Source organism: Zingiber officinale, chromosome 5B, assembly GCF_018446385.1.
Source record: "Zingiber officinale cultivar Zhangliang chromosome 5B, Zo_v1.1, whole genome shotgun sequence".
Lineage (NCBI taxonomy): Eukaryota > Viridiplantae > Streptophyta > Magnoliopsida > Zingiberales > Zingiberaceae > Zingiber > Zingiber officinale.
The window spans coordinates 70,456,229-70,527,708 of NC_055995.1; the positions used below are offsets into that span (position 1 = coordinate 70,456,229).

Genomic DNA, 71,480 nt, shown 5'->3' on the forward strand with positions numbered 1-71,480 from the left:
ATTCGGATTCGGGTAATCCAGCACATATGTTAAAGAGAGACAATGATAAGTTGGATAGGAGTTCACTTGTCTGTAAGTTATCCTAGATAAACAAAAGTAGGTTTATAGTCTTAAAAATCAGAAGGTCATTGTTAGCATCAATGACTGATTTTTAGAAAAGGACTATATAATGAACCAAGTGCTCATAAGTAAATTTGTTCTTAAGGAAATAATAAAGGACATGTCTAACCTAGTACCAACTGTACAAGATGAGATACCACAAGAAAACTGCAACACGTATCACAAATGATACACAATTGCATAAAGTGTCTTGTCATAGTGGGAGGGTTGTTAGGCAACCTAAATAGGTTCATGTTTTGGGAGAGTTTTTGGACTCGATCCCTGAAGGACATAAACCTGATCTCCGGACATATGACGAAGCACTCCAAGATAAATATACAGCATCTTGGCAAAGAGTAATGAATAATAGAATTAGAATATATGTATTCTAATAAAATCTGGAAGCTTATAGAACCACCAAGTGGTGTAAAAGCCTTTGGGTGTAAAAGGTCTATAATTGGAAAAGAGGGATAGACAGGAAGGTTGAAACCTTCAAAGCAAGGCTTGATGAAAAGGAAACTTTTTCACTGGTAGCCATGCTTAAGTCTATCCGGATTCTTTTATCTATTTGGCAAGTGGATGTCAAGACAGCATTCCTTAATGGAAGTCTTGAAGAAAGCATCCATATAAAGCAACCAGAAGGGTTCATTGCAAAGGGCTAAGAGCATCTTGTGTAAAGCTCAATCAGTCTATGGACTGAGGCAAAGCTTCAAGGTCTTGGAACATCCGGTTTATCAAAGTAATTCAGACCTATGGATTTATTTAGTAACCGGATAAGTCCTGTGTATACAAAAGGTGTGATGGAAGCGTGGTGGTATTTCTTGTACTATACATAGATAACATTTTTGGTAGTTGGAAACAATATCAAAATGTTGTCAGAAGTAAGGGTATGGATGTCCAAACAATTAGACATAAAGGACTTGGGAGAATGTATATATTCTTGAGATCAAAGTAATAAGGGATCGCAAGAAAAGAATATTTTACTTATCCCAAGCTTCATACATCGGAAAAATCCTTGCTCGTTTTAAAGCATGCAAAACTCCAAGAAAGGTTTCTTACCTTTTCAGGATGGAGTAACTTTATCTAAAGATATGTCTCTGTAGACATTAAAGGAGATAAAGGAAATAAAGGCAGTTCTTTATGCTTCGGCTGTCGGAAGCCTAATGAATGCTATGCACGAGATAAGAAATCTGTTTTGCCAAGGGCATAGTTGGCAGATATCAAAGTAACTCTGGACAAGGACAGTGGACTGCAGTAAAGCATATATTGAAGTACCTTAGATGCACTAGAGATTATATGCTAGCTTACAAGGCAGTTAATTTGGTCCTTGTGGGTTGCATGGAGTTTGACTTCCAATCGGATAGGGACAATAATAAGTCAACCTCGGGGTTTTGTGTTTACTTTAGGAGGTAAAGTCATAACTATGGAAGAGTGATAAGCATAGGTGTTTTTCTGGACTCCACCATAGAAGTTTAGTATATGGCAAGCCTCTGAGGTAGCCATAAAAGCTGAATGACTCAATAACCTCAAGATAGACTTAGATATGATTTCTGGTTTGTCCAAAGATTATTACAATTTATTGTAATAATATTGGTGCAGTAGCAAACTCGAAGAAACCATAAGTCTATAAAGGCAAGTAAACACAATAGAGCGCAAGTACCACCCAATACGAGAAATCGTATAAACGAGGAGAAGTTGTTGCTGCCTAGAATGCATCAGATGATGACCTATAGATTTTTTCACTAAGGTCCTTAAGGCGAGAGCTTTTGATGGACATGTTGAAGGGTTGGGAATCAGATGTATGGCAGCAGATATGGCAGCTTAGTCTTTTAGTATAAGTGGGAGATTGTTAGAGTGTATACTAAAAGCCTAGCTTTTGGTATAAGCATTTATCTAGAAATAAGAATCACATTGGTCAAATATCTACATTTATGATAAATGTAGTTGTTCAATTAATTTATATTGTAGATAACATGGTGTGTGGTGTCATACACAGAGGATCATGTTATCAGTACCTTATAAATTATAAACAGTAGCTCACGACCATAATGGAAAGGAACAAACCATTGGAAGGTCGTAGTGTAATTAGGTATTAGTTTATCTTAACTATATAATTACACTAGTACACTTAGAGTGTATTGAGTAGGACCATTAGAGATCGTTTCTTTTATACTGACTTTATAAATAAACAAAGACCTCAGTTATTATGGAAGTGTGTGCTCTTAATCCTAATATAATAACAAGCACATATGTTTGATATTTATTTTTTTTAATTTATCAATGGGTGAGATTTAGTTCGATGAATCAATAAACCCGATAAGTTGGGAAATGGTATCACTTATAGTGTGTGTTGTTGATTATAGAAGGAAATTGTGTCCTAGAGATACTAGGTTGATAATGTCCCCAAGAGGAGCTCATAAGGATTGTCATGTTAAACCCTGCAGGTGGACTTAGTCCGACATGACGATAAGGTTGAGTGGTACTACTCTTGGACCTAGATATTAATTAAATGAGTTGTCAGTAACTCACTTAATTAGTGGACATTCGATATCTTAAACACAGGGAGACTAACATGCTCATAATAAGAAGGAGCCCAAAATGTAATTTGGGATTGGTGCGGTAGTTCAATAATAGTTCTTTAGTGGAATGAATTATTATTGATGAAATTAAGTTGTGTGTTCCGGGCACGGGATGCTTAATTTCATCGGAGACCAAACCAATTCCTCCTCTCGGTCCCTATCGTAGCCTCTAGTATATAGAGATTTATACCCACCATACCCACCTTCTTACCCATCCAATGGGGCCAAGCCAAGCTAGCTTGGAACTCAAGCTAGGGCGCCAAGACCAAGTGGATGAGTAATGGTGGTTGGCCAAAGCTTGGGTCCCAAGCTTAGGTGGTGGCCGGTCACTAGAATATTAAAAGGTTTTTATTAAAATTATTTCTTATGTGGATATCATGATTTCAAAAGAGAGTTTAAAAAATTAAAAATTTCCTTTTATAGCTTTCTACAAAAGATTAAGAGAAGAGATTAATCTCTTTCCTTATTTGTAGTTTAAAAGGATGGTTTTAATTTTTGGTAAAAACTTTCCTTATTTGTAAATCATCTACATGTTTAAAAGAGAGTTTAAAATTTGAAATCTTTCCTTATTTGTTGATTAAAGGAGGATTTTAAATTTTAAGAAAACTTTCCTTTTTAATTATGTTCATGATTTAAAAGAGAGTTTAAAATTAAATATTCTCTTTATAAGTTTCTACAAAAGATTAAGAAAAGATTTGATATCTTTCCTTATTTGTAGATTAAAAGAGATTTTAATTTATAGAGATAACTTTCTTTTTATCCACATGTTTAAAAGAAAGATTTTAAATTTCCTTTTTATAAACCAATCATGAAGGGATAAAATTATTGGAGAAATTTTTATAAATTTCCGGAAACAAATTAGGAAGTTTTAATTCTTGTTTAATTAAAACTCTCCTTGATTTGGGGAAATAAAGTGGCCGGCCATGTTTCAATGAGAAGAAAAATTATTTTAATTAAAATAAATTTTTCCTTTTCATGGCAAAAGAATTAAGGAAATTTTTATTAAAATTTCCTTATTTGCCAAGACCAAGGATTATAAAAGAGGAGGTAGAGGAGCCTTCATGGGTGAACAACCTCTATTATTTTCTCCCTCTTTTCTTCCTTGGTGTGGCCGGCCTCCTTCCTTTCTCTTCTCTCCATCTTGTGGCCGGACCTCTCTTCCTCATTGAAGATCAAGTGGTGGCCGGATTTTAGCTTGGAGAAGAAGGAGAGAAAGCTTACATCCCTTGGAGCTTGATTGGTGGAAAAAGATCTTCATCTCTTGGAAGCATAGTGCTTGGACGAAACTTAAAGAAAGGAGAAGAAGGTGCTTTGGTGGTTTCTCATCTCGGAAGATCGTTGCCCACACAACGTCCGAGGTTAGAAGAGGAATACGGTAGAAGATCAAGAGGTCTTTCTAAAAGGTATAACTAGTAATTTTTCTTTCCGCATCATACTAGTTATTTTTGGAAATAATACCAAATACAAGAGGCATGCGATTCTAGTATTTCAAATATGTTTTCGATGTTGTGTTCTTTTGTTTTTCTTTTTCCTTGTGATTTGATTGTTCTTTTCGATTAACCTAAAGTTATTTTAGGAAATTAAATATTAGCTTTCCATAAAAGGTTTTGTCTAGTCGGTGGTGGTTGCTCCCATATCCAAGAAGGCCATGTGCCTCGCCACGTCAGTACTGGGAACCAATTATGGAAATTAATATTTAATGGAATTAATAACTTAAGGTGATTTGGGTTGAACGTGTTAAGTTCCGCAGGAGACCCAAGTCAAAACCTAAAAGAACGAATAGATTAAGTTTTGGATCAAACGTGTTAAGTTCCGCAGGCGATCCAAAATTTAATTTAAAAGAACACATGGTAGCTAGGAAAAGGTTCAGATCTTTGTACAAATTTTTTGTACAGTGGAACCTCTAGGCTTTCCGAGTAGCAACCTACAGACCGAACCAATAAAAGCATTAATGGAGCATTAAGTGCGAATCTCGGCAAGAAGGGAAATTCACCGTTCGGTCGACCGAACAAGGTTATCGGTCGACCGAACCATTAAAGATCAGTTAATGCAAAAGATCGAGCCAACGTCAGACTCCAGCCAGGATGGAAGGGAGCGGGTTCGGTCGACCGAACAGAGGGATCGGTCGACCGAACAACAATGGCACTTATAAAAGAAGCTCGAGGTCTGAGGCTCAGCAACTCTTCTCTGATCGTCTCAAGTTCTGTTCTACAAGCAAATCGTGCTACAAGCCTTCATCAGCTCAGCAAGCCACACTATCCGGAAGTGCCAACCAAAGCTTCAACTACATTTACTTGTCGGTATATTTTATATAAGCTTGCATTGTAATTTACTTAAGCAAGATAGTAGGGTTGTTACTATTTTGCTCATTTGTACGATCTGCTTCTTTCCGAGGATCTCGGAAAGAAGAGCTATAGTGATTTGCCCATCAGTGCAATCAAGGATCGCAGGCCTTTGAGTAGGAGTCGAGCTAGGCTCCGAACGAAGTAAACAAACTTGTCCCTTTATATTTTCCGCTGCTTACTCGAATTATTTTGAAATAAGAAAAGAAAAGTTTTTAAAAGAGTACGATATTCACCCCCCCCCCCTCTATCGTACTCATCCGATCTATCAAATGGTATCAGAGCCTCGTTAGCTCTGAAATTACTTAACCGTTTTTCAAAGCATCTTTTAAAACTTTTTCTTTTCATCATTTTTTTTTTCTTCTTAGAATATTTTTTATTTTTCAAGCACTGCTAATCCCAAGACAAGAGTCTTGGAAATTCTTTTTGTTTCTCAATTTTTGGTGCAAGAACAAATGACACAATCTGAGGGATATTCGACCCTGTGTCCTCCGCTATTCGATGGAAGCGATTTCTCATACTGGAAAAAGAGGATGGAAGTTTTTCTCAAAACAAACATTGATCAATGGCTTATTATCCGATGTGGCTACACATCACCAGTCAACAATCCAGAGGAATGGACAGAAGAAATAAAGAAGAAAGTACAAATTGATTCAAGGGCACTCAACACTCTACAATGTGGATTATCAAAAGAAGAATTCAAACGAGTCGGCCCCTTCGACAATGCAAAAGATTTGTGGGATAAGTTAAGTAAACTACATGAAGGGACAAATGATACAAAGGTAATAAAGCGTGATCTTTTATTAAATTCATTACTAAATATTAAAATGCAAGATGGTGAGTCGGCAAGCCAACTACACATGAGGATTAAAGACATCCTAAATGGACTGCATATCATCGGCCATCAACTTGAGAATCGTGATATCATCAAGTATACACTTAAATCATTCCCTCGAAACTCCTTATGGGCATCTATTATAGATGCCTATAAAGTTGCGAAGGATCTTTCCATTATTAAATTAGACGAACTATTTTGTGAATTAACATTACATGAACAGACTAACTTGAGTCAAGCCAAGAAAGGGTTAGCTTTGTATGCAGGGCCAAACAAGGAAGCTAAGCCCCGAACAAAACCAAAACCAAAGCACTTGAGTCATATAGCATTTATGGCAAAGACTGAAGAGTCTGAATCCGAGTCTGAAGATGAGTATGAGTCAGAGTACGACGACGAGTCTGAGATAAGCCATGGATTTGCATCTGTTTCAAAAGGACCCGATAAGGTAACTTTCAATTCGAAGTCTGAAATGTTAAAAGTAATTAAATGCTTGTTTAAAAAATTAACAAAATCTAAAAAACAAAATAACTTACTACTTAAGGAAATAGACCACCTTAAGGAGCAAGTTAACTTGAGTAACTCGACTAATCAAGTTCAAGTTGGAACTTCAACTCAAGTTGAAAAACTTGAGGAAGAAAATTCCGATTTGAAAGGTCAAGTCGAGCAACTCAAGGAAATGTTGGAAAAGTTCGAACTGGGATCCAAGTGTCTAAATATGGTACTTGGATCGCAACGAGCCGTGTACAACAAATCAGGACTTGGCTACAACCCTAAACAAACAAACAAATCATATTTGTCTTTAATTAGTCAAAAAGTTAGAAGTCAAGTCCAAGCATGGGTCCAAACAAAATTTTTAATCAAACAAATTGAACAAAATCTATACTTGGTCCCTAAGAGTCAAATCCATTACTTAGATAGACCTTATCTAAGCTATGACTCAGGGGGAGCAAGTAGAAAAATAATACAACCAACTTGATTAACCAAACTCAATACTTAGGACTAGGTTTATTTATGCTTAGAACAGTTAGATGAAAAAGGTTTACCAAATCCTATAACATAGCATCGGAATGGATTGGGATGATAGTACGTCAAGGAAGCTTTGTCGAAGGCATGTCTAGGCTGAATATGGAATTCTACCTGGTGCACTAGACTTAGTGGATCTGACCGAAACTACCCCAGTCAAACATGGGCTAGTTAGACCAAAATTTAGTATTAAGTTTTTAAGTGAGAAAAAAGTGATCAATGGTCTACATGTAATAATTCAAATAAAGGTCAGAATGATTGCCTTACAACAATACAAGATTAACTATTGTTAAGGAGCTTTTCTTGGGTCATTACCCCTCAAGTAATGAATAATATTTCACTCATCATATTCATATCAATCATATATGATTCATGACTTAAATGTCAAATATCAACTTAAATTCATTACAACAAGCTTGGTCTTATATCATAAAAGTACTACAAGCTCCATAAATTCAAAAATATATTAAAACATAATTAACTTAATTCAAATTAAATTTGCATAAACAAACCAATTAAACTATAAATGAGTAAAATGTAATTGAATCTTAAACTCTTCTTAATCATAATTACGCCCATGAATCCCCAGAATTCAAACTTAAATTCATAATCAAAGCCACTAAAATATCAAATTCAATTTTCAAATAACTTAATTTAAAAATTAATTCATTAAAATAATTTTAATTATATTAAATAATATCTTTATTTTAAATTATTTTAAACTTAATTAAAATTATTAAACTATATTTAAAAATATTTTAAATAATTATTTTTTAATTCAATTTAATAATAAAATTATATATAAAATATTTTTAAATTAATTAAAATTTTTTTAAACTTAATTAAAATTATTTTTCAACTTAATTAAAATTATTTTTAAACTTAATTAAAATTATTTTAAAACTTAATTTAAAATTATTTTAAATTAAAATATTTTTATTAATTAAAGTTATTTTAAAATTATTAATTATAAACTTTAATTAAAACTTAATTAAAATTAATTATAAAACTTTATTAAAACTTAAATTTAATTAATTTTTTTTAAAATAAAACTTTGTTAAAACTTAATTAAATTTTAAATTTAAAATAATTAAAACTTAACTTAATTTTAAATAACTTTAATTTATAGAATAAATTATAAATAAATCAATAAAATTTTAATCTCAAACCTAATTTATTTTAATTAAAACAAAAATTAAATCATTAATTAATTTAAAGTTAATTAAATTAACTTTACAAATCTAATTAACACAAAATTCAAAATAATTGAAATTTAATTCTTAACTTAATCAATTAATTTATAAATTCTCTAATTTAATACGTAAATTAATTCACGTTTAAATAATCTTAATCTAATCTAATTAAAAATCAACATTAATTAATTTTAATCAATTAATTATTAAGTTGCTTTAATTAATCTAAAATTGATTAACAACTTAAACTAATCACCGTATTTTATTAATTTAAATTTAATCCTAAATTAATTAATCTAATCAATTCAAAACTAACCTTTATTAAGTTTAACTTAAATAATTAGCTTAATTACTCCAAAACGTTGGTCTAACATATATTTCTCATATCTCACTTAGTCTTTGGATTATTTAATTAAGGGGAGCATCAACATCATTTCAAAACCAAACTTTCCTAAAAATTTTCAAAATTCATATTTTCAAAACTTATTTTTTTTACTTATTGATTTTAAAATATATTTCAAAATTCTCTTTCCAAAATATTTCAAAAATTATATACTTATTTTCCTAAAAAAATATAAATGTTCGTGATTAAAAATATTTTTTGCTTCAAAGTTTCTTCTTCAAAATTTGACTTAGATTTTTAAAAAAAAATTAAAATTTAAAAAAACTTAGTTCACTATTTTTCTTAAAAAATTTCTACCTTCCAAAGTTTTTCTTAGATAATTTTTCAAAAATATATTTTCAAATAGTTTTAACTTAATAATTCAAAGCTTAGATATTTTATGGATTTTTATAAAAAAAAAACCTTTTTTACTATTATTTTCAATCGAATAACTTCTAACTTATACTTAGAGAACCTTGATTTCAAAAATTTTCAAATCAGTTTTCTAACTCAAACTTAGTTTTTCTCTTAAACTATTTCCAACATGTTGGTATTACCCCTATTTTTTATGTATGTCAAAGGAGAAGAGATAGTAAATTTAGGGGGAGTTATTGAACTCAGGGGGAGAGTTAAATATTTGTTTACTTAACTCTGTATATTTTAAACTTAACTGTGAACCTTGGTTGCCAAACATCAAAAAGGGGGAGATTGTTGGTGCAAGGTGCACCAGAATCAAACCTGAGTTTTGATGTTGTCAAAGGTTCAAGTTAAGTCTTGTTATGATCTGATATTTGGCTAAGTGTGCAGGCTATTTACTCAATCAGGAAAGCCCTAGTCATGGCCAGACAGTAAAGTCCAAACAGGTCTGGAGGACCTAACGTTTGGCAGGTAGGTTGAGGTAAATAACTGGAGGAGCGACAATGAAGTCAGGTTCCTGAAGGGAACAACCTAAGGTCGCTGATCCAACTGAAGAAACCGGGAAGGTTTCCAAGTTGAGATCAAACAGTCTTAACTGTTATACTCATGCATATTACTATTATAACTGTACTAACTTTGTTTTGCAGGAATATTCTTGTTATATCGAACTAACTTTGTGTTGCAGAATCATATGACCCCTTGAACTTCAAATGGTCATAACTTTTAACTCAGAACTCAGAATCAGGCTCTGTCAGCGACCACGCGACCAACACTCAGAAACCTTCAAATTACCAAGGGTTCGGTCGACTGAACAGGAGGTTCAGTCGACCGATCAAGGCATTTTATCAGTCGACCGAAAAATGGTTCGGTCGACCGAACAGACAAAAATGGCAAAGTAGATCAGGATCACAAATATGGCATCACAGCATGATCGGTCGACCGAAAATGAGGTTCGGTCGACCGAACCAATAAAAGTATTAATGGAGCATTAAGTGTGAATCTCGACAAGAAGGGAAATTCACCGTTCGGTCGACCGAACAAGGTTATCCGCGATCAAACCATTAAAAATCGATGCAAAAGATCGAGCCAACGCCGGCAAGCGAAGGAGAGCGGGGTCCTCGACGAAGGATCGGTCGCCAACAACAATTTATAAAATAAGCTCGAGGTCTAAGACTCAGAACTCTTCCTGATCGCCTCAAGTTCGGCGCAAGCACCGTGCTTAAGCCTTCATTTCACAAGACCACACCTATTGGTCCGGACCACCAAAGCTTCAACTACATTTACTTGTCGGTATATTTTATATAAGCTTGCATTGTAATTTACTTAGCAAGATAGTTGTTACTATCTTGCTCATTTGTACGATCTGCTTCTTTCCGAGGATCTCGGAAAGAAGAGCTATAGTGATTTGCCCATCGGTGCGATCAAGGATTGCGGGCCTTCGAGTAGGAGTCGAGCTAGGCTCCGAACGAAGTAAACAAACTTGTCCCTTTATATTTTCCGCTGCTTACTCGAATTGTTTTGAAATACGAAAAGAAAAGTTTTTAAAAGAGTACGATATTCACCCCCCTCTATCGTGCTCATCCGATCTATCAGGTCCCTCCTTGCTAATTTTGCTTCTAATGTCCCTTCATGAAGCTCTACTAATTTTTTCCATAATTCCTTAGCCCTTGGGTAGTTTTCAATCCTTGTAACTTCTTGTTGGGGAAGGATATTTAGTAGATGATGTAAGGCCTTTGAGTTTGCTAAATGCTCTTCCCTTTGCTTCTTGCTCAATCTTGCTTTGTTGATTATCATACTATTTTCATCCCTAGGAATCTCAAAATCAATTTCCATTGTTAGCATAATATCGAATTGGTATCGAAAAATACCTCCATTTTTTTTCCACCAAGAGAAATCTCCTTCAAATTTGGATGGTTGAATGTGTGAGCTAGCCATTTCGTTGAAAGTGCTCTTCTCGGCGATTAGTCCATTGAAGGGCATCCTGGCTCTACTACCACTTGTTGAAAATCGGTGCCGGCTAGAAGGGGGGTTGAATAGCTTACACCCTAAAATTATTTGCAATGCTAATACGATAGATGTAATGTGGTTTGGAGATTGTTGGCTCCTACTCCATGACTTGTCCTTGAGGTGGACGAACCCTCAATCCTTCGGTGGATTAATCTCCGGCAATCTCCAGCTAAATGAGCTTCTTCTCGATGGATAAAAACCTCTCACAAAGAAACACTTCTCCTTTATAAGAATGTGAATTAGGTGTAGGAAGAAGACAGTAAGCTTTGGAAGTTTAGAAGCTAAGACTAAGAGTATGCAATAAGTTCAATAATCTCCTTTAATGCCCCAAGCTCCCTATAAATAGAGTGGAAAGAGTTTATCACTAATCAACTTATTTCTTGCACATCAATCGACTGACACTTCCATCAGTCGACTGATGCTACCGTTAGATGTAGCCAATGGTCACCAACGGCCACTTACCAGTCGACTGGTCACTATTGGCTGAGCAATTAGAATTCTTTTATTCGCTCCCAGTCGATTGAGCAGTTGACTAGTTTAGTCGACTGATCTCAATTACACACTACACTCATCCTCTCAAGAGTCATCCTTGAAGCCCTCTTCCTCGGCCTTCATCCCTCAGATACACCCGAGCTCATAGCTCCTCTTCATGCATCCTTCGCATTGCCTTAAAGTCCGCTTCTCTCGGCTCTACTCCATTGCTCCTCGTCCGACGGTCCCTCAGATGCCTTCCACATCATCGTTCACCATCTCAAGGACCTGAGCCCTTTGATGAGCTTCCCAAGCTTGGCCGCACCAAGCTCCTCATATGTGTTTCACAAAGTCCTACATGACTCAAACATACATATCAAATCAATATGAAAGTCTAACTTAAACTCTTTGATACACACATCAAAATCATGATTGTACCCGATCAAACCTAGGTTGATTGCACCCACAGAGGGGAGGGCCGGATCAAATCAGGGTGATTAGATGCTTGCAGGGAGACCTGAAACAAGTTAGGGTGATAGAATACTTGCAGGAGACCCGAAGAAGGTCAGGATGACCAAATGCTTATGGGAGGCCCAAAGTAGGTTAAGAGTGACTGAATGCTTACGGCGAGGCCCGAACCATAAGAGTAATAGTGGTCCTTCGTCTAAGGTGAAAATTATTGAGAATACAATCAAAGTCTCACATTAGAAAGATATGAAAAAGATCATAGGTTTTAAAGGGATAAAGATATCTCCATTGATATGAGGCCTTTGGGTAGAGCCTAAAATAAAATCATGAGAGTCTATGCTAAACCTGACAACAGTTCGGAACCGACGATTCGACGGTTCAGAACTCTAGTTCAATGATTCCTAATAAGTCGACCCTTAACCTTAACCATTCAAGACTATTACGGTTCACAGTTCACCATAGTTCAAGATTATTATATTAAAAATTTTAAAACTTAAATTTATTAAAAAGAAGTTTGCACTTATTTAAGTTCTATGTATCCCCTTACGAATCAAAATTCATGTAGTTCTTTTACATTTTATCCTTTTATATTTTTACCCTTTTACATTAGGAAGTGACGTTGTTATCACTTCTTTTTCTCGTTCCCGTTGTATTGGTTCCTTCGGTATCAAATTCATTGACTTTGTCATCAGAAAGTTGTATTTATTGGATTCTTTTATCGACTATGGTCCAGTTGTCAAGTAATACTTGATCTTCCAATGAGTCAGGAGACAAAGTCAATCATCGTTCATCTAATATGTTGTTATCGGCACTGAACGTCTGCTCCATAATAACAATTGACACTGGACAAGCTAAATTTCTTTAGCAATCACAAAGAGGACGGGAAAATTTTGAGCCTTCTGTGACCACCATTTAAAGATTTAAAAAATTTTACTATCTATTTCACTAAAATTAAAAAAAAATCATAAAATAATTCTCAAATTCTTATATGAAACTTGGGCATCCTCATGAATATTTTGTCTCTTCTTTTAATAATTTTTTTTTATAAATTTTAAATTACTATTAATCATTTATTATATTATGTTTTAGAAATATCATGTTGTACTCCATGTTTTACTCTATGATGAAAGTTCAAGTTTGAGCTCGAGCACTCTTCATGTAACGAGAAAGTTGCCGCAGTTGTGCTATAAAATGCTGGTCTCACATAAAGCTCAAAAGGAAAATCTCTCTGTTGTTCCAAACAATGTCTAAAATATTATTCAAGACTAAATTTGACTTAATTTGACGAAACTTGCAATGAATCTCATATAACCCTCTGATTGATAATTTTTAAAAGCAGTAAATTAAGTAGAGGACACATTCAACTATCCGTTGTAGTCTAGTTGGTCAGGATATTTGGCTCTCACCCGAAAGACCCGGGTTCAAGTCCCGGCAACGGAATTACTTTTTGTGTAGATTAATCTTTTTCATTACGATAAATTAAAATTTGAGAAAATTATGCCACCGACCAGAGTGCCAACCTGAAGGAGAGTGCAATTAAGGGGGAATTAGTCTATGGAATTCCATAGATTTGGTGAGACGGATTCTTCGCCTTTTTCAGGTTATATTTTCATTTAAATGTATTAAATCTTCAAGTTTAATTATCCATTTTGAATTTAATCAATATTACCCATTTAATTACCATGGGACCCGATATTGGGTCGCTTGAGGTTCGAATTTTAACTATGATGCATAGGTGTCTTTTCGGGATGGTCTAGTGGCTAGCACATGAGGTGTTGTCACCATGAGATTTGAGGTTCGAATCTCCACGGTAAATGTCTCCCTTATGTACTAGTCACTATTCCCAAGGTTAGTAGCCGCTCGTGATTTACCTCCTCCGTGTTGGCCCTGGGATAAGTTGGCAGGGGTGCTGAGAACAAGTGTATTCACCTTTTGTCACCTTGTACAGGATCAATTTCCAGCGTGTGCAAAATTTATCGTTGGAAGTTTGGCCTCGGCCATGCAAGCAATATTATCCATTTACCCAATGTTTTTAGGCGTCTTCCAATGCTTGAAAGTGCCTCGAGTATTATTCACCAGAGGCCTTTTTGTTCCTTTTACCCTGGAAATTAGGTTAGTCCAATACGACAATATATAACCTGTAAAATAAAGTTAGCACAATAATAATATGATTAATTTATAACTTAGACCCTATCCTCCATATCATGATCTAGTTAGGGTTTCAATTTAGGTTTTCGAAATGAACTTAAATTAGACCGCCGTCTACTGCCCCTTCAACCGGGATGCGTCCTCACTTAGTCACTCTCCTCCAGTGACTTACCTTCACTTACCTGTCAAACATCTGGTCCTCCAGATCTATTTAGACTTTCTCTGGTCTTGGTTAATATCTAACCAAGCCGATCTACTAAGATTTGCTTGCAACATTGAGTTAGCACAATAGATATAAAATGGTAAAGAAAAACAGTGTTAGCATTATTAATAATTTGCTAGTCCAGTTGACTGCGTGTGATCAACCAAAAACTAGTTGGTCACATATTACCTAAGGTTACCACCCCTTAGGGTTACCCAACTTCACTCGTTAGGACTTCCATTGTCTGGCTTCATTAACCAGGACTTCCACCACCTCTTCACTCACTAGGATCTGGCTTTATTCACCAAGACTTCCAGTACCTAGCTTCACTCACTAAGGTCCAACTTCACTTACCAGGACTTACACTACCTAGTTTCACTCACCAAGACTTTTACTATCTAATTTCACTCACTAGGGTCCGACTTCACTCACAAGGACTTCCCTTTTCCTAACCTCCCGTTAGGACTAGTCAATCAGTAGATTTCTCACCTATCTATCCTTCGGTTAGGACTTACCCTTGCTAGTCATCTAGTCCTGACTAGACTTCTCTCTTCTAAACATCAAGTCATGTTTGGATTAACCCTTAGTCAAACTGACTAAACTTAGGTATATTGTCAAACATCAAAATCCTAGAGGTCGATTGCACCAACAATCTTCCTATTTTTAATGTTTGACCATTTTCTTAAATTAGGCTTAGGTCTTTAAGGGTTGATTCTCAAAGTTTGAGAGACTCGAAAAATTTAGGAGATTAGAAATATTTTCTCTCAAAGTTTGAGAGATTAGAAATAATCTTAACTTTTCTAATTTAGGATTACTCTCTCCCTTTGACATACATAAAAACGACATAAATTTAAGGTTACTCTCTATTTGAAAGACATAATTAAGTATTTCAAAAACATAATTTTTAAAATATAATTTTTCAGAGTAATTACTAAAGGGGGCTTTTAAAATAATTTTTCAAAATGGTATTGCAGACTAATTTTTAAAGTTAGTTTTTAAGGCAACTTTTGAAATTTAAGTAATTTTTTACGGTTAATCTTCAAAACATTTTTTAAAAAAACTCTTCTAGTATTTTAAAAAGACATATTGCACATAATTTTCAAATATAAAACTTTATATGAATTTTGCAAAATATTTTTCAAGGTGTTTTCAAAGTAATATTCCAAATAATTTTAAGAACTAAGAGTTGTGCAAAAGAGTATTTCTTTGAAGATTTTCAAAGTAATTTTCAAAGTAAAATTTTTAAACAGAGTTTCAAATAATTGTAAAACTAAGTTTTGAAAGAATTTTAAAAATTATGTTTAATCTTTCAATTATGACCCCCCCCCCCCCTCAACTTGACACACCCTTAAGAATTCTTGTCAACTACAAGGAAAACTTCTTATGTGTCTAGGGAGTTGATCCAAATCAAAAGTTGTGGTGAGTCACCTGGACACTATTAGAGTAACCACGCCTTCGAAATTTTTTAAATAATCCTGTCCACTGAACTTAATACAAAACTTTAGTCTAACTAGCTAAAATTAGTAAGAGGTAGCTTCAATTAGTTCCACTAAGCCAAATGCACTAAGTGAAAGTCATATCTTCCTAGACATGCATAGACAGAGCTTCCCTAACTTACTATCATCTAAAACTTCTCTAGTACTGTTTGTCAAGTTAAACTTTTGTCCCTAATTAAACTAGTCCTAATTACCTAACCAGATAAATTATTGTTTTAGAGATGTCAAGTAATTTAGAGTCTCCCCTTGAATTATTGAACTTCTATTTTAAGTTTTTGATTTGTTATTGTTTTTATTATTTAGTTTTATAATTAAAAGATACTTGATTATAGTTTAAGTTTAGATTAATTTTTTTTATTTAATTTAGGTTTATTTGATTTGATTTTATGAACTCAAGCTTTAGTTAATTTTTTATTTAAAGTTAGAGCTTAAAAGGATTTAAATGTTGAGTTAGACTTGTATCTGTAGGATCGAAAGAGTGCGATAGAGGGGGGGAGGGGGGTGAATATCATGCTTTTAAAAACTTTTCTTTTACTTGTTTAAATCAAAGTCATGTAGTGGAAATTAAATAACACACTTCGGTTAATTGGTTTGAAGCCTAGGTCAACTCCTACTCCAAGGCCCGCGATCCTTGATCGCATTGATGGACAATCTACTAAGACTCTTCTTTCCGAAAACCCTTGAAAGAAGTAGTGCGTACAATATGCAGGAATATAAAATAGTAACAACATACTATCTTATATGAGTTTAAGTACAATGCAAGCTTTTTAAAAATAAAATATACCAACACTTATATGGAAGATAATGTTCGGTCAGCGCTTGAATGAAGTAGTTGCTTGCGTGAGTTGTAAAGCAGTAGCACGAACAGCCGCAGCTAACACATAGATGAACTTCGAACCAAAATAGATTTTCTTCCCCAGCCTCGGACCTCGAACTCACTTTTATAAGAGTCATCGACGTTCAATCGACCGATCCTTGGGTTCGATCGACCAAACCAGCTTCCTTCCATCTTCGCTGAGATCTGATACTGGACCGATCAGCTTAGTTTCTTTCTCTACTTCTGACTGAACTGATCTGTGCCACATCGTCAGGGTTCGATCGACCGATCCTTTGGTTCAGTCAACAGATCGAGATTTGATCGAATTTCACTCTGGTTTGGTCTGAACTGGAGTCTGTTTTGAGTTAGCCTGTTCAGTCGACCGATCCTTGTATTCGGTCAACTGATCAGGTCGAACTTGCAAAATAGAATTAAACAGTATATTCTTGCAAAACAAAGATTAGCATAGTAATATATAAAATGCATGAGTAATAATAATAGACAGTTCAACTGTCTTGATCTCAACTTGAAAACTTTCCCGGTTTCTTCAATTGGATCAGCGACCTTAGGTCCCTTCAGAAACACGACCTCAGTATTGCTCCTCCAGTTGTTTACCTTAACCTTCCTGCCCAACTTTGATCCTCCATATATGTTTGGACTTTTCACTTAGCATTGATCGGCTTGCTAGGACTTTCTCTCGATCTTCAGTCCTCCAGACCTCTCGATCTCACTACCAAGTGTCAGGTCCTCTCGACCCACTTGGTCTTTCCACCTAGGTTCCACGATCTACTAAGACTTCTCTTGCCTAGCCTCCAACTAGGTCTTCCTAGGTTGAGTAAACAGCTTGCACACTTAGTTAACTTATTAGATCACAACAAGACTTAGCTTGAACCTTTGACAACATCAAAACTTAGGTTTGATTCTGGTGCAACTTGTACCAACAGTATCCAAGTCTAGATTTATTCTACACAATTCTTTGGGATCCAAGGATCATATTTAGATACTTGGATCCTGCAGTAAACTTTTCCAACTATTCCTTTAACTCTTTAATTTATTTTTTCAAAATAGAATTTTCTTCTTCAAGATGTATAGCTTAAGTTGAATTTCTATCTTGAACTTGGTCAGTTAAAGAGATCAAGCTTAGTTGTTCCTTAAGGATATTATTTTTCTTTAGAAGGAGTTTAGCATGTTCCTCAGTTTTTGTTAATTTTTTGTTTAGGCGGGAAATAATTTTAAAAAAATTTATGGTATAATTAAATGTTACCCGAGTTGGTTCATCCGAACCGAATGTGGACCCATTGCTCGACTCGTATTCAGACTCTTCTTCTAGATTTGATTTGCCTTCGGTTGCTATCAGCTTTAGGTAGCTAGCTTGCTTCGGTTCGTCAACTTCCGATCCGTTTGAAGAAGACTCGTCTCAAATCACCTTTAGTGCTTTCTTTTTCTTTGTCTTCTTGATCTTGTCTTCGTTTGGGCATTTGTATTTGAAGTGTCCCTTTTTGTTGCAACCGTAGCATGTGATGTTCGCCTTTAGGTTAATGGATGCAGACTTGGACATCTTCTTTATGTCACGTCTGGTGAAGTTTTTCTTGCATCTGGTGAACATCTTCCTTACCATGTTCACTAGTTGCTCTTCTTCGTCCGATTCCGATTCAGATTTAGTTTCTATTTCGAGTTTAACTCCCTTCAAAGTGCCTACAAAAAATATAATTTCTTTCTCAACCTTTGGGTTGTTAGTTTATTTGTGCAGCTCTAATTCACAAAATAATTCATCTAGCTTTAATTTTGAAAGGTTCTTTGAAACCTTATAGGCATCTACGATTGATGCCCATAGTGAGGTTCGAGGGAATGAGTTTAGAGCGTATCTGATAATGTCACGATTCTCTAGTTGATGTCTGATCATGTGCAGGTCTTTAAGTATATCCTTGATCTTCGTGTGCAGTTGGCTTGTAATTTCTCCGTCCTACATTTTAATGTTAAATAATGAATTCAATAGTAGAACACGCTTCATTACCCTTGAGTCGGTAGTTCCTTCGTGTAGTTCGATGAACTTATCCCATAGCTCCTTTGCATTCTCATGTGAGCTGACTTGGTTGAGTTCTTCTTTTGTGAGTCAACATTGAATCGTATTGAACACTTTTGAGACGATATGGGCTTTCTTCTTATCTTTTGGACTTCATCTTTCAGGGTTGAGTGGTACTTTTGTTACTTCGTCTATAAGTGCTTGGTACCCTCATCGGATGGTGAACTATTGCTCGATGTTTGTCTTCAAGTAAACTTTCATCCTCTTCTTCCAATATGGAAAATCATTTCCATTGAAGAGAGGAGGACGAACAATGCTGAATCCCTCAAGTTGGACCATTGATCACTGAAGATAGAAAACTAAAAAGAGGTATCAAGACTTGGTCTTGGATTAGTAGTGTTTCAGAAAAAAAAATATGTCGACGACTCGAGTGGTATTGCACCAATTTCAAGTAAAACATGTAATTCACTCAATGAAAATATAATCATGAATTTAAAGATATAGAAAAGATATCTCCATTGGTAAGACTTTTTTAATAGAGTCCTTAAGATGTTGTCAACTGAATACAACCCGGTCAGTCCTTAAGCCGACCGCCTTGTTAGGATGATGTTGTTAGTTGAGCATAATTCAGCCGGTCCTTAAGCTAACCACTTTTATTGAGCTGTTCAGATACGTTCTACATATTCCATTGCTATATATCATATTGAGTTGCTTAATCACGTTCTACGCAGCATTGAGATATTCGCTTGGGGAATGGTAGAGTGCATCATACTTCCTGGAAATCCCTTTGATAATGTATGTTTTGCCGGAATTCCATTTGAGCTGTAATATGAGTATGAGTGTCGTAGGTCCCGTCATCCTTTTACTTGACCGAGCATATGATAAGTTATCTGAAGAAGGTCCACTTCGTTATACCTACGGTCCTCCAGCGGTTGATCTATTGTGGAGCGAGCTAATAGTTCTGGTTGGCCCTTAAGACCGGCCGACCTCAATCATGGTTGCCTTATCTGGCAAGTCCTGAGACACCAAACTCCCTGGTTCACGTGGCTTGAGGACTTACCGTCTCCCTCTAACCAGATTACAACCCAATCTGGTTGAATATAAGAACCTTAGCACTGAACAATTAATCAAAGCCAAAAGGGGGAATATCACTCCCTCTCGGGTATAAGTATCATATCACTCTAACTTTGACCACCCTATCACCTTGATCCTATCTGCCAGGTCACCTTCTAGGTCCACTTATCATAACCCGTATCAGAGGATTAAGACAATTCTTGTTCAGATCCGCTTGAATCTATAGAGAAGCAACATCTAAGGATACTATGGATAAATGGATGGCCAGGGATGGGGTTTTGGAATCTCAAACTTTCGGTGGAGAAAGATCGTCGACGGTAGGAAGGAATGAATGTGATGATGACAGGAATCCCCAGTCGTCTCTTCTCCTTGATGGATGAGGGGAGATGGAGTGGAGCTAGGAATCCCAACTCTAGTGGATAAAGGTGGAGTCGACAAAGTCCTTCGATAGAGAAGAGAATCCCCTTCTCATGAAGTGTCGATGACGTTGGAGATGACCGGAGGAATCCCTCCAACTTAGCGTGGATGATGAACAGCTTGAAGATAGAGATCCACCCGTGGAAGAGTTGAGGAAGAAGATGGAGATGACGCTCCTGATGGCGGCTTCTCAAAATTGGGGATCTTGTCTTCCACAAAATGCCAAATTCTTTATACCATGCATGATCGTGCCATGAGGCACGACTAGGTCGTGTTGGCTACTGAGGAGAGTTTGTCAAGCTTCAGTAAGGGGCACGGTCAGGCCGTGTCAAGGACACGATCAAGCCGTGTTGGCTACTGAGAGGAGCTCAATAGCCTTTGTCCATTGATCTGCGAGAAATAATAAGGGACATGACTAGGCCGTCAAGCCGTGTTCCCTACTATAAATGCTCCCAAGAATAGTTGATGCTAGCCTTTGTTGTCCTACAAAATAAAGTGCACTCACATTGAAGAAATAATATTATCAATTTGGAAGGAATTGAAATAAAGCTCACAATACCCATTGGCTCATGAAATATGATTCGAATACAAATTTAAACAAACAAGAAGATTAAAATGCGAGCCCCCTGACTTGTTTGGTCATCACTCGCCCACCATCAGCCAAATTGTTTGGCCACTCTAATACTGAATTGTAATAATACTAGTTCTATGAACGTTTTAAAGATTGTAATCCTTAGTATCATATCCACTAAGCTATATCCTTCATATTAAAACCTGGTGTCAATATTTTCTTGGTCGTCTTTATTATATTACAATCACTTCTCATAATAAAAAAACACAAAAATAAACCATTCATTCATGTCCTTATTCAATGTCATAGTTTTGAAAACTAATTTTTAATGATAAACTACTAAATCCAACAATTAATCCATAGAGATTAATAAAATCTAAATTTAACTTCAGCATTATCAAATTAAGATTATCATAATTAATTCTTAAGAATGTGCATTAGAATCTATTATAGATGTAGTGAGGAGCCATATCATACATGTACAACGCAAAGAGGATTGATTCAATGCTGAAGAATACTCGGAAAGGAAAACTTTCCTTCGGCCTGTTATAATGTGTATTTATTCTCTCATCTCTTAAGGATCTAATGCTTCTACATGTGCCATTTTCCGTCTCCATCACTTGTGTTTCATCTTAAAACTTGGATATTTCAGACATGCTTGTGTTCTGATCAGGCACTCTGTAAGAAAACCCAAGTTCGTCTGAGTGCCTCCGGACCACACTTGCTCTTTGCACTAGCCGGACTAGTTGCTGGACAACCTCCGACATCGGGGGGCGGAATTCCGGCTCTGGCTGTCAATACAAAGCATAGAATACTGACTTTAGCTTTGATGTTTTGAGCATCTCTAATACTCGAAAGCAGGGAGTGAACTCGCTCCTATTGCACAAAATCAAAGGACTAGCTCGCGAGGATTTGTGAAGGAAAGACAACTCAAATCAGTGTGCGTTATGTGATTTGATCGACTGACTTTTTATTTTTATTTTTATTTTTATTTTCATTTTCATTCAAGGAATCAAGAACTAGTAAAGTACCTGAACACAGAGTGCGATTATGTCGGCAAAACGGGAGAGCGATTTTGCTGGGTACATTCCGTTCAATGCAGGATCTACCATCTTGGACAATGCATCGATATCATGAAGTTGAGGAGATGCCCATCTGACTAGAGATTGTTCTGACCTCGCTCTAGAACTAAAGCATGTGCAAGCAAATAGAAAAAGGAAGAACAAAAAACAGAAAATCTAGGTTGAATATGAGAATGTGTGCCGAAGAGTAAACCTATCCAGTGGCTTCCGACCAGTCAGCAGCTCTAACATCACGACGCCGAAGCTATATACATCACTCTTTATGGTATACACTCCCAACATTGCAAATTCTGGAGCACTGTAACCAAATGAGCCAGCTACCTCGGTTGAAACCTATCGTGTGAAAATGCAATGATTTCAGAGACAAACTAAATGATCAATATCGTTGGCATATAACAAATTTAGATAGCTTTTTTGAATGCCTGTCTCTCTGTGTTTGGCCTTAGTGCAGCTAGACAACAGTCCGATAAGTGAGGATTGAGTTCTTCATCGAGTAGAATATTTGAAGACTTGAAGTTTCTGTGTACAACAGCAGGCAAGCATACTTCATGCAGGTACCTGTGTATAATTCACAATGTAGATAAATTTAAGTATCCGAATAAAGATGGAGAATTTCAAACCGTATACCATGCTTACTCGAGTGCTTTGGCGGTGCCAAGCGCCACTCTTATGCGTGCATTCCAGGATAATATCTTGCTGCTGAAATCGGTAAAGTGCAACTTGTCGTGCAGGGTTCCATTTCCAATATACTCATAAACCAAAAGCCGCTGCCCATATTCGATACAATAGCCTGAAAGTATAACAATGTTTGGATGCCGAAGCCTTGACATAGTTGAAATAGCCTCGAGGAAGTTGTCTTCCTCCTGTAAGGATATTGCCACACTGTCTATTTTTTTAACCGCCAAAACCTGGGAAGAAAACGAGCTGAGATACTTGCAATGGATGATTTAACTACAAACCAATTAATAAGAAGCAGGATGCATTTCAACTTGATGACGACAACCAAAAATTTCAGGGAATATGAAACATTAACTAGCAAAAAAAGGCAAACTTTTCTCATTATAGGAATCATAGATAAAGTACAGTTTACTAGTTACATTATCAAAGTTTCAGGACAGAAAATTCAAAGAGCTGTGTGTTAGTTAAATCATGAAAAGCATACAAAAAAATCATATTCCAATGGCTTATAAGAATATCTCATTGATTTGATCTTATATCCTCCTGCATGAATCAATAGTTTATTTGCCCTTTTGTAGACTATTGAGTAATTGCCCTTGATATGTTTAATAGTTTGTACTTTGTAGAAGTTCCAAAATAATCTTGAGAGAGATTTGTCACAAAGTAGATGGAAGATCACCTTTCCATTAGGAAGCTCGGCTCTGTAAACCCGACCAAAGGAGCCTTCACCAACAAGAAAATCCTGACTAAAGCTATTTGTTGCCATTTGAAGAGAAGCAACTGTATATGGTGTTGCAGTTATAGGAACTTTTGGACGCTTGCTAGCTCCACTCTTCCCGTGCATCTTCTCAACTGTCACAGTGTCAGCAATAGGTTTTGGAGTAGTAATAGAACTTTTCAGCTTCTTCTCTTGCATCTCCTTTGCAATCACTAGTCAAGTAATGTACACAGAGAGTATTACATAGTTAAACTATTCAATATATAACATCGCAGATAGACCTAAACAAACATAAATCAGTGATCCGAGCAGAATCACCTGGTTCTTAGCATATGAGAACCAATACACTTTTCTTCTCTAAATATGAGAAAGGGAGTAACCTGTATTTGTAGCAACGGCAGCAGGCCTTCCATGATCATTTGCATTATTTGCACTGATATCTTCACTCTTGTGGACTTTGCGAAGGCATAATACAAGGGCGAGTATTATGCAAAGTAGACCAAGTATGGAGCCTGTAGCTATCCCTATTAACAGGCCTGTAGACAATCTCTTGTGATCACTTGCATGATCTTGAGGTAATGACCTCTGCGGTGCATGCCAAGAAGCTTGACTACTATTATGCACCCTGTGTGGCCTACTTGGAGGCGGTGGCGTGTATAGTGGTGGAGGTGGAGCCAGACTATTGGAAAATGAATTACCTCCAAGTCTATGTATGAGAATGCAGACATAAATCAAGATAAATGGAAGAGAAATATTTACACTGATATCATGATATGGGAAACTCACTCAAGATTTTGAATGGAGCTGAACTCCGGAGGTATCCATCCAGTAAAATGGTTAGCTGCAATGTTTCTGTAATACGAGTATGAGACTGATGTATACAGAATTGAGAATATGAAACTTGCAGAAAGTAACTTACAGATTACTTAGGCTGAGATTTGCAAGAACATCAATTGGTCCTGTCAGTTGGTTGCTTTGTAAAAAACTGTAAAAGAATCAAAATCAAAAAGAAAAAAAAGAGGAAAATGAGGACGCTTTTTCTTAGGTGCATTGTAACCAAAAATTGTGGCGGTTAGTTAGTGCACTTACAGACTAGAAAGGTTTGACAAATAGCCAAAAGAGCTTGGAAGATCTCCCGTAAAGTTATCGAAAGACAAATCCCTGACAAAAATTGCTTCAGGACTTCAAATTTTATATAGGGAATGATCTTATATACATTCTTAGATTCTGAATCAAATAAATTTATGATTCACACACCAACATTAACACTATACAATGACAAACTTTTTTTTTTGTTTGACAATTGATAAGTACACGCCTAAATGTTAATGCCGACTAGAATTATTCTTGAACTAATGAACTAAAAAGAATATCGACAAGATTAATTTCACAAACAATAAAAAGGATAGTCATATATCCTACTAGTTACTGAAATAATAATAAGAACTGTAAAAAGGATTCTGAAAGATCTTACAAGTCAGAGAGGCTCTGAAGATTCCTAAAGATATCACCAATTGATTGAGAAAGTTGGTTGTGGCTGAGATTACTGCAATTGATATATTTATCATTAATCGAGCCATACCAAAATTACATCAGATTGAAGTATATAACCCCACAAATAAGGACTTACAGGTAATTCAATTGAGCCATATTGGATATAGAATATGGAAGATTTCCAGAAAGATTATTACCAGCAAGATTCCTGCATCAGTGAGGGAAGCAGATTACTAGAATGTACGGGGAATCAAAATGACTTTGCTAATGTTGTAGACTTGTAGATTCGATAAGCGAAAAGACAATCTAAGTACTCGAGAATAAAAACATTACAGATATATAACATTCGGTGGTAACTGATATGGAATGGTCTCTTGTATATTGTTGTCACTCAGGTCACTGTGAGCAAATGCTAAGCAAGCATTAGAAGAAACTTTAACAGAAAATGGATGTGTATCAACAATACTAAGCATGAACGATTTCTCACAGTGTTGTTAAGGACAAGAGATCTGAAAGGAGAAATCCCAGGGAACCATTGAGCCCTAATCCTGATAGCTGGCTGATGAGACACACACACAAAAAAAAAAAAACCGATATGAGTACAAAAAATTGACAAGAGGAGTGAAATTTAGCTAGAAGTCTAGGGTTCTTAACATAGCAGTTACTGCTGAACCAGAACAAGTGATCCCCTTCCACGAATCGCCGCATGGATCGCCGCCGCTCGGCTTCCAACCGGCAAGCTGCGGGGGGCTATTCAAATAAGTGTATAGCACGCCAAGTGCTTGAACTACAAAATAGCAAATCTACTTCGTCAGTGCTCTACTCTAATCGAAAGCGATTGCAAAGAAAGAAAAAAAATATTTTTTTTCGATCTCCTTTCTGAAAGCAAGAACAGAGAAACCCTAAAAATCGATTTTTTTTTTATCATCTTGGCGATCGCAAATAGTCGGTATGATCCACGATTCAAAATGGAGAACAATGAAGAAAGAATAGAATGGATTACCATCCGATGAGTCGGTGGCTGACTCCACCACGACCGCACCGCCAGTGATGATGATGAGGAGGAGGAGGAGGAGGAGGCTAGATGGCAATGCGGCAGCGAGACGGCCGATTTCCATGGAAAAACGAGGAGGATGCCTCGTCTCCCCCCTCACCATTTCTCTCTCACACTTCTCACTTCTCATTGTGCGTGCGATGCCAGCGCAGGAGATTCATATGCTTGCTTCCGACAGACTAGTATTGTCGGCCAAGTTTTTGCCTTCCTTTTCCTGCATTTTTTTAAGAGGCGAAGGTGGAGACAAGCAGAGGGGAAGACAAGATCAAGATGGCTTGGACGGAACAAAAGAATCACAAGTAAATATATATATATAAATAAGACGCTGGTAAGAAGCTATAACACTAGTACACAGTTTGGTAGTTGTCAGTTTTCTTGGTGCAACTCCCTCTCTTCCCTCGATCAACTCTGACATCGTACTTCATCATCAAGCTTACAAAGCTTAAGCAACGCATGCAGAGGAGGGAGAGAGAGACAGAGCACACGAGAAGCTCTTTGTTTCAGAGCATTTAAGCTCGTTGATCCCTCTACTTGTCCAGTTGTGAATTGTGCATTAGGATTCCTGAAATCGAATGACCCACCTTGCAGGGAAAAGATGAGTTTTTTTTATCATTATTATTATTGAAGCTGTTAATTGCTCGAATTGAATGAGGGTGGAGTAGAACTACAGGAGGTGCTTTTACAGCTCCACCAACCCTTTTCCTCCTACCGTATTTCTTTTTCCATTAGTCTGAAATTTCATGTCTGCTGTTGAAGAACTTCCACGATAACTATGAACAGAAAGCACTTGCAAATTGCACTAGAAGTTGAGAAAGCATCATCTTGTGTCTTATATGCATTAAGTAACTTTTCTTTGCCCCGAGAGAGCCGCCTAGCACTTGTCATGCATGTGCTTTTGTCCCTTCACTAACACCATTCTTCATCATGATTATGAGTTTCATTTAAAACTTTGTATTTTAGTGTCCTTCGAGATTGAAGCTGACAAGCTGTTCTGTGGGCACCAGAAGCCTTTCCATTTTTTTGTATGTTTTTTAAAAAATGTGTTTTGAAAGATATTTTATTCCGGAGAAGTTCAACAAATCATGTTTGTTTACTGTGGGGATTTGATGCCCCCTCGCCGGCGTTCATTGCGTAGACTCTGAGAAGCGTATATTAAAAGGACAGCGTCAGGAAATCTCAGTAGATCTCTGAATTTTGGATTCAGAATATTGCAGAAAACATCTCCATAAATGCAAACATAGAAGATCCTCACCTTTGCCAATATCCGTAATAATGTAATGGTAAAACAGTAGAAAGCACGGTTATGTACGAAACTGGATCCCAAAAAAAATATATTAAATTTAAATTTCAATAGAAACGGTTTTAAAGGTCAGCTTAATGGACATAAGTTGTATTTTGAACGATCCTGTAACATTGATGAGCAAGTCACCGGTGAATAATCATTGGTATTAATTTGGTCGTCAATTATCTAATAATAATAAAGATTTATGAAGAGATTTGAAATGATTAATGACAGTGCGGAGTCTTTAGCACAGTCACTCTGACGCTTAAGTAAATCTATATTAGAGGAGAATGAAAAAAAGGAAGATAAAGTGTAGTCTAGAGTTTGTGGATATGTATGTGCATATATATATTTTTGTAGGATCAAATTATCTTTTATAGTGTTATGGTCATTCTCCACATGCACTGAGATCTACATTAGCATTATCCATATTTCATGAAATAAATAGTTACGTTGTCCATCTCTTTCAGATTAAATGATGACATTTTTCATATATTTTTAAGAATAATGACTATATTATCTGTATCTTTAAGAAGAAATAGTTCAAGGCATCCACAACCAAGATTTTTTTAAAGTTTTTTTCACTTTCTCTTTCCTGATCCTGTCCGAACCGGGAATCAGTGGACGCTGGGCACGTGACGCTTCCTGCTAGATCCTCGAATGCTCCGGTGAACCTGCAACGAAACCGAGCCGGGAGGGGTATCCCGGCGACGGCCCTCCGACGCTCAAGTCAGGCGAGGAATAACAAAAAGGTGGCTTCAAAATGAAGATGTTTCATACCTCCAGTGGAGAAATGGAAGTCTTATATAGATCTCTCAAAGAAGCCTGGGCGTGCCAATCAAAGCAACCACCTGCCTTTGACCATGCCCAGGTATGGGTCTGTTAGAAGGGCCATGTCTAAATATGGATCTGTCAGAGAGACGTCCATGAGACCATACTGCTACGGTATCAGCCTCTCCATGATGTGACGGCAAGATCGTGCGATCTTGTGTACGGCCTAATCATTAGACATGCTTCGGCTGACATCTCATATCCTAAGTCGAGCGCATAGGCCGCTCGACCCCCTTTATACCCTCGCCCCTATTTTGGCCGAACGGACAACCCCCTCGGCCCTTGGCCCCTGCCGAGCGGACTCCCGCTCGGCCCTTCGGTCTTCCTGCCTTGGCGTCGGAAACATGAGCCCATGGATGGGCTTATCTATAGCTCCGTTCGGACCTACCCATCCGCTCGGCTCGGCCATCCACCGCACAGCCTTTCATCGGTCCTCAGGTTGATCCCCTTCAGGAAGTGGGTTCCCCATTCTTACTGCCGGATCACTTGCCTTCCCTTCAAGTCTAGTCGAAGGAGGCAGTGAGTCCGACTGACTGGACTATATGTGTCCGAGCGGGCGGTCGCCGCTTTTCCGTAGCTTATAATATCACTGGGGCCGTCCGGCCCTTCTGCCAAATTCAGCCGCTCGGCTCTTTATTTTGGTTGTCTTGTCGCTTAATGTTGACATTTGCTTGTCTAGATCTCCTCGAAAATTATGCAAATCCTCTCCATTAAGTCGGAGCATGCGCGGTATGGGCGCATTAATTGCACTCGGTGACAGGGCGCCACGTGTCGACCCTTGTGTGGCGGCGGCGTCACTTACGATGGGACGCACCCGTTTGAAATGGACGACCCGATGGCGTCCTTGTTTCTCGTGACCTGGACGGTGGAGGCCCGCCGCTCGGCGTATAAAGCCTCCGTCCCTTTTGGCCGTACATTTTACATTGGGCTTGCTTTCCATTACATTCACGCGGTCTCCGGATCTAGTGTTACGGTTTTAGCGAGATCACCTCAGTGATTCTTTCCACCTTTCCTTCGAGTCCTCTCCCTTCACTTAATAGGTTTTCTAGCATTTCGCTCCTTCGCTTCCTTCCTTTGATTTTTTTCGAGATGGCGAGTTCCTCCGACTACACTAACATTCGGCCCTGGTACACGACCATGGAGAGCCGATTCGATGAGGAGCATGCCCAGCGCCTTGTTCGGACATACGGGCTTCCTGATGACCACGAAATAATTATAGCCGGCCCGTCCGACCGTCCACATGACCCGCCGATCGGCTCCATTTGTTTCTTTTTAGACCAATTCCAGGGCGGCCTTAGATTTCCTACCCATCCATTTATTCTGGAGGTTTGTAATTACTTCCGCATCCCGCTCGGCCAGCTTGTGCCGAATTCCTTTAGGTTGCTGAGCGGGATGGTCGTCCTCTTTAGGTTGCACAGTATTCCTCTTGACCCTAAGATATTCCATTTCTTCTTCTACCCCAAACAATCCGAGCCGGGCACTTTTATCTTCCAAAGTAGAATAGGCTTTAAATTTTTTGATAACATGCCGACCTCCAACAAACACTGGAAGGAGTTTTTCTTCTTCATCCGACTTCCCGATCGGCGTGGCCTTCCGCCATGGCGGATACGCCGAGCCAAACGTAGAGCAAGTTCGGAAGTAATCCACTATCTTCATGCGCGATGTGGGTTGTCCGCCAAGCGATACAAGATCGACCTTGCTCTTGAAGGGGTGCTATATATTTCGGATTATCTCCGTTGGCGAATCTCCCTTCCGCATGAGTAAGGACTCTTTACTCTCTTTAGTCTTTTGTCTAACCGGATTTTAATTTCTTTCATCGGTGACGTCATGTGGCGATCCAAGGCTACCCACTTGAAATTGAAGTCAGAAATTGCGGCCACCAAAAGGAGCTCAGAGGGGGTTTAATCCTAAGCCCTCACGCGAGAGGAGGGGCCCCCGCACGAAAGAGAGCTGCCTCATCGCCCCGGCGGCGGGTGCGGAATCGATCTCTTTTCCTCGGCTCCCCCGAGGTTGGAGATCCGCCTTTGGAGGTTCGGCGGAAACGTCGAAGAGACCCCCGCCTTCCGCCAGCCCAAGAGGGGGAACCACAGGCGCCGATCGGCGTAACTTCGCCCGACCGCACGCCATCCCGGATCGGGACCCCTATGGCTTCGCCTGCCGCACAGTCTTCTGGCTCTCCTCCCCGACCTCGCCGCCGCTTACGTCGGTTGGGCGAAACTTCCACCATAGGGGAGTCCTCGCATCAGGCGGCCGCGACTGAAGAAGCGCCGTCCGGCCACCCTACTATCAAGACTACTCTCCGATTCCCATCGGAGGAATATTTGCTGTCTGTCGATCGGCCATCGAGCCCCGTTCACGAAATAACCCTGACTGGTCCGCTCGCCAAGCTCTTCGAGGACGCCCAGATTCAGGTGGCCCTTATGACGCCCAAGCAGCTCGGCGATAACAATATGCAGCAGGCCACTCAGGTAAACCCATCTTCATTCCCGTGTCATGCTATTGTTTGATTCCTGACATTATTATTTCCCTTACAGCGCTGGGCTGAACAAATTGCCACTAGCCATCGGCTAGCCGAGTTGGAGGGCCTTCTGGAAAAACTCCAAGTGTCGGAAGGTCCCTCGGCCGAGCGGGAGAAACAAGCTCTTGAGGCCGAACAGAAGAAGGCTGCCGACCTGGCTGTTGAGGTAGCTCGGCTAGAGGACTTGGTGAAGAAGCGTGACAAAGAGGTGAAGCGCGCCGGTAGCCGGAAGAGGCAGGCGATCGCTGACCTGGACAGAATGAAAGTAGATGTCCACGCGCTAAATCAGCGATCTAAGGATCTGGAGGCCCAGCTGAACGCCGAACGGGAGGTCCGTTCGGCTGAATGCACAAAGGCTGAAGCAAACTTGAAGGCCCTCCAAGATTCCTTAACTGCTTCCCGGGCGTTGCTCAAAAAATACAAGGAGGGAGAGCCGAGTCGCCTAGCCGTAGCGCGCCAAGAATACATCCGCTCAGAGCGATTTGGCGAAAAGTTTGGTGGCAATGTCTCCTCAACCTTCCTCGAGGCGGTCAAGGTCACCACGGCGTACTTCAAGAAGGGGGGGCATCTTCCTGCTGACCTGAGCATTCCCCCTCCCGAACTGGCGGCCATGATCGACGACATCCCGGACACCTTTTTTAATTTTGAGGATCCGGAGTGATGTGGGTTATTCAAGCACTTTTTGTACTTCCTCCGCTCGGCGGATGTGAAATTTTTGTACGTGCCGTTCGGCATAATTTTTCTTCTAATGAAACGATGTCCCTTTTCCTGTCTTCTTACTCATTGTCCATAATATTCTTCTGTTTGCTTAACATTAATGCTTGTAAAATTTTCGCCAGTCGTGCTCTTAAGCTTTCTCCCTCACGCGTCCGATCGGCTTGGCTCATTGCATAAAGTGCGAGTGAGCAGACCTACTCGCTCTGCACGTATCCTGCTTGCGTGGAGTCAACAGACGCCGAGTGTCGAAGGACCAACCCCCCTTCGGGCCTGAATGCTTTAATATTTATAGTTTCCGCAGTTTCTTACTCCGATATCCGTTCTTCCGCTTGGTATATTTATAGCCGATCGGTCGGCTCGATTTATCGGTGCTCGCGGCTTTCCCGATTATTCTGGCCCGACTCGATTTTTAACGACGGTGCTCGTCGGCTGGATATATATGCTCGCAGGTTTCGATTTGCGATGCTTTGCGGCTTTCCTCTCGATTATTATTAGACGGCCCGCTCTCGATTTTTACGGCCGGTGCTGTCGGCTCGGATATTTATAGCCGGTAGCGGTCGCGGCCTCGATTTTAACGGCAGCGGTGCTCGTCGGCTCGGATATATTTATGCTGGTACCGGCTCTCGATTTTAACGGGTGCTCGTCGGCTCGGATATTTATATGCGTCTCGATTTTAACGACGGTGCTCGTCGGCTTCCGCTCGGATTATTTATAGACGCCTGCCTGCGATCTCGGATATTTATAGCCTCCATTTACGGCCTCGGTGCTCCTCGATTTTAACGACGCGGTGCTCGTCGGCCTCGCTCGGATTATTAGCCGTAGCGCGTCTCGATTTTAACGCGGTGCTCGCCGGCTCGGATATTATATAACGGTCGGTGAGCCTCTCGATTTTAACGACGGTGCTCGCGGCTTTCGGATTATTTATATAAGCTACTCTCGATTTTATGCGACCGCGTTCGCTCGGATTTACGACGCGGTGGCGGCTCTCGATATTTATAGGCCCGGTCGGGTGCCTCTCGATTTTAACGCCGCCTGTGGGATTCGCCGCGCTTCGATTTTATAGCCGGCTCGTCTCGATTTTGCCGGCGGTGCGGATATTATAGCCCGCGGCTCTGCGGTCGGCGTCCGGCTTTCCGAGCGGCGCTTCCGCTCGGATCATCTCTATATAGCACCGTCGGGCAGCTGATCTCCCGCACTTCTCCTACTTTGTCCTCCACGGGAACTTTATCTTACGGTGGAAGGTTGAGACAACCGCTGGGAATTCGCCTGCGGTCAATCCCAAAATGACGTTGTAGGATGAGGAGAGTCGACCACCACGAAGTTTATTGTCCTTGTCCTTCGGCGGCTCTTCTCCCGTGAGGTGGCTAGCCGGTTGTCCGACCAACTAACTTGCCGTTAAACACCGATAGGCTGGCGGGTCATGAAGCTGCAGGCTCGATCTATTTGGCAATGATCGAACGCCTTCTTGAATATGATGTTGACCGAGCTCCTGTGTGTCAACAAATATGCGGTGAATGGTGTAATTTGCTATTACCGCTTTAATGAGCAGAGCGTCGTCATGGGGCACTTCTACTCCTTCTAAATCTCCGGGCCGAAAGTAATTTCGGTCCACTTGCCCGCTCTTGGCTACAACCGACCGCGTGGATCTGCAGTGCCGAACGCCCGCCTTTCTGGCTCGGTTGGAGTCTCCTCCGGTCGGCCCTCCAGCAATAATGCTGATCTCTGGACGGTCGAGACCGTTCTCTGGACGCCCGGCGATTCTCCGTCTTGGGGATCGGTGCCGATCGGGCGTCTGGTGATGTCGCCTCTCGGTGCGGGTCCGGTCAGCTTCATAGGCTTTTGTCGATGGGAGGAGACCGTCGTTCGCTCTCCTGGGCATGGGATTAGTCACGAAGGGAAGACTTGACAATCCCTCGTGTTGTGCGTATCCGACGGTGGAAGGAGCAGAACAGAGGGGTCCACTTCTTCTTGGTTTGGGCGGCGGCCCACTTCTTGTACGCGGCGTGCGACGTGAGGGGATCGAATTGCTTGACCTCTTCCTCACGGTGGCTCACGTCTTTGTCTTCCGCGCATGAGCACTTGGCTGGGAGTTTCCTTTTTCCGAGCGGCTTGCGCTTCTTCCACATTTATATATTCGTTGGCCCGATGCAACATGTGATCATAATCTCGGGGCGGCTTTCGGATGAGCGACCGGAAGAAGTCACCATCTACCAGGCCTTGTGTGAAGGCGTTCATCATCGTCTCCGATGTGGCCGTTGGGATGTCCATTGCCACTTGGTTGAATCGTTGGATGTAAGCTCGAAGCGATTCCTTTGGATCTTGCTTGATGGCGAACAGGCTGACACTTGTCTTCTGATAACGCCGACTGCTAGCAAAGTGGTGGAGGAAGGCCGTTCGGAAATCCTTGAAGCTTGTGATAGATCCGTCCGGCAACCTCCGGAACCACCGTTGAGCCGATCCCGAGAGTGTGGTAAGAAAGACGCGGCATTTCACTCCATCGGTGTATTGATGGAGCGTGGCCGTGTTATCAAACTTACCCAGATGATCATCCGGGTCCGTTGTTCCGTTGTACTCGCCGATCGTCGGAGGCACGTAGTGCTTGGGCAGAGGGTCTCGTAGAATAGCCTCCGAAAATTGGCGGTTGGCCCGCTCGGGAGATGAATCCGCCCGGGGAGCCTTACCTTTTCTGTCATCCCGCCTTGGTATTTCGTCCGAAGAAGAACCTCTATCTCTTCGAGCTGGTGCGGCTTCAGGGGTGCGAAATAAGGCCCGGTGAAATGCGACGGTAGCTGGAGGTGCTTCGGCCACGGATGTCGCTTGTTGCCTTGCTGCTCTATGCCGTTCGGCCTTGTTTTGTTCAACAAGTTTCGGGCCCTTATCTCGACGGCGTCGAGCTCTTCCTCGAAAGCGTCCACCGTGTTTTGTCGTCCGCTTTGTCCATTGTTACCGATCGGATGCGAGGCGTTCCCGCGCGGCGCCTTGATCCTCTGTCCAACCGGAATCGGGCATCGGGCACGTGGCGCCTCTGCTAGATCTCGAATGCTCCGGTGAACTCAACGAAAGCCGGAGGGGGTATCCGGCGGCCCCTCGCGCAAGTCAGGCGAGGAATAACAAAAAGGTGGCTTCAAAATGAAGATGTTTCATACCTCCAGTGGAGAAATGGAAGCCTTATATAGATCTCTCAAAGAAGCCTGGGCGTGCCAATCAAAGCAACGACCTGCCTTTGACCATGCCCAGGTATGGGTCTGTCAGAAGGGCCATGTCTAAATATGGATCTGTCAGGGAGACGTCCATGAGACCATACTACTACGGTATCAGCCTCTCCATGATGTGACGGCAAGATCGTGCGATCTTGTGTACGGCCTAATCATTAGACATGCTTCGGCTGACATCTCATATCCTAAGTCGAGCGCATAGGCCGCTCGACCCCCTTTATACCCTCGCCCCTATTTTGGCCGAACGGACAACCCCCTCGGCCCTTGGCCCCTGCCGAGCGGACTCCCGCTCGGTCCTTCGGTCTTCCTGCCTTGGCGTCGGAAACATGAGCCCATGGATGGGCTTATCTATAGCTCCGTTCGGACCTACCCATCCGCTCGGCTCGGCCATCCACCGCACAGCCTTTCATCGGTCCTCAGGCTGAGACCCTTCAGGAAGTGGGTCCCCCCTTCTTACGGCCGGATCATTTCCTATGTGTAATCCAAATTAAAGAAGCTTACTTCAAAAAATTGAACTCAGTTTTTTATTCTCTTTCTTCATTTTTATTGGGAGCGACAGAAAAAAAAATTAAAAATCTATATCACCATTGGGAATGTCTTTATAACCTTGGTTGCCGGATTGAGATCAGCATATAATTGGACTTGGCACGAAGGCAGGGTTGTACGGAGTTGAGATAAACTCTTATTGACTTTAGAAACCCCATGATTTCTTCCGTATCTTCAATTTATCTGACAAATAAACTAGAATACGATCATCTACCTCAAAATTAATCATACGAAATTTGGACATCTGAATTACTAAAACAACATAGAAGATTCTCACTTTTTCTATTTCTGAAGATTATGATCTGTAATTTTCTTTGAAGGTTTCTAAAAAAAACAGATCTTGTGCAATTAAAAATTCATGATAGTTTTCAACGGATGAATGGAAAATTTATAAATGTAAATGTTTAAGTTGATTTAGAAATGTCATACTGTGCATAAAAAATGAAAATTATATTAAATTAACCCAGTAAACTATTGGTTGCTGCGTGTACTAAAACTTGCTAATAATAACACGCAAAAATTGTTAATTAGGGTGCAGTAAAAAGCCTTTGTCTGATTATATTGGCAGTATTAATTAAGGTCATTTGTATTACCTCATGAGATCCGCCAAATTTAATTATATAAATCATGTTGCAACGCTGACAGTTACATTTAATTTGACTTGAATATTTTAAAAATTAAAAAAAAAATCACTTGTGATATTTTAAATAATTTGTTTTTTTACAAGTCGTCATTTTATTTTTTTTTTAAATTATCTCTTTGTAGACCTATGATAAAATTAGAACTATACACAGAAGATTAGCATGACCCTAAATCGAGCAATGATCCAAATTTTTTAGAATAATAGATCTTTTTATCCCATGGGCAATGTCATAATTAGTCTCTCTAGTAATAAATCAGAGTTTAAAACTCAATTGTGATGTATTATTAAAAAAATTTCTCCTTAATGATTATAGACTTGAGAATGTTTATTATCAGGATGGCTCTCCATGTGTATTTTCTTAATTTATCCTGACGTCCGATGAACAACTTTTAAGGGATCAAACTGTTCACATCCAATTTGATGTTATGTAACCTCAATTATTATTATTATTATTATTATTTTACACATATACTTAATTACCTAGTAAAAAAAGATGATTTTTTCGTCAATCTATTTCTAGATCAATATAGAAGAAATAAATCATAAATATCTACCAATTATTTGTTGGAAATGTGAATGGAATAAAGAGGTGGAGACGAAAAGACTCTATTGTACATGAGTTTAGTCCCACATTAGAAGTCTCTTGGCTTTATTGTTGGTTTAAATTATGACACATGCATTATAAACATATGCATGGGGAGAGACTCTCTCACGCATGAGTGCGCAGGGATGGGTGCAAATCTAGAGCCCGGATTGTACTGAACCAAGGTTGACTCGTGCGCGAGCACGACTTGCGCATGTCGAATGTCGGACCAGTTGAGGTAAAATTTACCCAAAAGAATGAACCAACATATTGCTACTTAATCTTGCTCAAGGGTGTAATGGAAGCAATGCTTGACATTAAACTCATTAATAGTGATTTGTCTCAATATTAATGACGACATTAATCTCATTAATAATGATTCTGTAACGTCTCGACATAAAACAAGAGAATTCCTCCACCTTCGTTCCCCGATTCTTTTCTCTCAGTCGTGCATCCGCTCGGCTAAACTACTTGTGATAGCACTCAGGTGCATTTTCAGTTCGCTACGAACAACCAGTGCTTAGTTGCGTTCATGGTTTTACCGTTGTATCCTGGGAAACAGACGATCCGAGAAAACCTCGAAGCACAGCCGGAGGTGGGACGAACCTGTTTCAAGGAAACTGCGTCGATCGCAGGTCTCGGTCCGCTGCTCTGTTTGTCCGCTCGGTTGGACTCTTCATCTGCTGGGTCGGCCACTCGCCCTTCTGATCTATCCGACCGATCTCCCGCTCTGTCTGTCTATCCTTCAGTCTGCTCGGACGCTTTGATTGCTCAGACTCTGAGGTCAAAAAATCAGCTCCTGTTAGAAGGCTGAGATTATCTGTTTAGATCATCTTAACTGTGAGTTGAATTTAATTCAAATATTTAGATTCATTTAATTTCCTATAAATTTCCGACTACATATTATTTTATTTGTAACATTATTAATACATATAACTAAGACATGAAAAAAAAACATACTCCAAAGTGTCGAATTTCAACCTTAAGACGTGCTATAGCACCTCATACATCATAACCATCCTATCACGCCGACAGGACAGATGCGTACTTAATTAGCCCCTGGAGCAGTTGGTTTCCAAAGGCAGATTTGCTTCCTTAGATATGGATTCGAATCGTGAGGTAGACAGCCGTGTAATCCCAGCGAAATTACTTCCTGCATCACCAGCAAACGTTTTGATTGCTGACCACACTGTAAATGTAAAGTAAAGTTGCCATTTACAGGAAGTGTATATATTGCGAAGAAACTGGCGGAGGTTCCACGGCTGCTTTCCTGCTCAGCTCTCGTCATTTCTTCTGCTTTATTTTATATAAATATATATTTATATTTGGTGTGGTTGTTTATTTGCAATGGTTGGGTGCGTGTGCGCGCATGAAGGCCTATTTTTTTGAACGCAAGTCTCCTTTTGGAGGTTGTTTTTTTGGAAGGTTTTGAAGGTTTCAGGTTGTAGGAATATACGTGAAAAAGGATGACAGGAGGAGGCAGCAGCGACGACGGTGGCGGAGGAGCCCAGCGGGCGGCGGTGCCGGCAAAGTCGGAGGAGGCGGCACAGCCGCACCAAGTGAAGGACCAGTTGCCTGACGTTTCTTATTGCATAACTAGTCCTCCTCCGTGGCGTGAGAACATATATACTTCTTATTTTATTTTTCATTGCAATTTTTGGTGCATTTAATTGAATATCCAAAAGTTCATCAAACTTTATAGTTTAATAAAAGGCAACTTATTTACTAAAGCATCTCTCTATCTTTCATCGGCTTCGTTACTGCAAATCTAACGATCTATTTGGTGTGGTTCCAATATTTTTTATGAGTAAAAATGTTTAATAACTCAGAAATAAAATAAATTCGAACAAACTCAAGGACTGCTAGGAGTATATATATATATATATGAACAATTTTTATCCAAAGTAATTGATGGCTAATAGTTGATTGGATGGTATTTAGTTATTTATTAATTAGAAAATAAATTTATATTTGATTGTTAATTATTTTGAATAATTATATTTGATCCCGTATGAGATTAAGGGATGGTACGAATACTTCAATTAGATTGCCTTCCTTCAAGACAGGCTTCAATTAGGTCGATCTCTTTCAGGTAAGACTTCAATTAGATTAGCTTCCTTCAGGCTAGATTTTAGTTGGATCGGCTTCTCCGTAAGTCAACCTTCTAAATGTCAAGTGTTATAAGGATCTTCTGTTGTTTAGAAAAATTCAATGAAGATGTAATTAAGATGTTAGAACTTTAACAAAGCTCTTTTGTCACTCAAATCCAACTTGAGAGAAAAAGATGGAGAAAAGGAAAGGCGAAAACTACTGATAAGGAAAGTAGAATACTATAACGGATTAATTTTAAATAGAAAGTGAAAGGATGATTCTAATTCTCGAAGACACATCTCGTCCTTTTCTTCTAAGAGACATACTTCTTGATTATAGATGCTTCAATAATCACCGTGTTAAATTAGAGTTGTAAATTGGGGTGGATCAAATTTGGATGTGACCTAACTTGAGGTCTTCTAGCAGGGTCAACTTAACTCGAGCTCGATTTGGCCTGACTTAAACTTGGCTTGTCTTAACTCAAGTTTGATTTGACTTAACTTCAAGTTCGGCTTAATTTTGATCTAATTAAATTTATTTTTAGTCTAAATAATTATTAAATGTGCATCTCATTTTCTTGGTAATCTTCTAAGTCTTTTGGTGTTTATTTTTTTTTTTTTTTTTTTAAGCCCTATAAGATTATTAAATGCTTTTATATCTAATAATAATTTGAAAAGTAATTTACAGCTGAGGCCTTCCTCTTAGGATTCCAGCACTACCTTGTAATGCTAGGAACTTCAGTCATCATTCCTACAGCTCTTGTTCCTCAAATGGGAGGAGGAAATGTGAGGCTCATCAATTTCGACCAATTCTGCAATTTAATTCAGGGTTTATATTTTAAATATTTGCAATTGATCATGCCTTGTTAAATAAAATTCTTAGGATGAAATAGCAAGAGTGATCCAAACCCTACTGTTTGTGGCTGGCATAAACATACAGACAACGTTCAGATTGCCTGCGTTGGTGGCTGCACACTTACCACTCTCCCCACAATCTCAATCATTTTGGCTTCTCGCTACAGTCACATTATGGACCCTCATCAGGTGTCTTGGATCTAATTGATCATGTTCATAATATATATAGTTCTTGAAACACAAGACTTGTCGTAGCTGTTGTTCTTTAAGTTGGAAATTTTGTGTGTTTTTCAGCGATTTTTACGCGTCATGAGGGGGACACAGGGGGCTCTCATTGCTGCCTCAGCTGTGCAGATCATACTAGGCTTTAGTGGCCTATGGCGCCTTGTAGTAAGGTTCAGTATCAACTACAATTTTCTCCTTTCTTTTTTAACTTTAATGATCATATCGATGTAAATTTGATGTAGATTACTGAGTCCTCTTTCGGCTGCACCACTGGTTGCTCTGGTTGGCTTTGGCCTCTACCAACATGGATTTCCTGCGGTAAGATTTCCTCTGTTGAGAGTTCACAAACAATTGTATTTCTGTTTTTTTTTTGTTGTTGTTGTAAAATTCTTAAAGATACATGTTACATGGTCACAGGTTGCAAAATGTATAGAAATTGGACTTCCGCAGCTAATACTGCTCATAATACTTTCACAGGTAGTAGAAAACAAGGAAAAACAAATTTAGATCTTTGCTAACTAATGAATGATTCATTGTTCTTCAATAATTTTTCAGTATATTCCACATGCAATGCAATCAAGGAAGCATGTTGTCGAACTGTTTGCACTCGTAATCTCGGTTGGAATTGTATGGCTTTTTGCCTTGATCCTCACTGTGGGAGGTGCATATAGACATGCACCTAGAAGAACTCAACTTCACTGTCGTACCGACCGGTCTGGGCTCATCGGAGCATATCCATGGTAATGTACAATATATGCATATTTAACGTCTATAGTTTCATGTAATCCACTGGATTGTTAATGATGCCGGCAGGATAAGAATCCCCTACCCTTTTCAATGGGGGACTCCAACTTTTGATGCTGGTGAATCTTTTGCGATGATGGTTGCTTCATTTGTTGCTCTTGTAGAGGTACCTCGTCTCCATCTTCTCCTCCCTTTGTTAGATCATGATTTTACCTAAGCTTATGAAACATTGCAGTCGACTGGAGGTTTTATAGCTGTTTCAAGGCTTGCAAGTGCCACACAAATGCCACCATCAGTTCTAAGTCGAGGTGTTGGATGGCAGGTGTTAAATCTTTCTCTAATCATTTTTCTGAAAACTTTCTTTTATCTGCATCACTTGTATCTTTTGTTTACTACTAGGGAATGGGAGTTTTGCTGGATGGGATATTTGGAACAGTGAACGGATCCACTGTGTCTGTGTAAGTTCATAGATTGATTTACAGGATGAGTGTATTTTGATGACTGAAAAATTCAAAGAAAACGATTGAAATTAATGCAGTGAAAATGCCGGTCTGCTGGCTTTGACTCGTGTTGGTAGCAGAAGAGTAGTTCAAATATCTGCAGTGTTCATGATCTTCTTCTCTGTATTTGGTGAGTAGCTCAAACATAATTGTAGCTTCTTTGGCTTATATTTGAACTTAAACTCATGTTATTGCAGGAAAATTTGGAGCTGTTTTTGCCTCTATTCCAGGGCCAATTCTTGCAGCTGTGTATTGTCTTCTCTTTGCATATGTTGGTAGGCTTCTTGTGAACATATACAATTAATCTTGCAGCTCAAACATGAACTTTTGCTCCATGAACAGGTGCTGCAGGTCTCAGTTTCCTTCAGTTCTGTAACTTAAACAGCTTCAGGACAAAGTTCATTTTAGGGTTCTCTGTGTTCATGGGTTTATCAGTTCCTCAATACTTCAATGAATATACTTCTGTTGCTGGCCATGGTCCAGTGCATACTGGTGCTAGATGGGTACGTCACTGATTGAACCATACACAATTCCATTTGGTCTAATTTCTTTCTCTAGATTTAAAAACTGTGATAATCTCGTTCTCCAGTTCAATGATAGCATCAGCATCTTGTTCTCCTCGCAAGTGCTAGTCGCCGGCTCTGTAGCATATTTCTTGGACAACACTCTGAAACGAAATGATGGCACGACGAGGAAAGATAGAGGATATCACTTTTGGGATAGGTTTCGATCGTTTAGATCGGATCCGAGGAGCGAAGAATTCTACTCATTGCCATTTAATCTCAACAAGTATTTTCCATCAGTCTGAGTTTGAGCAAGAAGGCAAGGTTCTCTCTGCAATTCTTCAACCCTTTTCTCCTAGAAATCATATGGCAATGTACAATCTTTTTGCCCACTGCATTTCTTCTCAGGTGTCGACTAGTTTTCATGTCGTAATGTCATGACTAGATAGAGGTTCTTCATAACATGACAGATCTGTAATGCAGCAGTTTGCAACTTCTTAAAGAAGTCGAAATATGAAACTTGTGCCTCTTGTGTAGCATTAAAGAAACTAGAGCAATTTTCTAGTGGAAAGATAGTTTAGGGACAGTTTTCTTAGGCAGAAATAATACAAAACTGGAGCTATCCAAAATAAGTTTTAAAGGGAAATGGGGTAACAATTGTCTTTGATACTGAAGATTCCTCTCTTCAGATCATTATGAAATACCAGATGGCAACCGTAATCGACCTTAGTAATCCCTTATCGTTTCAGGGATCATGAACTGCTGAGTTTTCTTCGCATTCATCGGGTGGTGCTGTGCATCTCAGCGAGCTTTGGAACCAATGACTCTCTTTGCAAAAGAAGGCAAACAGAATGCAGCAGAATGGATCTGGGAAAAAAGAAGAGCTAAGTAACTGAAAGGAATGTGTGTTCGCTGAACAACGCTTCCGGTGGATTAATTACCTCAGAATTATAAAACTTCAAGGGTCCCATAGATTTGATAGAAATCTCATCCTGATCAATGTGGTATACAGGATGCTGGAAATCAACTGCTGGTCCTTCGGTTGAACAAAGCATGAACCCGATAACTCCACTGCATTGATGAATCATCAATAGCCACATGTATCCATTCAGTAAGAGTGAACTACATGAGGTTAACAGCCATACCTTGGGTATGTTGGAACAGTCGTCCAAGCATAACTCACAGAGCCTCGGAAGACCTGGCGACAAGCAGAAACAATGTCTTCGATCAGTTGCATATGAAGCCATATGCTCTCCGCTTGGGTGCATACAACTCCACCTGGACGAAGGGCTTTAGCAATAGACTCAAAGAAAGGCTTCTCAAAAAGTTCTTGAGCTGGACCTGATTAAGCCAAGAAACAAAATTAGGATGCTCCAAGGAAACAAAAACAGATAATAGAGAGTTGATATGTACCTATTGGATCAGATGAATCCACAATGATTGCATCATAGGTACCTTTGGGAACAGCTTTCAGAAATGCAACTCCTGCATTTTTTTATACTATATAAACCAAGTTGCAAAAATCACAAAGAAATATCCCAATTATTCCTATTAGCCAAACTAGCTTGCAGTATAGGCAAGGTTGCCAACTAGCTTAGTTAGTAAGAGTTGGCAAGGACCTTAACCCTAGCCCTCCCCCCTAGTAAACCCTAAACCATATTTAGAGCAACCAATTCTTTTGAGACTTATCACCCAGAAATAATTCTTACCATCACCAATATGCAGAGTGACACGAGGATCCTTATAACCAACAGCGAGATGTGGAAAGAATTGCTTTGAAACCTAGAACAAGAAATCAACTTCTCAGATCACAGTTTGAACATTAAAGCACGTGAAAGTGTAACTCTTGATTGATTGGCGAAAAGCATTTTGCATATGTAAAGATCCCATTGAGCCTCTACTGATCAGATAATTGTGTCAATTGTAGATTGAATTCCAGAAATGCAAATTAGAAAAGTTATTTAGTAATTAATTATCAATATAAGACAATACATTTTAAAGTAGTATTATAGAGCCTGCTCTACTATTATTAACTAAGTATTACAAATGTATTACCATTTGCTTGTTCTGAGTCCTAGCTAGGTAGGGTGTTTGCATGCAACATTTTTGTTTTTCCTTTTTTTGGATAAAAAGAAAGACAAGATGCATAGAGTTGTCAATTTTGACATACTTGGAGTTTATATAGACAATTGGATGAACTCACTATGTTTGAGAATGAAACTACAAAAGCAAGGTTTTAAATGTTGTGCTATTTTGGTTGGCTCAGCTGAAACACCATATTCTGCTGCCATAAATCATATAGTTACTGCCAAAGGAGCTATCCTTCTTGGTCAGTTCATATTTTAATATCCATTTTCATAATTTCCTCTTGTTTTCGTGTTTCAGTTTCATGTCCTAAATAATTACATAAGGTCCAAGATAACTACCAACGACATGCCTGATTTTAATGTAGTCAAGTTAAAGCATTCAAATTTTTTGAACCAAGTATAACACCCTACACAATTAGGGATACCAGGAAGAAAAACCATGACAGAATGAAGATGAATAATCGATTGTAAAGCACAAAATTTATTATTTTACTCACATCTATAACCATCTTATCAATCTCGCATATATCTATTTGCTCCACAGAAGAATAACGTGAAACTTCTCGCAGTACACCTCCATCACCACCACCAATAACCAGTACCTGAAATATATCAGTCAATCAATCCTACAATATTGGCATAAATTTAAATAATATAGACAAGAAGTCCACATATCTACTACTGCAGGCTTTTAAGGAGGACCTGGATACAGTTTAGTGCAGACCATGCAGCAGCACAACAAGTATTTGAGTTGCACATAAATAGGGGAAAAATTAAAAGGTTATAGTAGAACCCTTCAAGCTGGATAAAGATAGCTTGGAGTGCACAATTCAATAGCATAATAGACCATCTGTTCCATTTTTTACTTTGAGGAGGTAAGTAGGTAATAAAATTTAATTTGTATATGCACCTTTCTAGGATTTGGTATTGAGCACAATGGAAGATGAGTAATCATTTCTTGGTAAGCACATTCATCTCGGTCTGTTACTTGAATCACTCCATCTAAGACAAGAACCTTACCGTAGGTTGATGACTGGAAAAAAAAAAAATCAGCCTGTCTGGAAAATTCTGCTTGACAAATGTCACAAACAATGGAAGATAAAAATCATATGCCGCTCAATCAGTCATAATTACCTGGAATACCAGTACATTTTGGTAATCTGATTTTGCCTGAAACAAAACCTTTTCAACCTTCAAAGAGTGAGCCTCTCCTACATAAGTTACCAGAAACATATGATTATCAATTTCAGTAAAAATCAAAGAAAAGCATGATAAGAAAAATTCTCTGCATAGAAACACATATGATTACATAACTGAAAACAATAATGCTAAAAATTTGCATGTTCTGCATGATTTTTTTATTATAATTTTTTTGCAGGGAAATCTACAATAATTTTATGAGAAAATTGGCAGTAGAGAGTTAAGGCTCTGTTTGCCCTGTTGACCCAAGAGGAAAAGAAGCTGGAGAGAAGGGGAAAATGTGAAGGAGAGGAGGTGCAAAAAGAAGGGGAAACAAGCTATTTAGCTGGGTAAGTGGACAAGGGTGAAAGAAATAGAGCGATAAGAATCAAATGATGAGATACCCTCTCAACTCTCATCTTCCTCTCTTGCACCTGCCACTGACACACCCTCTCCCCATTCACACTCATCACCCACCCGCACGCAGCCACTGCTGCCCAGAGCGCCTTCCCAGACACTTGCTCATTCACTCACACCACCTCCCTTACCCCACTACAAGCACCACCCTTCCCTACCCTTGCACATTGCAAGCAGATGCTGTCCTCCCATGCTTCATGCCAGACACCGGATGCAGGATGCAGGATGCAAGATACTAGAACTCATCCTCTTTAGACATTGGACATTGGACATTGGATCGCTATCCCAACTCTCTTTTCCAACCAGATCTAGGACAACATACAACTTGTAAAGTGAGGTAATTGGAGGAATGGGTAACAACATCTTTTTGCAACTATTTCTATGGAAATCCCCCACTTTCACCCAAAAATTGGGCAGAAGCATATGTGATCAAAAGGCTTCCACATAAGGGGTGCCCAAAGGCCCTTCTATGGTGTCTTTTGAATCAACGGAGGGGAAGGAACCAAGCAGCCTCAGGTAATGTGCCTTTCCGCATGTAAACAGACACCAATAGTCACATACAGTTCATCTTATCCAAAATAATTCTTAACAAGGTTCAATTCAATTATAGCACTCACCAGATATCTTCTTGCAATACATTATTAACTCAGAAGTGGAACTTGATGAATGGTGCAAAATTTTCAGAGTCCTTTCATTTTCCAAAATTTCCCAACTACTTTTCTTTAATTCCCTTGATAATATACCGACCTCACCACAAGGCCACTTACCAAAAGAAGGAAAAAACAATAAATGGCTCCATTAAAGAAAATAAGAGATCATGTGCAGTCTTGGTGAGATGAACAAAAAAAAATAGTAGAAAACAGGAAAGTAGCATTTTTCTACCATCATAAAAAAGCATAATCATAGGTTTATCAAGCATCAAAATGATATACACAAATTTATTTTCAGTTGATTAAGCGATATCCGAGAAATCAACATACACAGTGGTAATATAAACATTAGGGTTTGGCTCCTTTAGCATCTTCCATTTCATCCGCAAACGCGAATGCTTAGAAAAAATCATTGATATGTCCAAAAAAATCGATTATTTTGGAAATTATATCAAGGAAAAACTTATTTGACCTCAAAAACCCCCCAAAACAGGAGAGTAAACTGAGGCAAACTCTATGAATAAGTATAAAAAAAAACAACTTTTCACTACTCCAGAGATATCAGGAGCACCATAGCCAAACCCTAGAACAGCAAACCTAATCTGAACTCTGAGGAGAAGAGAATACTCCGAGAACCAGGCGGCACAAACCCAGACCAGTTCCAGAGGAAGGAGGGTCACCGATAGGAAGAGTCGAGAAACGGATCACGGACCTGGCCACATGGGGCTGATCTCGGAGAACCACCCAGGGATGACGGCGGAGATTCCATCGGACGCCGGTTCTTCCTCGCTCGGCGTTGCTCTCTTCGCCACCTCCCCCACCTCTCTATCCGCCGCCACTTCCTCGCGCTCCATCTCCGCTTCTCCACTTCTTCATCCCCTCACTCTCTATTTATCGGCGCGTGTATCGATGACTAAGCTACGAAAAGAAGATGCAGGTTTTTTTTCAAAAATAAGAAAATAATAATAATTAAATATTGAAATAACTTTAAGTATACTTTAATACTTTTTAAATTACCTTTTTGGGTGTGATTTTTTTTTTTTTTTGTACAAATGATGTAATTGTATAATAACAATCTGATTATTTACCTCATTTAACTTTTCATAAGATTTAAGTAATTTATCACATATATTACTTTTTAAACAATATAATAAAATTTATATTATTTAATATAACTTATTTTATATGATATAACGGTAAAATATTTAAGAAAAAAAACATCAATTAAATTTTATTAGAGTTGAATATTTTAAAAATTATAAAAAAAAACGTCTAATTTAGACTAGTTAAGAATGAATTTTTTTAAATAGGTATTATTAATGTTTTTTTATTTATTCTAATATTTAACGAAATTTTTTTATAGAATTAAATTAATTATCTTAAAATTAATCAATATAAATTAGATATACGATATTAATTAAAAATAATAATAATCATAGTCATAATCATAATGTAAGAATTATCGAGAATTAAAGGGATTCCAAATATAACGAAAATAAGAAGAAAGAAAGATTGTATACGGTTCCTTTATTCTCTCCATTAGATTACATAAGTGTGTGTTGTTGTTAGAGACTTAAAGCTCTGAAACACGACACACTTTATGCGGCGCAATCTACGCGTTCAATTGGTTTATATCAAGATAAATCGTACTAAAAATTTGAAAGCAAGTTAATCAATTAATTATTGGGCATGATTGGAAAAAAAAATCCATGGTAAAAATAAACTCCGTTGAATTATTGGCCATACCCATCTACCACAAGAAAAATTAATAATACTGACAGAATTACTGACGAAAAAAAATTCCGTTGATAATTATCGAAGGAAACTAAATTTCGTCGATACAATTATAGTTTACCGACGGAATTTAGTTTCCATTGGTGTCGGCAAATCCGGTTTTTAGGGCACCCGACCCCTTTCCCTTTCACGCGCGCGCTGCTCTTCTCCCCTCCGATCCCAATCTCGGGGCGTCTCTTCCGATCCAGATCTCCGATGATTCGATACGTCTCCTCTTTCTCCCTCTCTCTTTCCTGAGGATGCTCCTCCCGACGCCAGTAGTAATTGACGGTTGGCACCGCACTCCAGTTCTTACCATATTAACGGAAAGTTTATGTTTTAATATTGTGTAAGAGATTTGGTCACATCTACATCATGTAAATATTCTATCTACATGACATTATACACATGACATAAATAATGACATGACTATTGATGATAATATGACATATCACAGATAACACATCACACATATGGCAAGATCTAATCACATCACTCACATAGCAAAATCTAATTATGTCATAATTAATGCATCTACATGACATATAATATGATATGAACATGGCATAAATTTAAATATGTTATAATTCTATTTTGTCAAAAAAAAATATGTTATAAATTTGATTTTAATAAATCAAAATTTATCTAATTGAATTAGGAAATCAATTTCTAAATTTAATTAGCATATAATGTTTCTATCAAATCTTTAATTATTTTAAAAATAAAATTTTAAATTAATTTTCCAATAATTTAGAAAATAAATAATTAATATTTCTTAATTTATTAAAGAATAATTTAAATCTAGATTTTTTAATCTTTCTAAATTTAATATTTTCTAAAAATTTAGGAAACTTTTCAAAATAGAATATTTTAATAAATCCATAAATTTTAGAAAAGATAATTTCTATATTTTAATTCAGAATATTTCAAATCTGAATTTTTAGAGAATTTCAAAATCTTTCCAAATTTGACATTACCTAATAAATTAGAAATTTTTTCAAAAATAAAATATTTCTTAATAGAAATTTCCGGAAATGATAATTTCTAAATTAACATAATATTTCTAAATTTAATTTTCTAAAATTATTTCAAAACCTTTCTAAAAATATAATTCCCTAACAATTTAGGAAATTTTTAAAATTAAAAAAATCTTAATAATTCAAGAAAAATCCTAAAAATTAATTACAACACTAATTACCAATCTTAAAATAGTTTTTTGATCATGTCGAAGCATGATTGGACTCCGATACTACTATTGGAATATACCTGATACAGTTTGTGCAAAAAACACATTTCATAAATATACATAGCAGAAGACTTAACGATAAATAAATTAATTTATTACATCTCACACATCACATGCATGCAAAATACAATCACGCAGACAAGATCATAAAATAAAATGAAACCGAATAACAATTATTCTAGGTATACCTTATAGATGACCTGTAACGAGAATGACATCAACCTTTTGTAATGTTGTCGAACTATGCCTCTATTCGTATCTACGCCAAGCTCTTCAAGACAACTCTAAGTGAACAAGCTTCGCTTTCGGAAGGTACTAGTCATGAGCGAAGGAGAAGGATCAAGAAGAGAAAGAAGAAGCAAAAGAAATATCTTCTTCCTTTGGGTGGCTCATGGCAACAAGAGGAGACCCTCTTGTTGTGGTCGGCGGCAAGAAAGGGGGAGAGGGAGAGGGAGGTATTGGTTTAGGTTTCCAAAACCTAATCAATATAATAATGAATTATGTATTAATTCTTTCTTAACAATATCAATATATAGTCCTCTTTAATGAGTTGGATCAGAAAGTCCAAATTCAACCCATTATGTCTTAACAAAAAATTAGCATATTACCCCTTAGTTTGTTCAACAACTAAATCAAGTTGGTTCATGGCGAAACTAAATTGGTTCATGATTAAACCAAATAGGGTTCAACTCTTTCATAAGAGATGTAGTTCATCCGTACTTCTATTCTGACAAATATTTTCATATTTATCTTATATATTATTCAACTAAACATTTATCTTTTAATCTAAGAATCTTATTCTCTAATTTGTTTTATGTCTTTTAGAGACTTGTAGTGCTTGTGACCCAATAAGTTCCTGGTTTATCTTAGCTGTCCATAATAAACTACTTAATTATAAAATAATCATTAGTGATGATCCTGTCCGAATCAGAAGTCAACGGACGCTGGGGACGTGGCGCTCCCTGCTGGACCCTCGAGTGCTCCGACGAACCTGCAACAAACCGAGCCGGGAGAGGTGTCCCGGCGACGGCCCTCCGACGCTCAAGTCAGGCGAGGAATAACAAAGAGGTGGCTTCAGAGATTAAGACCCGCGTACCTCCGATGAAGAAATGGAGGCATTATATAGACCTCTCGAAGGAGCCTGGGCGCGCCAATCAAAGCAATCACCTGCTTTCGACCATGCTCAGGTATGGGTTTGTCAGAAGGGCATCCATAAGGCCATACCGCTACTGTATCAACCTCTCCATGATGTGACGGCGAGATCCTCCATCGTGCACTCTTGTGTACGGCGTAATCATCAGACATGCCTTTGCTGACATCCCATATCCTGAGCCGAATGAATAGGCCGCTCGGCTAATCTTTGTATCCTCGCCCTTATCCTGGCCGAGCGGACCACCCGCTCGGCCCTTCGGTCCCAGCCGGGCGGACACCCGCTTGGCCATTCAGTCTTCCCGCCTTGGCGTCGGAAACCCAAGCCCATGGTTGGGTTATCTTTGGCTCCGCTCGGACCTACTCCACTGCTCGGCGCGGCCATTAACCGCTTAGTCAGCCCTCCATCTGTCCTCAAGCTGAGACCCTTCAGGAAGTGGATCCCCCATTCTTACCGTCGGATCACTTGCCTCCCCTTCAAGTCTAGTCGAAGGAGGCAGTGAGTCCGACTGACTGGACTATGTGTCCGAGCGGGCGGTCGTCGCCTTACCGTCGCTTATAAGATCCCTTGAGTCGTTCGACCCTTATGCCAAATTCAGTCGCTCGGCTCTTCGTTTTGGTTGTCTTGTCGCTCAACGTGGATGTTTGCTTGTCTAAATCTTCTCGAAAATCACGCAAATCCTCTTCATTAAGCCGAAGCATGCGCGGTATGGGCGCATTAATTGTGCCTGGTGACAGAGCGCCACGTGGCTCTTCTTGTGTGGCGGTGATGATCCGTACGATAGGACGCCGATTACTTTGAAATGGACGGTTAGATGATGACCTCGCCTCTCGTGACCTGCATCCGACGGACGAGGCCGACCAGCCTCGTTCGCATAAAGCCTTCGTCTTCACCTTTACGCTGCATTCTCTATTTCATTCCGCGTCTTCCGTCGAAGGTGCCCGCGGCTGCCTCATTCCGGCTGTCCTAGTTCTTGCCTCTTGGTGGTTTTCGGCTTTCTGGTGATCTTCTCCGCTCATCTTCCCTCAGTAAGCTTCTCCCTTCCTTTCGTTCGGCCTTTCCCTTTCGCGTGGGACTTCTTTCGTTCCCTTGCTTGCGAACTTTTATCTGTCCTCCGTTTCCGAGTTTCTTTCGGCTTCCTTCTTTCTTTTTCTTGGTACTTTAGTCATGGCAAGCACTTCCGTACCCACTGTTGATGTTCATGGCCCTTGGTATCTGACCATGGAGAGTCGATTTGATGAAAAGGGCACTCGGCACCTTGTTCGGACGTACGGGATTCCTGATGACCATGAAATAGTTATAGCCGACCCGACCAACCGGCCCCATGACCCTCCGATCGGCACCGTTTGTTTTTTTCTAGACCAATTCCAGGGCGGCCTTAGATTTCCTACCCATCCCTTTATTTTGGAGGTTTGTAATTATTTCCGCATCCCGCTCGGCCAACTTGTGCCGAATTCCTTCAGGCTGCTGAGCGGGGTGGTCGTCCTCTTTAGGCTGCACAGTATCCCACTCGACCCCCAAATATTCCACTACTTCTTCTACCCCAAACAATCCGAGTTGGGTACTTTTATTTTCCAAAGTAGAATAGGCTTCAAATTTTTTGAGAATATGCCGACCTCCAACAAGCACTGGAAGGAGTTCTTCTTCTATATACGACTTCCCGAGCGGCCAGCATTCAGAACCAAATGGCGGATCACTGTGCCGACCCAGCCGGAGCTCGGTAAATTCGAAGCAATCTACCTTTACCTTCATGCGAACTGGTTGTCCGGTCAGCGGTACAAAATCGACCAGTTGCTTCTCAAGGGGGTGTTGTACATTTTTGGACTATCTCCCGTTCGGGCCAATCTCCCCTACCGCATGAGTAAGGACTCTTTACTCCCTTCGCCTTTTTTATCTAACTGATTTTAATTTTTTCCACTGCAGCTGAAGTCATGTGGCGCTCCAAGGCTACCGATCATCTGAAATCGAAGGCCGTGGAAATCGAGGCGGCTACTAAAAAAGCCCGGCAGATGCAGGAGAGGGGGGGGCGCGGTCCGCAAACAGAGGTTGCCCCTCCGCTTCAACGGAGGTTGAGGCGGATCCTGCTTCCTCCGCCCCAGGTCGGGGATTCACCACTGGAAGTTCGGCGAAAACGTCAAGAGGCTCCAGCCTTCCGCCGACCCAAGAGGGCGATCCACAAGCGCCCATCGGGTCGCCGCCAGATCGCACGCCATCGCAGATCGGGACCCCAGTGGCCTCGCCCACCGCACAGCCCTCCGGCTCTCCTCCACGGACTCGTCGGCCATCAAGCCCCATTCATGAAATAACCTTGACGGGTCCGCTCGCCAAGCTTTTCGAGGACGCCCAGATTCGGGTGGCCCTCATGACGCCTAAGCAGCTAGGCGATAACCACATGCAGCAGGCCACTCAGGTAAGTTCATTTTTCTTCTTGTGCCCTGCTACTGTTCGGTTCTTGATTTTATTATTTTCCTTACAGCATTGGGCCGAGCAAATCGCCACTAGCCATCGGCTAGCCGAGCTGGAGGATCTCATGGGAAAACTCCAAGTCTTGGGGGGTCCATCAGCCGAGCAGGAGAGACAAGTCCTCGAGGCGGAAGAGGCGGGCGATTGCTAATCTGGACAAGATGAAAGTTGAAGTCCGAGCCCTAGATCAGCAATCTAAGAAACTGGAAGCCCAACTAACTGCTGAACGGGAGGGGCGCTCTCCAAGATTCACTTATTGCCTCCCGGGTGGCGCTTAGAAAATATAAGGAGGGAGAGCCGAGTCGCCTAGCAGCAGCGCGCCAAGAATACCTCCGCTCGGAGCGGTTCGGCACAAAATTCGATGGCAACGTCTCCTCAACTTTCGCCGAGGCGGTCAAGGTCACCATGACGTACTTGAAGAAGGGTGGCCACCTTCCTGCAGGAATGCACATTCCTGCCTCCGACCTGGCGGCCATGATAGAAGATATCCCGGACGCCTTTTTTAATTTTGAGGACCCGGAGTGAGGCGAGTTCTTCCAAGTACTTCTTGTATTTCATCCGCTCTGCTGATGTAAATTTTTGCATGTGCCGATCGGCCAAATTGTGTTCCTTTGCCTGTATTTTTGTTTGCCCTTCATTGCCCTTTTTTAGTCTGTTTGGTGCTTATTCGTAGAATCAGTTAAGCTCCACGTGTTTCCCACTGGACGACCGATCAGGTTAATCAATTGGCTTGTTTTCCTCGAAATCGTTTAGCGATTGGCTGCACTATTTGTATTCAGTGAATGCGAAGTATTGGCAAACCGATGGCCGATCGGACTTAATCAATTTAGTACTTGCGAACGCTCGTTATTTGGCGTCCTTAGTTCCGTCGGCACGGATATTTATAGCCGATCGGCGCGGCTCTCGATCTTTAACGACGGAGCTCGTCGGCGCGGATATTTATAGCCGATCGGCGCTCTCGATCTTTAACGACGGGCCTTGCCGAGATCTGCGGTCTCGATCTTTAACGACGAGCTCGCTACGGTATTTATAGACGCCGGCCGTCTCGATCTTTAACGACGGAGCTCGTCGGCGCGGATATTTGATCGGCGCGGCTCTAGATCTTTAACGACGGGGCTCGGGGCGGATATTTATAGCCGATGGCGGTCTCGATCTTTAACGACGATATTTATAGCCGCGCGCCTCGATCTTTAATGAGGGCTCGTCGGAGCGGATATTTATAGCCGGTCTGGCGCCTCCTCGATCTTTAATGAGAGCCTGCTCGTCACCGGCGGATATTTATAGCCGATGCCTCTCGATCTTTGACTGGCGCGCCAGGTTAATCGATATTTATAAATCATCGATCTTTAGCGGAGCTTAACCTCGCCTGCGTGATTTATAGCCGATCGGTAATGACCGAGGGCCTGCGGTCAGCTCGCCTCGTTGGGACTGATTTTAGACGGCTGGTATGATTCTGCTCGGTTCACGTTATCGCCTTTCTTCTCACCTCCACATATACTAACAAATATAAACGAACCTGCTTCCCGACGCCTCTTCTCGTGTCAATATGCGTACCGTCGGGCAGAGGCGGGGTCTCACAGAGCATTTTCGGATTTACCTCCATCCAAACGGTACGGGGCCTTCGTTCCTCGAGCGCTTGGCTCGACCAATTTACCTCCTGCCGAACGGCGCGGGGCCTTCGTATTGAGCTCGGGGCTCGGTTAACATACTCCCGGCCGAGCGGCACGGGGTCTTCCCATCAAGCTCGAGGCTCGGCTAACATACTCCCGGCCGAGCTGCACGGGCTTCCCATCGAGCCTTTGGCTCGGCTAACATACTCCCGGCCGAGTGGCACGGGCTTCCCATCGAGCCTTTGGCTCGGCTAATACACTCCCGACCGAGCGTCGCGGGAGTTTTTACTCAAGAAACTACAAATTTATGAGCAACAGAAATAATTGAAGAGCTGATCTGCCGACCCGCAGGGGATCTGACCCAATTTCTTGACTCCCGAATACCCGTGGAGTGAGAAGAATATGATATACTTGTCGGAACTCATCAAGGCTTCCTCGTCGGACCGATATCGGGGCGGGCGTTGCTCCCACTTGAATTCCGGTCGGTCCGCTCAGCTTGAGCCTTCTGTTTCTGTTGCTCCACGAGCTTAGCTGCTCTTGCCTCAATTAGAGCGTCGGGCCTCTCCTGGGGGAGCATCACGGTGTGAGGTCATCCAGCCCATCGCCCTATTCCGCTGACACAGGCGCGTTCCCACAGACGCGCCAAATCCATCGTCCAGACCAATGAGCGCCAGATCACGTGGCGCCCCTGCGACCTCGAGGTGCTCACAGACTACAACCGAGCCGGAGGAGTGTCCCCTCGGCGATGCTCAAGTCAGCGAGGAATAATAAGAAGAGTGTTTGAGATTAAGACCCAGAGTGAAAGAATGGAGGCCTTATAGACCTCTCTCAAGAGAGCTCGCGCTCAAAGCCAATCACAACCACCTTGATTTGCTCTGGTATGGGTTTGTCGAAGGGCATCCATAAGGCCATACCACCATATCAGACAACCTCTCCATGATGTGACGGAGATCCTCCATCGCACTCTGTGTCTGGCGAATCATCGAATATGCCTCGCCTTCTTTCCCATCGGCGCCGAGGCCGCTCATAATCTTTGTATCTCTCGCCCTTATCTCACCGGGAACCACCCTCTGTGCCTCACTTCGGCCAAGCGATCCCGCCATCTCCTCTCCAGGCCCGCCAAGCCCATGAGCTGGCCCATGGTTATCTTCTGCTGCTTACACCCAGCTTGGGCCATTAACCGCTTAGTCAGCCCTCCATCTGTCCTCAAGCTGGGACCCTTCAGGAAGTGGGTCCCCCATTCTTACCGCCGGATCAAGTGACATCAGTAGTACATCATGATCCCCAATTAACCAAAAAATCACAGTTGATTTCTGAACCCTTCAGCTGCTACAATGAGTCGTGACTTGTTCCTTTCACTCGTCTTATACCCACTTGGTTCAGGACATGATCTATGTATCTGCCCTCATTAGGCTGACTATGTTACACATAGTCCAAACAATACTTCCTTGAGATTTAAATTACTCGTACATGTATACAAGAGTCTCATACTCTTAACATGTGATGTTTTAACCAAAGACTTTGAGTAATAATCTTAACGAGTGATCATAAAATATATATCTCCTTACAAGATATGATGAATCCTCTATGGTCTATCCAAACACCTTCGGGTACTTCAACTTATACCCAATCATCTCAGATCTACATCTCTAAGAGATGTTTGCTTAAGATATCAAAGTATAAGTCTTCATGACCAAGATGACTTGTATACCTCAAGTTGAAGGAAACTTGCACTCGAGCTACAGTAAGAACTTCATAGACATATCCATATATGTAGAGAATCATATAAAGTCTTACAACAAATCACTCCAATGAACTAGTTATCATAACTAGCATCCATGTTTAACTCTCGATATCCCAATATCTCCAGCTATTGAGAAACAATTGTTTGGCTAAACCAAAGAGTATAACCCGTGCTAGTCTTACATAGTTGATAATGTTCGAACGTACCAATTCGACGACTAGGGAAATTGCAATACTTTCATAATTGCACATGTAGAGATAATCACAAGTTGTGATTGTTGGTGCAATATCCTTTTGGTCAAGGTTGACCTGGTTGACTAAACTTGAGTTGGCTCAAGATTGAGTCTTGATGTTTGAGTTTCGATGTTTGACAATACATGGAGATTGCAGATGCAATCGTCCATTTGGAGAGATTGTTGATATAATTCCCCTCTAGTCAAGGTTGACCAGTTAGATATGAAGAAGAGTCAAGTAGGTCAAAGGGTTGACTGGATACTTGATTGGGAAAGTTCTAACTGGAGGTTAGGCAGATGTAAAATCCTAGTGAGTGAAGCCAGGTGAAAGACTTAGTGAGTGAAGCTAGACAGTTGAAAAATCCTAGTGGATGAAGCTAGGTTAAAGTCCTGGTCAGTGAAGCCAGGCAGGTGAAAGTCCCGGTGAGTGAAGTCGGGTAGTGGAAAGACTTGATGAATGAAGTCGGGCAGTGGAAAGACCAAGTGAGTGAAGCTAAGTAGGTGAAAATCCTGGTGAGTGAAGCTAGACAGATGAAAAGTCTTAGTGAGTGAAGCTAGGCAGATGGAAAGACCTGATGAGTGAAGCCAGACACGTGGAAATCCAGGTGGGTCAAGGTTGACCGGACACCTGGTATTGAGAAGTCCAAGTAGGTCAAAGGATTGACCGGATACTTGGCACAAGGAAATTCAGATGGGTTAAGGGTGACCGGACATCTGGTGGAAGGAAGTCCAGGTGGGTAATGGAGGACCGAGCACTTGGCTCGAGACGGTAAATCTAAGTGGGTCAAGGAGGACCACACTTGGTGATCAGAAGTCCAACGAGAAGTTGGCAAAGAGAAAGTCCTGATGGGTCAAAAGTTGACAGAATAATTAGCGGTCGTAAGTCCAATAGGGAGTTGGCATGAAACTAGAAAGTTCGGACGTAGTAAACTCCGAAGGCCATAACTTTTGACTCAGATATCAGAATGAGGTGATCTCAAATGCGAAATGAAGCTCATTTCAAGCTCTATATAGTTTTCTACTTGACAATCAATTGGGGGGGGGGGGGTTCAATCGATCAGCCAATCGATTGGTTCATACGATTTTGTACAGAAACTATCTTGATCGATTGGGTAATCAATCAAAACTTCCTCAATCGATTAGGAGAGTTTCTGAGCAAACAGTAAGCTTCTGAATCGATCAGTTGATCAATTGAAACCTCCAATCGATCGATTGGGAAGTTGGAAATTACGCGATAGAGGCTGAATCGATTGGGCAATCGATTCATGCGTTTTTCAGAGAGCACAGAGGTGCTTTGAATTGATCAGTCGATCGATTCAAAGCCTCCCCAATCAATTGAGAGTCATTCAATCGATTGGGATCTGACCGTTGTGTAAGTTACAGCCGTTGGCAAGCGTCTTCTTTGTGATTTTCTCTCTAGCGCATCTCAGCAACGTCTTCTTCGTAACCGCCAAAGAACTCATTGCAAGAGATCAAAGTTATTCGATTAGAAAAAAATAGCAACAACAATGGATGTCAGATGGGTGGAGTTTGCACATGATTTTATTATTTGACTATCATGATTAACTTTCACATGGCGGTTTAGCTTTCACATGATAGTAATCTATCTTCCAATTCAGCAAAATATGCTCTCCAAATCCTCCATTATCAATACTGAATAAATGGTAATAACACGATATAGTCAATCTCAATTTTTTTTTTACTGTTTTTTTACACGTATTCCTTTTTACGTATTCCCTTTTTTTATTATTTACACGGTTTGCCATTTTTAATTTTTTTACACGCTATTCCTTTTTATTTTTTTTACACAATTTGCCTATTTTTAATTTTTACAAGTTTTCCGGTTGTTTATTTTTAAATGTATTTCCTTTTTTATTATTTACATAATTTTCTTTTTTAATTTTTTACGCGCTTTTCCTCATATTTTTTTAAACTTTTTTACACGTTTTTCTTTTTTTTTAAATGCATTTTCTATTTTATTATTTACACGATTTTCTTTTTTAATTTTTTATACACTTTTCCTCACATTTTTTTAAAAAAAATTGTTTACACGTTTTTTTTTTTTATATTATGTATTTATCTACTAGTATAATTTAGATGGGTGCAAATTGAAATATTCTTACCCATTAAAAGAGAATGATTTATAGTAGCGTTTTATATAAGTTATTAACTAAATTTATTTGGTGAAAATATTTAATTAATAATTAATTCATATTTAGCATCCACGATTAAAAAAAAAGATAGGGATAATAATTAATAGATAAACGAGGGTAACAATAATATAAAAATTGTTGCAAAAAGTGAGAAAGAGAGAAATTGAGAAAGAAATAAAATTTAAAGAGAAATAATCTATTTTAATATTAATATAATATTATTAAAACAATAAACATAAAAATATCATGTCCAAATTTTAAAATAAATTATAACAAAATAATTAATAATAAGTATAACCAATAATATTTTAATTTATCAGTGAAACCTAACTTATATTATTAAAAAAAATTAAATATTACTGTTCAAATATAACTTTAATGAACAATAAATTAAACATTACCTATTAAATAAATTTGGTAGGTAAAAAATTACATGACTAAATTTTAATTTTAGTTATAAAAAAATAAAATATTACTCATTAAAGTTGGTAAAAAATTGCAAAATTAGATTTGACAACATAAGATTGAACGATTTGCCAACTTAGCCTAGCTTCAATTTTTTGAGTTCAAATTAAATTTATTTTATTAACATTATAATTGTAGCAAAAGTGGTGGACAAATTCAAATTCAGTTATTTTTTTTTCCATTGGCTAACAATTTTTCATGTAAAAATTAAAATTGAAAAGCCAGGTCTAACATTAAAAAAATAATCTTTGAAAAAAAATTTAAGATTAGTTCCGTAATAATCTCTTAAAATTTTTTGTTATTTCTGTTAACTGATTGTTCAAATAAATAGACTCACGCAATCTTCTTCCTCCTCTACCAGAAATTCATGGATCGATGTATCAAAGCTTTCACCACAGATGTTTGGATGAGCAATGTGGTGGAGCAGTCTCTAGTAATCGAGGATCTCCTCCGTTATTTCCCTATCGTTGCCATCGATACTGAGTTTCCCGGCTTCCTCCGTGACACTTCCCGCCACGCCTCCGATGAACAACGCTATGCCGACGTGAAGCACAATGTGGACGGCACCAGCATCATTCAATTCGGCCTCGCCCTGTTCGATGCTAGCGGCAACCAGCCATGGCCGGGTTGTTGCTGGCAATTCAACTTCGCCGACTTCGACCCCGACCTCAGTGCTTCCTCGCCCAACTCCATCCGCCTCTTGCAGGAGAGCGGCCACGACCTGCATAAGAACCGCCGCAACGGCATCAAGTCGGCGCAATGCTACTCTCTTCTACGCCACAAGCTGTTCCGCGGCCACAACGCCAAATACATAACTTTCCACGGACTCTACGACGTCGCTTACCTGATGAAGGTGCTCACCGCCGGAAGACCACTCCCTGACAATCTGCCGGAGTTTCTATTCGAAGCTGGAAATATTTTCGGCGAACTGTACGACCTGAAGCACGTGGCTAGGTCTTGCCCTGGGCTCCTTGGCGGCGAGCTCGGTCTCACAAAGTTGGCCAGGTTGGTGAAACTAAAAGCAGAGGGCGTTGCGCATCAGGCCGGCTTCGACAGCATGGTGATCGGATTGGTGTTCGCCGAGATGAAGAAGAGATGGGAGATCGAGAAGGCGCAATTTGTCATGGTGCTGTACGGGGTGGAGAAAGCTTGCGTGGAGTTCAAGATCAAGGCGAGTATCGAGAGGGCACAACGACTCAGCAGTCTTCCTCCCCTGCTGCAATGGCTCCCGCCGGTCCATGGCGTCGTCAATTATCATCCTCCTGCGAACGATGCAACGATTTCTGTAGAACAGACGATCATCCCGCAGCTGCAGCTGCCGCTGCCGCAGTCGTCTTCGGTGGTCGTCAATTACAGCTCTCCTGGGTTGCTGCCGCTGCCGCAGTCGTCTTCGGTGGTCGTCAATTACAGCTCTCCTGGGTTGCTGCCGGCGAGCGCTCCTCCGTTCAACCCAGTGCAACCGGTGCAGTATTACTTTCATTCTTGGCCTTACCCAATGCAGTTCATGCACTATTTCGCCTAATCCATCCCCTTGAAGACTTTAAGTTTCGTGCTTAATTGTATATACTGGTTAAATAGTATTTATTTATTAAAATTAAAAGTAAGCATCTGACTTTCTACTAATAATCATACACCTGAAGTGGGAAAGAGTCTCGAACTATATAAATATTTTATTTCCACTAATATTGTCTATGGCCTGGTGAAGGATCAGAAAGATTACTTCGGAATTGTAAATTGCAGGTACCATACTCAAGTTTTTTAACTCCGATTATTTAAGAAATTTTCCCCTGTAATTACTTTTATGTAACAGTGTTTTCTTTTGCTTTGATGTTGTAATACTATTGTTCCTAATCGATCTGCTTCCATCAAATACTAAAATAAATATTTCGTGATCCAGCACAGAGTAGAACAAGAATTGGAGCTTTACTCCTCGAAATATATATATACATATATAATGTAGTGAAATAAAAAAGAGAAATCATTTCTGCAAATCCTAAAGGTAATAAACTCTTGGAGTTACATACTGTTAATCACTCATGAGAACCGCCTCTACGCATGGTATATTACATCAGATATATATGGTTAGCCATCCAAATATTCAGGAAGACCACCTTCTATTGATCATAACATCCTATATATTCCAATTAATCAATAGGCTTGACCAAGTTAATTTGGGAACTCAGCAATCAGTTGGCAGATCATTAAGATCTGGAAGTTCGATGAAATCCTTCCTCCCGGGAGCAACAAGCTGCTGGACAGCTTTAATAGTGTGGTGATTATTAACAGGTGGCTCGGGTAACTTCCGGAGCGACTGCAAAGATGAAGCAGCAAATCAAAATTCAGGCAAAGCTCAAAATATAAGCAGCTTAAAATTGGTATGAAAAGAATCAGCTCAGTAGGCCAATAGCACGCTGCCTATCACCTTTAACAAGGCAAGGTTTGAGAGCAAGAAGAAGAGACCTTTCCATCACAGGAGTCTCATATAGTGATTACAATACATTTAATCACGTACCAAAACACTCCTTTGCAGTCAGTTAGTTAACCTGGTATTTTCTATGGGGGAGAATAGAGCTCCATTTTCATAAAATTCTTCGTTTGCCTCGGTGGAGAACAAATGGAGAAAAATCCAAATTCCTCTTCCTGGCGCATTTTTCCTCGAAACTCGTCCTCCTAAAACTAGACATACATCCTACTTCCCCTTTGGAGTTCGAGAGAAATCTCAGATTTCCCATTCATCTGTTGCTTGGAAGGGCTCAAGAGCAGCCAGCAAGGTTGCCATGGTCGATCTTCAAGGGTCTCCATATCCGTGAGGGAAAACAGAGCCTTATAGAGTCTATAGATAGCAACACACACCAACCATTAACAAAGAACCGCAGTCCAAACTAGACATGAGAAACAGATATGGGAAAATGTTGACTTCTCATGATAGTAGACAGCTGAAGATTTAGCTACACATGTTTAGGTTCAATACCATAAACTGGAATTCACTACGAATTGGCCTATAGCTATATGGCATGCCACTGGGAGAATTCTACAGCACAAAAAACATCTATAGATTAGATCCTTTCCTATATGTTTCATTAATATCTTTCCACGTTTTTCACTTGGGTAACGGGTGGTCCATCTAAAATGCCATGGTGGTCCAGTGCTGGTCAGTGGTCAGTAGAAGAATTTCTCGGATACTGCTGGGAAACCGACCCCTGCCAAACCGCAGCAGCCTACCACTAGTCATTCAGGATGGGGAAGTATACGCGGTTTCAGAAGCTTTAAGGGTTGGATGAGCAAGAAGACTGCACATCCCTATTCTTTAAGGTATTAACTTTTTTAGTTCAGGATTAGGAAAAACAAACAAAGCGACTACTAATTGATCGGCTTCTTGGCAAAGACGGGGATGTAAGAAAGGCATGGGCTTTGGTGGTCACCTTTAGTTTGCCGTTCTCCGCCCTCAGCTGCTCCAAAGACCTGCGCCATATTTCCATCTCCTACATCGTTTAAGACGAAAAGGAATGCGATAAGAAACCTTTAACGGTGGAGGAGGAGGAGGATTCGAGAACCATAAAAGAATAGACATAGAGAAAAAGAAGCCACCTCGACAAGTTTCGCCTTCTCTTCCAGCAGCGACGTTTGCACGGCCTGCAGCTCTACTTTCGTCTGCTTGCCAAGCCAAAGACAGATTTACATTCAACTAATTCACTAGAAGAGGAACAACGCCGACTGAGGCATTTGGGTCCTTACCATTTTTTTCTGCGATGGCAGTCGGATGAAGCAAGAAACCGTCGGTTCTCGCGGGTTCGTCGCCGCCACCGCCGCCGCCGCCACTACCTGCTGCAAAACACCGACAACGTAAAACAGCGAGCCGTTGAATCTGGTGGCCTTGACGGGAGATGCCCCATAAAGCACGAGGATGAGAGACACGTTGCAACTTTGACCGCGACAAAGGCAAAAGGATGGACATAAATAATAAAAAGAATCTGTTTGCGATCGCTTTGACGGGGCAGATGCATGCTTCCAATCACAAGAGAGGTATGAACAAAAGTAAACAGATGGACAAGCGAGAATTTATTGTTTTTTTTTTTTTTTTTGGGTTGTTGTTGTTCTTATTCTCATATCTATCTCACTGAGAAGGTCTTCTTCTAAACGGCGCCTTGATTCGCCGCAAACCATCAAACCAACGAAGAAGACGAAAAGGAAGCTCGAGCATTTTTTTTTTGTGGTAAACCAAAACGATTCTCCAAACAGCAAGTACGATCCTTTACGGGAAAACATTAGGATCAAACTCCAATTCCAACTGTTGTTTTGTCTAAAAGAAATACATTAATCGCAACGTCAATTTCCCAAGAAAAATACAGATATTTGAGGAAAGAAGTAAAATGTAACGGATTAAATTTTGATATAGAAAGGGAAGAAAAGATGTACAGTCATACGACGTCATCGGAGACGATTCAGGCGCAAGGGTATTCTCGTCAAACCACGAAAAAAAATTGGCAACGGATGCGCGAGAAGGGAAGGCCTTGTTACCTCGTTGCGGCGTTCCTCTGGCCCGGCGATCGAAACGCCGGCGGATCGCCCGGTCTTCGCCCCCTCCTCGCCGCCGCTCGCCGACGCGCTGCTGTAGCCCTCGAGAGGCGACTGCGGACTCGCCCTCCTCTTCTTCTCTTTCCTATTCGTCTCCTCCGCCTCCGCCTCCGCAGTCGCCGCCGAAATCTTCCTTTCCTCTTCCTCCTCTTCCTGCGTTAGCGGAAAGACTCGGGGGATCTGCAGCCGCGACCGCTTCCTCCGTGTCCCCCACTCCAAAGAACACACGGAGGGCGGCGCAGAGGTAGATGGCCTCTCATCGCCGTCCGCCTCCGGGCACCACAGTCGGAAGCTGATTAGGACGGCCGCCACGAGATCAGGATTGTGGTAGGCCTGGCGAGCCCACTCGTCGTCGTCTCCGGAGGCTTCGGTGGTGGCCATGGGGACCAGGCAAGGAACCGTCGCCAACCCTAGAGAGGATGCGAAGCGTGAGACAGAGAGAGAGAAGCAGCGGAGGTGGTGTCGTTGGATGGGGGAAGAGAGATAAAGGATGAATACGTGTTATTTAAAATATATAAATATGTGCGTGGAATAAAGGGAAGGGTATGATGGTAATTATACGAATAGGGACCAAAGGCTTATATCGGGTTGGTTGAAGTCGACCTACCCCGTGAAAAAAAAGAAGTGATGACGTGGCGTGCTCGGCAAATGAACCGGTCGGACGCAATTAAACCAAAACGAACCGATTTATGGCACGCCGACTCAATTGCGACCGGCTTATGCTATGGCGCTTAGCGATCCGAGTTGATGTGATATACCTTACTGGTCTCCATCGCCGAGAGAAAAATATTACACGGTTTAAAGACCTGCTCTATTCGACAATTTATAATTCATTTACTACATCACTCTTAAATAAACCTATTAAATCATCCTTTTAAGGCGGGGCGCTTTACCACCATGAGTATAAATGGTACATTACTATAATTCTTCACTAATTCTCAAATAAAATTGTCACTTATCTAGATAATGATAAGAATTTTAAAATCCCTATTTAGGATAGTGCAATAATATAGAATCATTAAGAAAATGATTCAACGATCCAACCCATGATCTTATCCGAGATCTGCAACTAATATACAAAATGAACAGAAGTGGAAATATAAAGATATAAACGATAAATACGTACTTGAATTTAGAGACGTCCTCATCTCATCGTCGCTGGAAGAACCTAAAGATCAAAGCTTGAATTAGCTGCAGGGAGTGATTTTCCACGAGTGCAAGGGTAATTGCTCCGTAATCTCAATCCGATAAAGAAAATGTGATAGCCGTGAGAATTGGGGGCGGATCTTCTAGATCAGAAATTTTCTTGGTTCCCCCTGGACCACATACCTCATGTAAAATAGGGTCCTCATGTGCAAATCATGTGCACACGCTAGCGCCCAAAAGTCCTAGCCTCGCGAACTCTCCTCCCTCCAGCGTCGAAGCGGCGCCTCCCTTCCTCCAGCGCCCCCTACGACCTCCCGCGACCTCCCTCCCGCTCCCTCCCTCTAGCGCTCCCCTCCCGCGACCTCGAGCGACCTCCAGCATCACGGCGACCTCCCTCTAGCGCCGCCTCCAGCCAGCATCGCCGACCTCCAGCGTCCGCGATGACCTCCAGCATCGCAGTGACCTCCCTCCTGCGACCTCCAGCGACCTCCCTCCCGCTGCCTCCAACAACCTCCTTCCAGCGACCTCCAGCGACTTCCCTCACCTCTAGCCGCCTCTCTCCCTGGATTAGGTAATAGTGGTTGAAAATTTGATTTTGTATATACAATTTGCAAACCTGAATGTGCGGCTGCTCGATTTCCACAATTGGTAGTTACTAGTGATTTTCAACTTTGCACCAAATAGTTTCCAAGCTTATTAATGTGCTATTTTTTGAGTTGCTATTTTTTTAGAAGTTCCCAAGCTTAGTGATTCACTGTAATGGAGTCTACTAGCTGAAAATTTTATTTAAAATTATTTTTTTCATGCATTAGACTTTATATGGTTCACTAGTTACTCTTTGTTTATCTAGCTGAAGGATTTCTACTATTATATTTGTGTTTGAGTGTTACTGGTCATACAATAATTTTTTGTCGCTGTTTTTTTAGACCTATATTCGTTGTGTTTTTTTTTTCCCGCTAGATCAAAGTAATTATCATGGAGGGTGAATCTATGAGTTGTCGTCATTTGAACTTTGAAGAAAATGAAGCTAGTAGGGAAGGTGACTTTAATGTTATTGATAAAGGTAATAAGATTCATATTAGAAATGTATGGAGTTTCAATATATCGAATTTTACTTTTTATACATTTTCTTTGTTTGTTTGATTTTATAGGCTTAAACATTGAAACATATTTGGATATACCACAATTGGGGTTGGAATTTGATACAGAAGAAGATGCATATCAATTTTATTTGACATATGCTAAAAAAGTTGGATTTGGCGTAAGGAGAGGTAAAATCTACAATGATAAATCGGGTAAATTACTTGATAGAGTTTTTTTATTGTTGTGCCTAAGGTAAAAGAGGAAAAGACAAACGAGATCTTTATGTCAAAGCAAGTCATGATGAAACTAGGTTTGGTTGTGAGGCTAAAATGAAGATTAGTAATCAGAAAAAAGCAAGTTTACTGTAGTGCAATTTGTTAAAGAGCATAATCATTATCTCTCAAGCCCAAACAAAACTCAGCTCTATAGAAGTCATAGAAATATATTTTTTTTTACAGCAAAACAGATTGAGATTGTAAGTGATGTGGGAACCCCCCCAAAAGCATCTCATGATCTTATGGTGAGACAAGTAGGTGGGAGGGAAAATTTATGATTTATTCCTAAGGATTACAAAAACTACTTGCGATCCAAAAGAACAATAAATATGAGAGTTGGGGATACAGGGGTGTATTGGAGTATTTGCAGCAAATGCAGTTTGATGATCCTAATTTTTTTTATGCTATTCAAGTTGATGAAGATGATTTGATTACTAATATTTTTTGGTCCGATGCTAAGATGAGAGCTGATTATACTACTTTTGTTGGAGTGTATACTGAAAGCCTAAGCTTTGTAAACATTCATTATGAATAAAGAATCACATTTGGTCTAATTATCTACATTTGTTTGTAGTTGTTCATTTAATTTATATTGTAGATAACATAGTATGTGGTGTCACATACAGAAGATGATGTTATCAGTACCTTATAAATTATAAACAGTAGCTCACGACCAGAATGGAAAGGAACAAACCATTAGAAAGTCGTAGTGTAATTAGGTATTAGTTTATCTTGACTATATAATTACACTAGTACACTCAGAGTGTATTGAGTAGGACCATTTGAGGTCGTTCCTTTTATACTGACTTTATAAAGGAACAAAGACCTCAGTTATTATGGAAGTGTGTGCTCTTAATCCTAATATAATAACAAGCACATATGTTTGATATTTATTTCTTTAATTTATCAATGAGTGAGATTTAGTTCGATGAATCAATAAACTCGATAAATTGGGAAATGATATCACTCATAGTGTGTGTTGTTGATTATAGAAGGAAACTGTGTCCTAGTGATACTAGGTTGATAATGTCCTCAAGAGGAGCTCATAAAGATTGTCATGTTAAACCCTGCAGGTGGACTTAGTCCGACATAATAAGGTTGAGTGGTACTACTCTTGGACTTAGATATTAATTAAATGAGTTAACTCACTTAATTAGTGGACATTCGATATCTTAAACACGGAGACTAACACACTCATAATAAGAAGGAGCCCAAAATATAATTTGGGATTGGTGCGGTAGTTCAATGATAGTTCTCATTGAATGAATTATCATTGATAAAATTGTGTTGTTAATAACATGGGATGCTTAATTTTATCGGAGACCAAAACCAATTCCTCCTCTCGGTCCCTATCATAGCCTCTTATTTATAGAGTACTATACCCCACCTTCTATACCTATAAGTAGAACTAGGCAAAGGTATAAAATTGGGTGGCCGACCCTAGCTTGAACCCAAGCTAGTAGGGCCGGCCATAAAATTAAAAAAGAAATTTAATTTTAATGTTTATTATTATGTGGAAGATTTAATTTAAAGAGAATTAAAATTAAAATATCTCTCTTGTAAAAGATTTACAAAAGATTAAAGAAAGAGATTAGATCTTTCCTTATTTGTAGATTGGAGAGATGTTTTATTTTCTTTAAAATTATTCACATGTTAATAAAATTAAAATTATAGATATTTCCTTTTATTAACCATGAAGAGATTTTAAAGAGAAATTTTAATTTTTAAAATTTCCGGAAACAAATAAGGAAAGTTTTAATTGTTGATTAAAACTTGTCCAATTTGCTTCCTATTGATTTGGCCGGCCATCATTGTTTAATTGGGAAATATTATTTTATTTTTCTCAATTAAATCATGTCAAGGAAATTAAGGAAAATTTATTGTAATTAAATTTCCTAATTTACCTAGGCCAAGGAATATAAAAGAAGGGGTGAGGGTGCCTTCACAAGACAATTATTCCTCTCCCTCTTTTGTTCCTTGGTGTGGGCCATCATCTCCTTCTCTTCCTCTTGTGGTGGCCGAACCTCTCCCTCTCCCTTGGAGTTCTTGTGGTGGCGGATACTACTCGGAGAAGAAGAAGAAGAAGGAGAGAAAGCTAGCATCTCTTGGAGCTTGGTTAGTATTTTGGTTTTCTCCTTGGTGAAGCTTTTCTTTGTGGCCGAACCTTGCTTGGAGGAGAAGAAGGTGGTTGGTGGTTTCTCATCTTGGAAGATCGTTGCCCACACAACGTCCGAGGTTAGAAGAGGAATACGGTAGAAGATCAAGAGGTTTTTCTACAAGGTATAACTAGTAATTTCTATTTCCGCATCATGCTAGTTATTTATGGAAATAATACCAAATACAAGAGGCTTACGTTCTAGTATTTCGAATATTTTTCGAAGTTGTGTTCTTTTGTTTCTTTCTTTTCCTTGTGATTTGATTGTTCTCTTTGGTTAACCTAAAGTTATTTTAGGAAATTAAATATTAGCTTTCTATTAAAGGTTTTGTCTAGTCGGTGGTGGTTGCTCCCATATCCAAGAAGGCCATGTGCCTCGCCACGTCAGTACTGGGAACCTTTTATGGAAATTAATATTTAATGGAATTAATAACTTAAGGAGACTTGGGTCGAACGTGTTAAGTTCCGCAGGAGATCCAAGTCAAAACCTAAAAGAACAAATAGATTAAGTTTTGGATCAAACGTGTTAAGTTTCGCAGGAGATCCAAAATTTAATTTAAAAGAACACATGGTAGCTAGGAAAAGGTTCAGATCTTTGTACAAAATTTTTGTACAGTGGAACCTATAGGCTTTCCGAGTAGCAACCAACAACTTTTGGAGATGTTGTTTGCTTTGACACAACCTACAGAAAAAATAATGAAGGTCGGCCAATTGCGTTGTTTGTGGGCGTAAATCATCATAAACAATCGATACTTTTGGGTGCTGCTTTATTATATGATGAAACTAGTTTGACTTTTGAGTGGTTGTTTAATACATTAACTAAAGCTATGAGTGAGAAAAAACTAACTACTATTCTTACAGATCAAGATGCAGCAATGGCAAAGGCATTAGCTTCTAGATGGCCTGAAACACATCATCGTTTATGCATTTGGCACATTTATCAAAATGTCGCCATACATTTGAGTGGAGTTTTTTTTCTCGGTTTAGAAACTTTGCTAAAGATTTTGCCTCGTGTGTATATGATTTTGATGAAGAGGAAGATTTTATTTCAGCATGGAACATGATGTTGGCTAAGTATGCACTTGAAGACAATGATTAGTTGAGGCGCATGTACAACAAAAAGGAAAAATGAGCTTTAGTATATGGACGACAAATGTTTTGTGCTGATATGACTACAACCCAAAGAGTTGAGAGTATGAATAGTATTGTGAAAAAATATGTCACTTATAAACACAAGTTTTTAAACTTCTTCAATCACTTCCAAAGACTCCTTGATGATCGTCGATATGAGGAATTAAAAGTTGATTTCAGATCAAGTACAACTGTTCCATATTTAATGTTTCTAATTGAGATTTTAAAGCATGCTAGTGAAATTTATACTCCTGAGGTATACAAGTGTTTTCAACAAGAGTGGTGCTTATCTCATGATTCTAGTCTTGAAATTTGTGAGAATGTTGATACATTTACAAAATATAAAGTTACTCCTCACAAGAAGAGAAACCATCATATAGTTACACTTGATAAGAAGTCTGAAAATATTGAGTATAGTTGCAGAAAATATGAATTTGCTAGAATTTAGTGTTCTCATATTCTGAAAATATTTATGTAGAATAATATCAAGAAGATTCCAAGTCAGTATGTACTGAAAAGGTGGACAAGAAAGGCAAAAATTGGATATTTTGGAGTTAATGATTTAATGGCCAACAATGCTAGTTTGGATCCAAAAGTACTTCAAAACATGGGATACAAAGATTTGTGTGGGTTGAATGTTCAGTTGGTTACCAAGGCAGCAGGAAGAGATGACACTTATAAGGTTGTTAAAGATGTTATGTTGAGCTTGTGTAAGATGGTGGATGATAAGTTACAAGTTAATGGATCTAATATCCTACAATTAAAAGTGAGCCAAGAATCTTGGGAATTTGATTATGATGAAGGGAACTCTACTGGAGTGAAAGGAATTAAAACCAAGAAGAAAACAGTCTCAAGTAAAAGGTTGAAAGGTGGGTTAGAGAAGACTTCAAGGAAAAGAAAAGCATCGAGTAAAACAAATCAAGCTTCAACTATTGTAATGGTTTCTACTCCATAACTTCCAAATTTTTATTTATTTGGTATTATTTATTGTTAAATTTGAACAACTTAAATCAGTCTTTTTTTTGTATACAGTTTATATTCGGATGACATTCGGCTGGATTTGTCCACTTCTGAGAAGCTACAGTTTAATTTACGCAGCTGACAAATTCCTTGTGGCTGGTTTTGCCATTTTTTTTGTTTTGAGCTGCTTGGTTGGACAAACAACTTGCAAAATTTTGCTTATCAAGTTATAGAATTTAGCCTCAAAATGTAAAGATTTGTTTTGTTGACCGATTTAAAGTTATAGAAGCGGCTTATCAAGTTATGTTTAACATTTTTTTTTGTTTTGAGCTGACCGATTTAAAGTTGGCATATAAATTATCAAGTTACAGAATTTATCCTCAAAATGTAAAGATTTATCGTATTGGAACCTACCTTTGCCGATCTTAATTCGATCATCTTGACATTTTAAGCGACAACCTTAGAAGAGACGATAATGTTTGTAATTAAACAAAGTGAATTATCTGCAATGCTTATACCTTTCTACATAGATATAATCGATGAAGAAAAGATATAAGGTTATTTAAACATTGATGCAAAAAAGAACAAACTGCAGCACAATAGTCACATCGACTTTTGCATCCAATTGATACACCATCACAGATGACATAATGAGCTATTGGATGGCATCAAAATTTCACAAAAGAGAATAATTACAATTGACAACAATTCAAGTTTTAGGATGCAGATTTGTGATTTAGCAATCGAGCATAAGCAAAAAAAATATGGATTAACAAACCCAGTCTTAAAATTCCATTCTCATCTTTTTCATCTCAACCTGCAAAAGAGGAGCATTGACCACTCAAACATTTGATCGTTCTGATTGATATTAGTATATTACAGCAAAAGACAACACGGTTCGACTTTTACCACTCATCACTTTGTATGTTATGATCATTGGAAGGAGAAAAACTATATGCACAATTAAAATTTAGAGAAAGAGCTTGAATTCTCTAAAAAGGAGTAACTAAAGAAGAGTTTTATTAGATAAGATTCCAACAAAGACACTAAAGAAATTAATTGATTGAAAAGATTCCAAGAAAGAGCATACTTATCTACGCTAACTGTTATAGACTAGCACTGACCCAATAGACAATTACAGACTTGCCTTTAAGAAATCAACATGTTTACAAAACCAAATAGATAATAGAAGAACAATGAGAATTAACTAGGAATACATTAGCAATAACCATTAGCCAACTGTTATAATTTTAGGATGCCATAAACTTTAGTCATTCCATGAAGTCAATGCCATTAATATAATGTCACAAGCGTCATATAAGCGTCACACCATTTAGAATTACATCACAATATCAAATTACATCGAAAAATAAGTTACATCAACCACATACTTATCATCACAATCCAAGTACATACAACTACAAAGATAACAACTCTAAATTTCCTATTCAATGAACATATTTCATCACTCAATTGCATTATTACATGATTGTTGTTCCCATCATCTAGAACATTCTTGTATTCAACTTGTTAGAGTGTATACTAAAAGCCTAGCTTTTGTAAATATTTATTTTTGAAATAAAAGAATCACATTGGTCAATATCTACATTTATTTGTTAAATATAATTGTTCAATTAATTTATATAGTAGATAACATGGTGTGTGGTCGTAAGATCATGTTGTCGCTCTTTATAAATTATAAAAGCTTTTTCGCGACTAAGATGGAAAGGAACAAACCATTAGAATAGTCGTAGTGTAATTAAGTATTAGTTTATCTTGACTAATAAATTACACTGGTACACTCTAAGTGTATTGAGTAGGACCATTTTAGGTAAGTTTTTTTTGTACTGACTAAATAAAAGAACTAGATCTTAGTTATTATGGAAGTGTGTGCTCTTAATCCTAATATAAAAATAAGCACATATATTTAGTATTTATTTCTTTAACTTATCAAAGGGCGAGATTTAGCTCGATAAATCAATAGGCCCAATAAATTGGGAAATGATATTATTTATAGTGTGTGTTATTGTTTATAGAAGGAATCTGTGTCCTAGTTATATAGGTTGAGAATGCCCCCAAGAGGAGCTCATAAGGATTGCCATTTTAAACCCTGCAGGTGGACTTAGTCCGACATGACAATAAGG

At 39.6% G+C, this 71,480-nt stretch overlaps 4 protein-coding genes, 2 non-coding genes and 1 pseudogene across 7 annotated transcripts; 4 read left to right on the plus strand and 3 right to left on the minus strand.

Moving 5' to 3' along the window:
* The first annotated feature begins 13,183 nt into the window (after positions 1 to 13,183).
* On the plus strand, positions 13,184 to 13,256 carry TRNAE-CUC. Its single transcript has one exon. It is a non-coding gene; the product is annotated as a tRNA-Glu (tRNA).
* Positions 13,257 to 20,955: 7,699 nt separating this feature from the next.
* Positions 20,956 to 26,063, minus strand: LOC121984506 (protein STRUBBELIG-RECEPTOR FAMILY 8-like). The gene is made up of 16 exons (XM_042537458.1): positions 25,540 to 26,063; positions 25,191 to 25,323; positions 25,024 to 25,095; positions 24,870 to 24,935; positions 24,673 to 24,744; positions 24,517 to 24,588; positions 24,132 to 24,203; positions 23,962 to 24,027; positions 23,829 to 23,894; positions 23,423 to 23,748; positions 23,004 to 23,254; positions 22,283 to 22,554; positions 22,069 to 22,204; positions 21,840 to 21,979; positions 21,596 to 21,752; positions 20,956 to 21,355 (listed from the first exon to the last, which is right to left on the minus strand). The coding sequence occupies exons 1-16, from the start codon at positions 25,718 to 25,720 to the stop codon at positions 21,197 to 21,199; spliced, it is 2,241 nt and encodes a 746-aa protein (XP_042393392.1). The 5' UTR covers positions 25,721 to 26,063; the 3' UTR covers positions 20,956 to 21,196.
* A 9,389-nt stretch (positions 26,064 to 35,452) lies between these two features.
* On the plus strand, positions 35,453 to 35,555 carry LOC121988028. The gene has a single exon (XR_006113789.1). It is a non-coding gene; the product is annotated as a U6 spliceosomal RNA (small nuclear RNA).
* Positions 35,556 to 37,056: 1,501 nt separating this feature from the next.
* LOC121984507 lies at positions 37,057 to 41,340 on the plus strand (annotated as a pseudogene).
* Positions 41,341 to 41,381: 41 nt separating this feature from the next.
* Positions 41,382 to 46,072, minus strand: LOC121984508 (spermidine synthase 1-like). Its single transcript, XM_042537460.1, has 9 exons — positions 45,888 to 46,072; positions 44,064 to 44,140; positions 43,840 to 43,962; positions 43,427 to 43,531; positions 42,552 to 42,624; positions 42,256 to 42,327; positions 41,988 to 42,183; positions 41,784 to 41,913; positions 41,382 to 41,709 (listed from the first exon to the last, which is right to left on the minus strand). The coding sequence occupies exons 1-9, from the start codon at positions 46,027 to 46,029 to the stop codon at positions 41,644 to 41,646; spliced, it is 984 nt and encodes a 327-aa protein (XP_042393394.1). The 5' UTR covers positions 46,030 to 46,072; the 3' UTR covers positions 41,382 to 41,643.
* A 12,345-nt stretch (positions 46,073 to 58,417) lies between these two features.
* Positions 58,418 to 59,533, plus strand: LOC121986719 (putative CCR4-associated factor 1 homolog 8). Its single transcript, XM_042540663.1, has one exon. It carries the CDS (start codon positions 58,418 to 58,420, stop codon positions 59,531 to 59,533), a length of 1,116 nt encoding a protein of 371 aa, XP_042396597.1.
* A 379-nt stretch (positions 59,534 to 59,912) lies between these two features.
* On the minus strand, positions 59,913 to 63,072 carry LOC121984509. 2 transcript variants are annotated; one of them, XM_042537462.1, is made up of 5 exons: positions 62,530 to 63,072; positions 61,747 to 61,833; positions 61,600 to 61,662; positions 61,434 to 61,493; positions 59,913 to 60,322 (listed from the first exon to the last, which is right to left on the minus strand). In XM_042537462.1, exons 1-5 carry the CDS (start codon positions 62,965 to 62,967, stop codon positions 60,191 to 60,193), a joined length of 780 nt encoding a protein of 259 aa, XP_042393396.1. In that variant the 5' UTR covers positions 62,968 to 63,072; the 3' UTR covers positions 59,913 to 60,190. The 2 variants fall into 2 exon arrangements, with proteins under 2 accessions (XP_042393396.1, XP_042393395.1); XM_042537461.1 differs by having other exon boundaries at positions 61,747 to 61,836.
* Between the last annotated feature and the right edge of the window lie 8,408 nt (positions 63,073 to 71,480).

Coding starts and splice junctions, on each gene's coding strand:
- LOC121984506 (XM_042537458.1), bottom strand. CDS start 25,720: ATGAGAAGTGAGAAGTGTGAGAGAGAAATGGTGAGGGGGGAGACGAGG. Junction 23,255..23,422: donor TGCCGTTGCTACAAATACAG/GTTACTCCCTTT, acceptor TTACTTGACTAG/TGATTGCAAAGGAGATGCAA. Junction 22,205..22,282: donor GGCACCGCCAAAGCACTCGA/GTAAGCATGGTA, acceptor AATTATACACAG/GTACCTGCATGAAGTATGCT.
- LOC121984508 (XM_042537460.1), bottom strand. CDS start 46,029: ATGGAGCGCGAGGAAGTGGCGGCGGATAGAGAGGTGGGGGAGGTGGCG. Junction 43,963..44,063: donor AAAATGTACTGGTATTCCAG/GTAATTATGACT, acceptor TTTTTTTTCCAG/TCATCAACCTACGGTAAGGT. Junction 41,914..41,987: donor ACTGTTCCAACATACCCAAG/GTATGGCTGTTA, acceptor TCATCAATGCAG/TGGAGTTATCGGGTTCATGC.
- LOC121986719 (XM_042540663.1), top strand. CDS start 58,418: ATGAGCAATGTGGTGGAGCAGTCTCTAGTAATCGAGGATCTCCTCCGT.
- LOC121984509 (XM_042537461.1), bottom strand. CDS start 62,967: ATGGCCACCACCGAAGCCTCCGGAGACGACGACGAGTGGGCTCGCCAG. Junction 61,837..62,529: donor CAGAGGAACGCCGCAACGAG/GTAACAAGGCCT, acceptor GGTGTTTTGCAG/CAGGTAGTGGCGGCGGCGGC. Junction 60,323..61,433: donor CGGAGAACGGCAAACTAAAG/GTGACCACCAAA, acceptor TCATCTTTGCAG/TCGCTCCGGAAGTTACCCGA.